The sequence below is a fragment of the Alligator mississippiensis genome, chromosome 4 (genome assembly GCF_030867095.1).
Source record: "Alligator mississippiensis isolate rAllMis1 chromosome 4, rAllMis1, whole genome shotgun sequence".
NCBI classification, from domain to species: domain Eukaryota; kingdom Metazoa; phylum Chordata; order Crocodylia; family Alligatoridae; genus Alligator; species Alligator mississippiensis.
The window spans coordinates 34547430-34619518 of NC_081827.1; the positions used below are offsets into that span (position 1 = coordinate 34547430).

At 41.9% G+C, this 72089-nt stretch overlaps 1 long non-coding RNA gene across 1 annotated transcript; it reads right to left on the minus strand.

Annotated features, from left to right (window-relative positions):
* Positions 1–23003: 23003 nt before the first annotated feature.
* On the minus strand, positions 23004–38736 carry LOC132249810 (uncharacterized). Its single transcript, XR_009461309.1, has 3 exons — positions 38699–38736; positions 24403–24477; positions 23004–23073 (listed from the first exon to the last, which is right to left on the minus strand). It is a non-coding gene; the product is annotated as an uncharacterized LOC132249810 (long non-coding RNA).
* Between the last annotated feature and the right edge of the window lie 33353 nt (positions 38737–72089).

The window sequence follows — 72089 nt, forward strand, 5'->3', positions numbered from 1 at the left end:
AGGCAAAGATTTTTCCCATAAATCAACATACAAATTCCACAAAATATGCTCCAGCCAAACATTTTAAGACTAGTTGTACTGAGCATCATAATGCCTAAGTTGTCATTATGGTGCTTAGTCCTGAAACACCTAACTTTTAAGGTGTTTCCCTGCTGGTTCTGAGCCCTGATGCCTAGGTTTCTTATACAATGCATGAAGAAAATTAAGCCAAAAAAGTCAGGTGCACACACCTGTTTAAGTTAGCCAGTAGGAAATGCCCAGGAAGCAGTGGGTAGGGAAGGGAAGGGGTGTGATACAGCTCTTATGCTTTCCAGGAATTCAGCCTACCTCTGAGCTGCAGGAATTCCAATCCTTTATCAAAAAGATACATGGAGGACAAGGAAGTTAGCCCATTTTGTTCAACAGTTCACTGGTTAGCACAATTATTGAGCACATGTGACACCTAGGCTCAATTTCTTCTCTGCCTGGGAAAACTGGATCTTGCATCTATTACATGCATCATGATGCATGTTCGAAAGACTAAGCTATGAACAAACTTTGGGATAGGCTTGTGTATGTGGCATAAGGATGCATTCTCTCAACCCCTCTTGCAAACCTGTATTACTTTGAATGTTATACTTCTATATTTATTTATCTAGAGTGAGAAAATAAGCATGAGAATACTCTGTATCCTGGTGTTTTGATCATTCATATAGGAAAGGAATGCAGGAAAAAAGGAACTGAATTTAGGTCTCTCACAGTCTGAGTTATTGTTCCGATTACTGGATAAAAATGTTGGGATGTTGGACAATGGACACCACCTCCTCTGGTTCTGTTTTCTGTGGGACATGATCAATAGATATGTTCTGAAGACATCTATCATGCCAAGCCTGGAAAGCCTACTTTGTGGATACCAGCACATCTTATGTGTGAGCTAGGTTCTAAACTGCTCTGGATTTAGGTAATTCTGGGCATGCCTATGAATAAACATTTAGGGAACTTTACTAATAGAAATGTAGAGGCCTAGAACCTTAGGTACCTTGCAGCAACCACAGAACGTAGGTCCTAAGAACTTGAATTTTAGACTTAGGTGCCTACAATGACAATTACACACTTAGGTATCTGTGTGGATCCAGCTTGTACTCTTGTGTAGGAACTTAGGCATTAACACTCAACATTGTCATGCCTAAATTTGAAGTTCTTGGCTCCAGAAGAGGAATTCACAAAATCAAGGCACGTACCCTCATACTACCAAGACAGTCCCTTTACAGTGGGGATGGTTACATGCTGAGGAATGTGATTTACAATAACAAACATCCTGTAGATGGGTAGGCCAAAGCCAGTTAATAAACATCAAAGAACTAAGTGTACCTGAAATACTTTTTCTCTTCGGAACTTAGAAATTTACCTGAAGTTTAAATTAGATGCCTAGATAAGACTTCCTTCACTGAGATGCCTGAATTGTCCCTTTGGATATGAGCAATAGGCTCATACTTTTCTATTAAATGTTAAAAAAATCGGGTGATGGTGGGGCTGCTGCATGACAGCTTACCCTTTAGGATACTCATCCAGGAAGTTGTAGGCCTGGAATCTATGATCTCCTCAACCTGGGGGGAATTCAACACCGCCATCATTCATGCCCAGGAGAGTGCCCCAAGCACCAGTCTAATTTAAGAGTTGGCTGGATCCGCTATTCACCTGTTTAAATTGTACCACTGTTTATTCCAGAATGCAAAATTCAAGTGACCAGAGAGCATGAGCAAACAGAAGAATGACAACAGCTTAGTGGTGAATGTATTAACACAGGGAAGAGAGAGCACTGGCTTCTGATTTCTGTCCCAAATAATCTTATGTCCTTTATCTTTAATGCAAAAAATATACACAGTCCCGATCATGGATCAGGAAGAAGGTGTTTTCCTCACAGTCAAGTGCCTCTATCACTGGACTACAGCCATGCTTATTTTCTATTCATTTCCAGGAATCATGCGTTGCTTTCTGCACATCAGCCTATGATGGTTAGGGCACTCATTTGGGAGACAGGAGATGTTGGTTTGAACTTCATCAGACTGAGGAGGGCATTGAACATAAGTCCTTCACATACTGAGTGTTCCCTTGAACTACCAGGAAAAAAATAGGCCATTTTACCAGGCCATTTTTTCAATGGAAGTGGTCATGTCTTTTGTGCTTTATTCTGTTAGAGTGTATTACTCTTGCTCAGAACATGCCTATCTGTTTATAGGTAGTCCTCAGGGGACTTTGGGTCAGGGATGGCTAGTTTGTGGATCCCAAGTGGATATAAGTAGGAGATAGGTAAACAAGATACACGGTAGCAACATTTTTAGTTTTACTTGATTGGTGAAAACTTAGGCATCTCTGGCCTTTCAACACTTGCTGGAAGTTTTGTAAAACACTGACATGGAATGAAATAGGTGCAACTTAGGAGGAATGTAGGCTGATTATTGTGTTATATGGTCCTTAGCGACTACAGATGAGATTCAGAATTTAACCATATTTACCTGAATCCAAAATTATTTCTAATTTAAGATGAGTTCCCAATAAGTAGGCTCTATGAATGGAAAATGTATAGAATGAAATGCATAGAATGAATGTGCAGAATGAATTTAAGATGACCCTCCAATAATTAGATTCTATACATGGAAAATGATAACATTATAATTTTTTATAATTTTCCATGTATAGAGCCTAATTATTGGAGGGTCATCTTAAACTCATCCATCTACTAGTGCAGTGGGAAAGTCAGTGGTAGGGGGCAAGCAGTGGCAGGTAGGAGCAAGCAAGGGGGTAATAAAGTGACCTGTCCCCCCCAACACTTGCTTCTCCCACTCCATGCCTGTGCCCCTCCACAGTTCCTGCCCCTCTCCACCCCTGTTCCTGCTTCCTGCAATGACTGAGGCCCCTGGTGCCTGCCACCCTCCACCACTTCCACCCCCACCCCGCCTGCTGCTTAACCTCAGTCATGGCTTCAGCTCTGCCTTCAGCCCCACTGTGGCCTGGAACACAGAGCAGCTAAGCAGGGGCCAGAGTTTTAGTATCTCCAGTCCTTGCCCAGCCAGGCAGTGGCGGCGGCGGCAGCAGCAGCAGCAGGAGTGCTGGCCCCAGCCCCAAGCCAGAGCTGGGTCTAGAGCTGCTGCCACTTCCACTGCTGCTGTGTGATCAAGTGGGAGGTCAGGGCCAACATGTACTCTGAGCCCTAGACCATAGCGGGGTCAAAGCCAGGGTTGGTGCCAGAGCCAAAGTCATGACTGAGCATAAATGGTGTCACGAGGAGGGGCAGAGGCTGTGGTTCTGACTCTTATCCATACCTTAATCCCATGTTGGGTCTGAAGCCAAAGCTGCAGCAGCTGTCTGCCCCCTGCTTTATACTCCAATCCAAGATAAGAGGCTTCCCTTCCCTCATGGCTGAAAAAACTCAGATTTTAGTAAGCACAGTAATGGGTGAGAACAAGTAATGGGGGAGGACAAGTCTTATACCTTCAAGCATGTTTCCATCACAAATACTGTTTTGTAATAATGTTAGTAAAATTTAGTACTGACATATATGCATAACATCCCTCTAAAGTTGTACTCATAGAGCTGAAAGCATGCCTGGTTCAATAGCTTTTCCTTGTTTGCTTGGCTTGCATATCATTCAAATTTTTCAGTTTTCCAGTTTTTAGAATATAACGTTAACATAGTTACTTTGTTTTAGATTGAAGGTCACTTATTGATTCTATGTTACATTACAAATCACTTATTTTGTTCACTCATTTTTGGTGGATATATTATTTTCCACATTTTACTTTTAGGATCTTTATTTTATTTTAATTTTGAAGTCAGCAAATCAATACACTTTTATAAATCTTGTAAGCATAAAAAGGAAGACTCTAAAAAGGCTTAAAGGTTCAGCATGGAGAGTACAAAAACTTACATACATGCAATTTTTTGAGAAACACATTTCTAATTCAGTCAAAGAAGATATTCCCCCCTCTTCTCCAGGTTAAATAATCATCCTACTTGTTTGATTGTTACAGACCAGCAAAATGGCTACCTATTTGAATACAACTGAAATCCTTTTCATGGATTTCACAATAGGCCTCTAAGTCCTAGAAAGGTTTTCTTCAGGGCATTCTTTCAAAGAATGTACCCAGAAGTATTCTAAAACAGAAAAAGATGTTCTACAAGAGAAAAATGATTCATGTCTTAAAAAGAAACATTCTTTGATTTAAGGAGTGAGTTAGAACTGCTAGATGCTGTCAAAAACCATCTAAAAGTTTTAAAAGATGGAATACAGTAGTACAAAAAAATCCTTCTGCTTAAGTACCACCCGTGTCTTATAAAGGATTTAGTAACACATTTCACCATGTTTCAGTCTAAACAGAGTCTTGAACAAAACTATAATGGCTCTTTAGCTACGTTTTAGGAGGAACTTAATAAATCATGTTTCCCAGAGTGCACAAAATTGGGCCAGGTCAGGTAAGAGCGTTCGTTACACCTAGCCTGATTCTTTGAGTGAAAGAGTCAGATCCTCCAATACATTGCTTTACTCTCATGACCCAACCACTTATCTTTAATAGGGCTGCTCATATGAATAGGACAAGCTAGATTTGGGACACTTTCTAAAGACATCAAAATACTTTTATTGAGAGTTGGAGCTTTTTCCTTGAATTAAACAGGTTTTCTGGCTCATCAGAAATCCCACATCTTTGGTGAATTAAGTCTTGAGATTTTTCAGAATCATGTGAATTGGATCATGGCTAAGGTGATACAGAATTGTAGTGATTACCAAATTTTTTTTATGGTAAGCAAGCACTTTTAAAAGGGTTTTCAATCCTGAGGGGTTTGGACTATGCTCCTATGGAAGATTTAATTTCACCTGCAGCAGTTATCCTTACAAATGCATTGACAAGCACTTAACTTTATTTCAGGACTTATGAATTATTCCTTATGAATTCCCCAGATAAATAAGCAGTCATGCTGCTTGGCTGTTACCAGCTTGCAAAGGAAAAGTAGTAAAGTTTTTAATGGCACCTACTGCAATGGACCAAAATATAAAACAATCTGATTGCTGCTCCTGTGCTGTGTCAGGCAAAAGCTATTACATTAACTCTATTGCTAGTTCATGACATTCCTGAAGCCCTATTTTCATAGTTTCATAGTTTCATAGTAGCTAGGGTCAGGAGGAACCTGAACAGATCATCTAGCCTGATCCCCTGCCACAGGCAGGAATGAATGCTGGGTTCATTTTCCAAATGTAGAAGATGCATTTATCCTACAGGAGTCACTAAAATGTCCTTGTATCATACAGTGGGAGAACTAGAAGGCAGAATTTGAGATAGGAAATATTGTACATAAATTGTAAGTGAATAATGGGAACCTCCATCTTGAGTTGATGGACAGCTCACCATGCTCAGGGAAGGAAGCTGGAATACTTGTTCAGAACTGGAACTTTGATCTGTGTTTTTTGGCTCTCAGGCCATGTCCTCATGAGTGTTTGCAGCAGCACAAATAGTAGGCACAAAGGTGTGCTGCTAGTTTGTGCCCCAGTGCATGCCCCTGACCCAGCACTTGGCAGTGGCACACATTATCCCACTGCTCCATGTGCTGCAGCAGGGTTAGCTGGGGCACAGGGTACCTCAATAGGTGGACTAGCCAGCAGGCAGCCCCCACACTGAGGCACCCTGTGCCTCATCCAGCAGCCAGGGAGTGGCACATAGAGACAGGGGAGCAGGCAGCCCAGGGCTGCTTGCTCCCCAACTCTGTATGCTGCAGAGCCCCTGTGCTGAAGCATACTTTGCCCCAGTAAGCCACCCCCTGGCTGGCTGGGCTGCAGTGTGCCTTGAGATGGCCCTGGGTTGGCGGCTGCCATCTCCATGTGGCTCAGCATAGGGGCTCCAATGTGGACCCCATACTGAGGCACGCAAAGCCCCTGTGCTGAGGCACCTTGCACCCCAGGGCTCAGTGTGCCTCAAGACAGGGGAGCAGGCAGAGCCTATGTGCTAAGGCACATGGAGACAGGGAAGCTAGCAGCCCTGGGCTGGAGCCCTATTTCCTCAAGGCACACTCCACACTAGTCAAGTGGAGAGCAGCTGGCTGGGTGCAGGGTGCCTCAGCATGGAGACTCCATGCCACACAGAGAAGGGAAGCAGACAACCCTGGGTTACCTGCTCCCCTGTCTCTGTGTTTGTCCCAATGCATGCCGCTTTGGCGTACCTTGCACTGCTTTTTTTCTTTAGGGTTTTTTTCACTACTGGGATTTCCCAGTAGCAAATTTTGTCCTGGTACTAAAAATTAGCAGCACTAGGCATGGATTAATGTGCAAGGGGTGTGGTTTGTGGTGCCACAAAGAGGTTTGTGGCACCACAAACCACATGTACCTGTACATCTGGATCTGACCTCAGAGTTGATTTTCAAAAGCAGGGCAAGTGAAAAGCAGCAGAACACAGATCAAAACTTCCTTTCTCTTTCTTCCTGCTTAGCCATTCCTGCAAATCAGTCCATCATATGGGGAATCCCACTCTCCCTGATCTTATTTACTAGAAGAGCTAATAACCCTGCTTCTCTCCCAAGGGAGAGATGCTTTAGAGGAATAATTTATCTATGATATAGGCTTTCTATTTACGGTGTCTTTGTTTACAAATTACTTGTCTAACTTACTTTTTAGTGGGAAAATTCTTTCTGGCAAGTTTCCTGAATGAGCACTCTTTACTCTGAGGTCCGTTAGGAAGAAAAAGGACTAGAAGAAACTGTATTTCTTCTTCAATAAAAGGGTAGGTATCTGCTAGTTGTTTAACACTTAAAATTTAAGCCCTTCTGAAATGACAATTAAAATTTAAGCCCTTCTGAAATGACAGACTGACTTTTACTATTTAAAAACTTCATAGCTTTTTGGTCAAACAGTCCATGGACCTATGCTCTAGAATTGGATTACTGAAATCCAGTAAACAAAATTTTACCTTTTTCCATTTAATATTTTCTGTTACAAAATGGTAACCAAAATTTGAAGATTTTTGGTACTCTTAAAAATGCCTCTGTTTTAGGTGGCAAAGATATTTTCTGGTATCTTTTATTTGGACCAACTGTATAGTTGAGAGAGATGTTGGACAATTTTCTGAGTATCCAGTACTCTTCTCTCAGACATTTCCTAGACCATCCTGGCTACAACAGCATTCAAACTCTATATTTTAGGTTTCTCATGCCCCCCAAAATAATTGAGAACCCCCTTGTCCAGGTCACTTCAAATTATGTAGAGACCTTGGCTTCCATTCCTGAACAAACCTACCAAATGTTTAGGTTGATATTTTCTTATGAATTTTGGAAGGGAGGCAGTGGTGGGCTTATTAAGAGAATCTAAGTTGCAGCTCTAATGTGGGTTGGCTACTGGCATTCCAAAATGATCTGGCAATTTCTAAGATGTTGGCTAAGTTGTGTAATCATTTGATTTTTGAGTGTTGTTGTATGACTAGTCTTTGGGATAAATGTGATGTGTGCCCATCACATTTGTGCTGTTAGTTATGTGGAGAACTGAGACCTCTTTTAGCATGAATTTTTGCTTTATTTATTATGTTTAAATAATAATAGTACTGAACTGATAAACCTCTATGATTGTATGAACAACTAAAACTCCATTTTGTGCTTGTTCTGTCCTTGACATGAGTAGATGAACTTTGTATGCCCTGTGTACATGAGTGTCTGTGAGAGAGGGTGAATAGTGAAAGAATGGTAACTATTTGCATAAAAACAGAAGATTTAACTGATTGTATAAGCAACAAGGTGTTGATGTACAAGTTACCAGACAGTAAACTAATTAAGCTAATTAATGGATGGCTGAAGAACTCGTCTGCAATCAAGTTCAAAGAAGATAGTGAGAAGAAGGAATTCTGCATATCTTGCCTGCCATTTGAACTACACAAAGCTTCAAGGACATAATGCTTCAAAGCAAAGATACCAACTACACAATGACTGGAATGACCTCATCGAAGATACACTAGAATGACCTAAAGACTGAGCGTGGAAAAACCCCAATGCTGAATAAAGACTTGAAATCCCTATAAAAGTGGGATGCAGACAAGCCAAGATGGGGAATCCACTCTTTGCAACCTCATGGAGCACAGGCATGCGTGCCTGTATACCCCCGCTCATATCCTCCATAAGCCTTAACCCGGACATCCAGTGCTATTATTGAGTAACATCTGCTGGTAACTATAACATCTTACTGGAGTGGTTTTGTCTGTATGTCTGTCTATCTCTGTTTGTATGTATGCTTGTGTATGTTTGTTTGTCTGACTGTCCAAGCTTATGTATCTGCTTCATGTAACCAATAAACATGGCATTTTGTGTTATCCCCCTTTTTAAGGTCTCGCTCTTAATTTGAGCTATTGGCAATTTTAAGTAACACCCTGACCATGTTTATACCTTGACACACATAAAAGACAGATTTTTCTTATACAAAATGATAAATGAGAAAAGAATACACTGAATATGTAGACGCTAGAGAGAAGTTATTTGGGAGAAGGAGTACCCCCTCATGTAATTTCATGATCAGAGTTTAACTTAAAATCTTAAGGTCTTAGATGAAATATTTAGAAAGCTCTATGTTTTAATATCTGTATTTTGAAAGATACATACAAGCATTCTTTGATTCTCCTTTCCTGTGTTTTGCCAATTTTATATATAAGCATTTATATCTCAAAGGAGAGAAAGAAAAAAACTTCCAAAACAACAAGCTAACAGAGGAAAAGATATTCATGAAACATTTTACATAACCAGAAGGGACATAAGCAAGGAAAATTCAGTATTAAGGCTCCTATTCTAGTCTTCATTTATACTGTTGTTCCTCTAATTGCAAAGATCTCCCAATAGTATGTGATATTAGAGCAATGATTTGGGTTAATTGCAGAGTTTAAAAGATGGTAATATGGAAAAATTAACATGTATCACTGTGTAATTCCAGTCATTTTCCATGCCAGTCCTATGTAATCACTGCATTGTTAATGAAAAATAATGTAGGCTTTTTACAGTGGCCATTATGAGTGAGATTTCCAAAAGGTTTTTAGGGAATTAGACACTCGGATCCTATTGCTATTACATGGGAGTTGGACTCCTGATGTACCTGGGCCTCAAGTTATGCACTGTTTGGTTAGATATTAAAATATAAAATTTGCTTGGTTACGGGAATAATAGTGTGGGACTGGAAGCTCAATCTTGGAAGGTACTGAGCAGTGAAATCATAAGTCAAGTACAGACATTACACTTTTAAAGGTATAAGTGTTTGAAAACAAGTGCATACTTATAAACTCATAACAGAACAGAAGTTCATCAAGTACATTGATGGAATCACCCAAGTGTACATGATGTTTAATCTAAGAAACAATGACATTTTCTATCTGGAACATTTGCCTTTTTGCTCACTTACCAAACTTAGTACTTTGGGGAGAAGCTAACTTAATTGTGCTCTGTGCTTGGCCTTGCTTATGGAACCTGACCTTTCAGGCTTAAGCCATTCAGAGTAGGAAACTTACCTTTTTATTTGTGTAACCCTGTTACTAGTGTACTGGTATGCCAACCTCTCTGTGGAGCTTATTTACATACCAATGTACTTGTTATGCAAGATTGGGTTACATGGGCTGTCTCTCTTATCTGCATATCCCCAATTAGTAGGGTGACCACACATCCAAGATTGGCTGGAACAGGCCTGGATTTTGGAGGCTGGTCACAGCTAGCTGATGAAAATTAAAACTAGTGTCCCAGGTACAGGGCACAGAGGCAGAAAATTACCCACTACAAGTAATTGTTACTTCACAAGTGATGATAATACCTGTGAAGTAAAACAAAACAATGTGTCATTAACAGGCCATTGACTCCCTGCAGCTTGCAGCAATGCAGGGGTGGGGCCAATGTCCTAGATTTCACATTGTCCCATATGGTCATCCTACCCATTGTATGCATGGGTGAGGGGATAAAAAAACTTTTGTACTTGTGTTCACTATTATAGGTAATATATTTAAACACTTTTAACATTTTGAATAAGCAGCCAAGGAAGTTAGTTTTAGAAGACAGGGCCAGTTCACCTAAACCTATAACATTTCTAAAGAGGCTGCTATTGTAAAGTTGAGTAATGAAGCTGAGGAGTCAGGCTCACAGTGACTTATATGGGAGTCTAAGGTGAAGGGACATTCAGCTTAGGAATCACTAGGGTGGTGGAAAGACTCCAGGCTGAAGCTTTCCTAGGGGGATGGTGTTGTGTCTTGCTATCCACCTAGAGAGGGTGGCATGCCAGTGATGTATAAATCCCTTTAGTGGGCTCAGTCTGAACCTGTTATCCACTGGGTCTTAAAGGCTGCCTGTAGACATGCTCATTTGCATTCTAATTAGAATGTATTGGAGCAGACTCAATCAAGTCAGTCAACGACCCTTGTTGCTGTCATCTGGGGCGCAGCTAGAAATGATAATTTTCACTTCATCTGGCCACAGAAAGCAATTTAAAGCTGTGACCAAACACAAGCACACAGCTGCAGACAGCTTCAAAAATGGTTGACCAGGTGAAAATCTGAACCCTCATTGCATGATGGGTCAGATGAAGACATTTCAAAGCAAAGCATTTTCTGTAACTCTATCTGTGCTGCCTGCCCAGCCTGTTGCCATTTTCAGAATGGGAGAGGGGAAAGGGATCCGAAGGAGTTTGGCCTGGGGGTTTTCAGCCCCTGCTGGAGAGGGGGGTGGGTGTACTGGAGTCCCTCCCCTGCATTTCTCTTTCCCAAAGAAACCTTTTTCTGTCATTTCTTGTGTCTTTTCTACTGTTCTCTCCTTGAATAGGACCCAGGGCTTGAGGTTGAGACAGAGACAGAGAGAAAGGTTTTGGCAGGTGGCAGAGTATGACTTGCCTCAGGATCATGACTCAGGAACTTGGAAGGGGGGGCGGGGGCTCCAATAAACCCACCCCACTCTCCAGCACTAGCTGGGAAACCCCTAGAATTAGTTTCCTCTGCTCCCATTCCCCCCTCCCATTCTGTATAGGGACAGGCTGGGAGAGAGAAAGGGCTGTTGCTAGGGGAAACCATGTGCAGGCTCCCAGCAAGCAGCTAGATTCCCCTTCCCCCTGGAGCTAACAGTGAACTTCTGTTTTTTCCAAGGAATCTTTGTAACTCAGAATGCTTCCTGCAAAGCGTTCTCAGTTACAGCAGGAAGCTGCACTTCTGTCTGTACCACTTGTGCCTAGTAAAATCTTTACATTTGTACTATTAAACCTTGGCATATTTTATAAATTACAAAAGAAATGAAGTGATAATGCATAGTGTTCTAATCAAACAAATAGATTATTTCTTTATAATAATATCAAGGATGCATATTTACTCATTACACAACCCATATTTTGCCTGAGAAGTTCCCCCTTTACTCCATTTCCTTCACATCTCTCCTCCCCTGAAATCTATAAATTAGAAATTATGCAGCTGGCAAATTTACTTTGTGCTTTGTCTGCTTTCTTTTTAATAATTGAACTTCTGCATTGTCAGAGGCTATCTTATACTATGTTTACATAAAGCTGTTCCTTGTTGTGGCTCCATATACTCTATGTGATATGAAAGAAGTGGCAGATGTGAACACTGATAGAACAAGAAAGTATGAGATGGAGACAATTCCCCAAACTAGTTGCTAAACACTGCATGCATTCAATGATATACATGCAGAAATTATGAGCTTGACATGTTTGGTCAAGGTGAAAACATTTGCAAATTCATCTGAACAGCGAAGGCCAAGGGATACTGTCGTGAGTTTGTATCCTGTTGGGTTGGCTGCAATTGCTAGTGACAATATCAGCCTCCACCTCAGAGGCCCTTGAAGTTATTTAGCAGCAACAGCAAAAAACAAACAAACCAACAAAAAACCAAAAAAACCAAAAAAAACCCCAACCAGCCTGGAGATGACCTGGTAGTAACAATAGAAAATGCCTTGAAATAGAAAAAGGGGGCTATTCCTTTCCTTGTGAGTTCACCCCATTACATGAAAAATGATACAGGGCTTAATGATATGGGTTCAAACAGCTATTTTACAAATATAATTAATCAAAAAATACCCTACTCTGGCAGAGAGTTTTCTGTTAGTGAAAATGCTTATTAGGTATGTATTAAAAGTCTTACTTAATACGATACAGGTGCTAGAATCTGGTCCACAGATTCCAGCATAAGGATGACAATCCTAAAAACAGTTGTTATTCTATATATTTACCTATGTAGTTAAGTCAAGCATACATATACTTTGAATTCTTTCCAAACAAAATGAACCCAAAAAATCGGAGATATGGCACTGGATAGGCACTTGGAAAATCATGTGATAAGCAACAGCCCTGTCCCCCAGGAGGATTCAATAAATACTATAACCTGCTTTTTGTAAATTTCTCCTTGCCTTGCCTTCAACCCCAATACATCCAGCAGACCTATGCCAATTGCTGCCTGCTCAGCATTTACTATGTTGAAATGGGTAAACTCCCCTATCGAGGTATTGCCCTCCTCTCCTTTGCTGGGAAGATCCTTGCTTGAATTCTGCTGAACTGACTTCTCCCTCTTGCTGAGCAAATCCTTCCCAAGTCTCAATGTAGCTTCAGACCATCAAAAAGCACCATGGATATGACTTTTGCAGCCTGGAAAATCCAGGAAAATGCCAAGAACACCACCAGGAACTGTATACGGCCTTTACTGATTTGAACAAAGCCTTTGAATCTGTTAAACATGAGGCTCTGTGGAAAATCTTATCAAAGTTCGGCTGCTTAGGAAAACTTATCACCATCCTAAGACTCTTTCATGATCAGATGACTGCCTCCATTCTACGCAGTTGCTCTGCTATGGAGCCCTTTGCCTTTCAAATTGGCATTAAGCAGGTCCGTGTGATTGCACCAATCCTGTTTTCCATATTTCTTGTGGTCATCAAGATGCTCATCCATAGCTGTCTGTCAGATAGCATTGGTATTGAGTTCAGGATAATGGGAACCTTTTCAATCTTTTCCGCCTCTGTGCCACAACCGAAGTTACAATGGCCTTGATAGAACTTCATTATGCCAATGATTGTGCTGTTTTTGCACATATGCTGGAGGATCTACAAATGGCCCTTAATTGTTTCTCTCAAGCAGACCAGTGCCTGGGAGTGCCCTTAACATCAGAAAAACAAAGCGTGTTTTACCAGCCGGCTCCAGGCCAATTAATTCCCCTGAAAAAGATCCTTAATGATGGGCAGGAGCTGGAGTATGTTGAACACTTTGCATACCTTAGCAACCACTCAAAGAGGGCTAACATTGATGAGAAGATCCAGTACAGGATCTGATGTGCCAGCTCTGCTTTCAGGAGACTGTATCATCATGTGTCCGTGATCATGACATCAGGACTCAAACAGAGCTCCTTTTATATAAGGCTGTAGTAACTTCAACTCTTGTCTATGACTCTGAAACTTGAGTGACCTAAAGGAACCACCTGAAAAGCCTGGAATGCCTTCACTAGCCTTGGCATAAAGTGGGATGATCATCACACAAATGCCAGTGTCCTCACTGATGCAAACACCATCAGCATGGAAACATTAATTATTCAACATCAGCTGTGGTGCACAGCATATTATGTGTTCATGCCTCATGTATGCTTACCAAAACAACTATACTGTCAACTCAGCCAAAGACAAAGGACACACGGGGACCAGAGAAAACACTTCAAGGACAACCTCAAGGCAAATATTAAGTAGTGTGGCAGTGACACCACAAACTGGAAGAAACTAGCCCAGGATAGGGCTACAGGGTGACACTTTGTGAGAGAAGGTACATCTTATTTTGAAGAAAATCATCTTCCTCTGGAGGCAGAAAAATGACAGAAAAAGAGGGAAGGGAAACAAGACCAAGAAATCCATGGTTCAGCCTTTACTTTAACCATCACCTGTGGCATCTGCCAGAGAATCTGGGGCTCTAGGACTGGACTTCTTATACATCACCAGATTAATCTACAATGCTTTACCTGTGGGAGTGATCATCATCAACTGTAAGGGATTGCCAATAACAAAACTTAGTCAACGCACTACTGGGGAAAAATCTGCAACCTATAATCACACAAGTAATCCTCATGTATTTAGCCCCATTTAAGTCAATGGCACTACTTGTATGAGCATAGAATCATAGAAAATGAGGGTTGGAATGGACTTCAGGAAGTGATCTAGTCCAACCCCCTGCTCAAAGCAGTACCATACCCAACTAGATCATCCCAGCCAAGGCTTTGTCTGTCCGGGTCTTAAAAAGCGCCAAGGATAGAGAGTCCACAACCTACCTGGGTAACCTGTTCCAGTGTTTTACTACCCTTCTAATGAGAAAATTATTCCTAATATCTAACCTGAACTTCCATTGCTTCAACTTGAGACCACTGCTCCTTTTTCTGTTATCTGCCACCACTAAGAATAGTTTAGCTCCGTCCTCTTTGGAACCCCTCCTCAGGTAGTTGAAAGTTGCCATTAAATCCTCTTCTCTTCTCATCTCTACTCTGCTCTAAATAAGGGGGCCCAAAACTGAACACAATACTCCACATGTGACCTCACTAGTGTTGAATAGAGGAGAATAATCACATTTCTTGATCTGCTGGCAACATTCCTATCAGTGCAGCCCAGTATGCCATTAGCCTTCTTGGCAACAAGGGCACATTGCTGGCTCATATTCAGCTTATTGTCCACTGTAACCCCAAGGTTCTTTTCTACAGAGCTGCTGCCTAACCAGTCAGCCCCCAGCTGGTAGTGGTGTGTGGGATTGGTCCTTCCTAAGTGCAGGACATTGCACTTGTCCTTATTGAGCCTCATGAAATTTTTTTGGTCCATTCCTCCAATTTGTCTAGGTCTCTGAATTCTAGCCCTACCTTCCAGAGTATCTACTACTCCCCCCAGCATGTGTCATCTACAGAGTTGCTGAGGGTGCACTCTATGCCATCTTCCAGGTTGTTGATGAAAACATTGAAAAAAACCAGCCATGGGACTGACCCATAGGGCACTCCTCTTGATACTGGCTGCCAACTAGACATCAAGCTATTGATTACTACCCTCTGAGCTTGATGCTTCAGGCAGCTTTCTATCCACCTTGTAGTCCATTCATCCAGCCTGAACTTCCTTATCTTTCCTGTGAGAATGTTATGGGAGATGGCATCAAATGCCTTGGTAAAATCAAGGTACACCAAATCCACCAGACTCTCTGCAACCACAGAACCAGTCATTAGGGCTGTGCGAAAGAGCACTATTCCATTTGGAATTCCATTTTGATGTTTTGATGGAACAGTGTTTCATTTCAAGCTTCATTTCATTTTGAAACCATTGTTCCATCTTGTTTCATCAAAACTGTTTTGCTGTTTTGATGCTGTTTTGAAGTATTGCCCATAGGCTATAATGGGGAAGCACAAAACTGCCTATAACTTTGTCATTTCTTTCCTGATTCAAATGTTACTTGCAGAGATGGTAACACCTTCTGAGGCCATGAAGCCTTCCAAGTTTCAAGGAAATAGGATAGGTGTAGTGGTTCCTGGGAAACTGGACCTCAAAGTCTTGAAAGCAAAACTCATGTTCTATGGCCATGTGTGTTAGTTAAGGCATAGTGGGGTGGAAACTGTAGGTAGCCCCTGCTGAGTCCATGAGGCCTGCTAAATTTCCAGGAGATAGGTGCAGGGGTTTCTGGGAAGCTGCACCTCCAGCTGCTGACAAGCAAAACTCATGACAAGCAAAACTCAAGTTAGATGTCCGGCAGGTTGTAGTGTCAGTATTTCACTGTCTATATCGAGTCCATGAGTTTCTGTACCTGCTACCTAGGAGGCTGTTGAAGTGAAGTTAATAGGCCTGGCTATGAAAAGTGGTTTGTAAATTCAAACAAGCACCAAACTTTGCTAACCTAACCTCATCACCAGACAACAGCTTTCTACAGCTCAAACCACAAAACCTGCTATCCCAGGGGCACAGGACCAGGAGAGGGGGAAACCACATTCACAGGCAAATCCCAGTTCAAAATAAAAAGAAAAGAAAACCCTGATGTACCTGTTGCAGGGACTGGGAGGAACAAGGAAACGCGCAGTGGGAAACCACCCCTGCCGTTCATTAGCCACACCTATATCCAGCTGGGACTGGGTGATGTCAGGAGGAGACGCCACCTGGCAGAGATAAAGAGTGGCTCCAAAGGCACTGAGGGGCTGCTGAGGACTGGAGGACCAGCGGGGCACCACCAGGCAGAAGGCGTCCAGCCACTGCAGCTGGCGGTGGCGGCAGCAGCAGTGGCGGCAGAAGCAGTGGAAGCGGCAGAGGATCCCTGAGCCAGGGAAAACCAGTGGGGATCAGAGATGCTGGCAGAGAGGCCAGCCAAGGCAGCAGCAGCAATTGCTGCAGCAGCGGCAGCTGCAGAGGATCGCTGAGCTGCGAACCAGTGGGGATTGAAGACACCGGCAGGAAGGCTGGCAGGGAGGCCGGCTGTGGTAGTCAGTAGAAGCGGCAGAAGCGGAGGGGAACTCCGAGCTGGAGAAGCCCTCTGGGAGTCAAAGGAGATGGCAGAGAGACCCACAGTGACCCCTGAGAGAGCCGGCGTGAGAGCCCTAATCATAGACAAGGAGACTGCAGCTCCCAAGTAGAGGCAGAGCTCAGAGAGAGAGATAGAGAGAGGGACCCCGGCTGGGGTGAAAGCACGGGTTCCAACCCAGAGGGTGCCCTAGCCTAAGGGTGTTGGGGGGGTTAAGGGTGTATGGAGCTCTCACTGTGGGTGCTCCGTTTCCATAAGTGTTCTCCCTCCCTTCTTTCCTTTCTGTCACACCTCACCAGTAGTCACAGTGGTGGCTTTGTTCATTTTGCTACATGCCAGGTGTTTCAGGGAAAAGGGGTTTAGGATCAAGGCATTAGGGCTCATCTATCTTGGTTCCCTTTGTGAGGTTAGATTAGCAGAGTCTTAGCACCAAGCGAGGGTGACTAGAACCCCATGAAAGGGGAGTGAAGGGCCGCGCAAGAGTTCACTGGGAGCTACCGCCAGCAGACACTGAAAGCTAAGGCACCAGAGAGGACAGGCTGGAAAGCTGTGGGTCTCCAGACCCTCCCACCGGAGTTCGACCAGGGCCCAGGGGGTCACCATTGAGAGGCAACACGGGGACCAGGGAAGACACCAGTGGGGGGTAGCCACAAAATAGACTGGAGGCCCGTCTCAAAAGGGTGGCACTTGGCCGGGGTATAGGGGAGGTTGGAGCCCTGTGAATGCCCACTGAGATACATGATGGCCCTGGAGGCATTCTCAAAGGAGACCCCTCCACTGAAGAACCATTCAAAGTCGTGGCACGCGAGTTAGGGGGTCTCCCTGAAGACAGCCGAGGTACCCTCTGGGGGCCGCACGTGGATCCCTGGCAAGCCAGATCAACTGCTCGGGTGAAGGCAGCAAGGGAGCGCATAATAGAGCGGAGGCGGGCACACCTGCCAATAATCTCCAGTACACCCACAAACTGCACACCAGAATCTATCCAAGACAAGAATGCCCAACTACTTGTGGGGGCACATTTCTCACAAAAAACCCCACTCTGTCTCCAGTCTCTCAGGGCTGATCCTAAAAGGGAATTTATAGACCACTTTTTACAGCCAGGTCTATGAACTTCACTTCATCAGCCTCCTAGCTAGCAAGTAGGAAATCATTCAAATCAATGTTAATAGTAGCCTTTGTTGTCTAATGCTCCTAAAATAGCTCAGTAACTGTCAGACCTCAAGACAGAAAGCAGGCCAGTTCAAACAATGCTGCCTTTTATGCTGTTTTTCCATCCCTCCCCCAGAGCACTGGGATTGGAAGGGACCTCAGGGAAGGATCACAGTCACTGGCCAGCTACACAGTCAATATGGGAGCAGACCTTCTCCCCTCTTCCTCCCTCTTTCTCCTTACTTTCTGTTTTCCTGCAGGCAAGCCCAGCTTGAGCTTCAAGACTCAAAACATTTTGAAATGTTTTGACTGCCCTTGTTTCATTTCAGGGCTGTTCCAAAGCCCTCCATTTCATTTCAATGTCAGTGTTTTTTTTTAGCTCAAAATGAGTCGAAACAGTGTCAAAATGAAACAGCTAGAGAAATTTCACACAGCCGTACCAGTCATCTCATCATAGAAGGAAATCAGGTTAGTCAGGCCTTTGGTGAATCCATGCTGAACTGTTCCTAATCACCTTCTTCTCCTCCAAGTGCTTAGAAATGGATTCCTTGAGGATCTGCTCCATGATTTTTCCATGAGACTGAGTTGAAGATGACTGGTCTGTAGCTCCCTAGATCCTCCTTTTTCCCTTTCTTAAATATGAATACTATGTTTGCCCTTTTCCAGTCATCTGGGGCCTCTTCTAAATTCCATGAGTTTTCAAAGATGATGACCAGTGGCTCTGCAATCACATCAGCCAACTACCTCAGCACTCTTGGAAGCATCCCGTCTGGCCCCATGGAGTTCTATATGTCCAGCATGGAGATTGCTGTCATAAATAAGCATCACAGAGTCCATTTTTCTGCTAAAGTTACAAAAAGATGTTCAGGTTTTCCCTTGTCTATAAATACTAGATGGATAGTTATGTATTAGCGGCAGGGCTAAGGGAATCTAAGGGATGGCCTTAGAATCTGCTTCTTTTGTCTGTTAGAATTTTTGGAACATTTGGATGTTTACCCCACTTCATACAATGTTTGCATTTTTAATCCATTTCACATATTCTAATAGTCATGCAAAGATCTTGTGCCCTACTTACTTTCTCTAACCTACCTCACCTTTGCAATTAAAAAAAAATTAGGGTGTGGACTGACTGACTGACTTTATGCACATATAGGGTGATTGGAAATAGTGCCGTAGTTAAATATGGTTTTGGTTTAGTTTTTCAATTAAAAATGCAGAGAGGTAGGTATTTAACTGTTCTGCCAGACACTGGACAGTAATAGTAAGAGCTAAATATTTTAGGGGTTTTAGACAAGTTTTCTACCTTGACTGGAGCCCCTACCCAAACTTCCATGCTCACCAAGAAATAGTAGACAACAATAAGAAATTCTTAACAGTCAGTAGTTCACCTCAAATAATGATTAACAGTTGATCACACAATCAATATGATCTGAGTCCTCTCCAGATTCTATATAGGGTGAACTTTGTAGTTACTGGGAGCCAGGGTATCTGTTGCTGCCAGCCTTTCCTACTGCTTCAACATCACTGTTTCAGTGCTACCATGTGCACTGTTTCAGTGCTACTCTGCCCTGCCTTCAGCCTGAAATTTAAGTGTGGAAAAGGAAGGGAGAGCACGATAGTTGCATCACAGGACAAAATTTTGTCTTTTGTGATGATACAAATGAAGAAAGGCTGCCTTTGTGGCTGAAGCCCCAGGGCCAAATTTGCTGGAAAATCTCCTGGAGCTTGAAGAGTGAGTATATATCCCAGAGTGGTAACTGCATCAACATGCATCTCATTTTGTTCTCTGCAAGCTCTGTTGCTTCAGGCTGCGAAGGAAACAGGGATGCATTACGGCCCTCCCAAATTCACATCCTCTGGCTCCATTTTAAAAGCTACCACCTTCTGCAGAGCTCACAAGACCCTATTTGCCAACAAAATCTTGACTGCTTTTTACAAAATGGTTTAAGATGTGGAAAACACCTTCTGCTTTCTCCCTTTCCTCTTTGTAGAAGTAGCTAGGTAAAACTGGTCCACAATGATTAACTCAGTTTTGGTGAGCATACAGATGGGTCCTTTATTCTGCTATCGGGTAGAAACTCCAGTATAGCACAGAGAGTAGACAGTGTACCTTAATTATTTTTAGAGGGAACATAGGAAAGAATTGCTGAACAGACCAGAAAGCCTTACAGATAACGGGACATAAATAAGGAGAGTGGCTCAAACAGCTATTTTAAAGATATCATCAATCAGAAACTATCCTACTCTGCTTGAGATTGTATTGTTGCCCGAATGTAAGTATTTAAATAAACAGAAGTTTTTGGGTCCTGTCTCCCCCCCTCCAACTCCCCAGCCGCCTTTCTCTAAAGCCTGTAGTGGAATTGTTATAATACTCTCTCATTGTGCATGGTTTGATGGAAAAAAAATATTCCAGGCCCTTAATTTGTACATGTAGAAGTTACAGCGTAGGAATCTTATATTGAAACACCTAATTCTCATAATGATTAACAATGAAATACATTGTTACTTATTTCCACTAAGTTTTTTTTTTTTCTTTCTCCTTTTCCTTTGCTTTGACAGTCACACTAAAACTCAAAGAACGAGATTCAGCGGGTTTGTAAGAAATAGATATTTTCCCCACTCTATGTAACTTTTCAAGATTCATTTCTCCTCTCGCTCCCCCCCCCCCCGTCCTCATAAAAAAGAAACAAAGTCTTTCAAGAGCCAAATAAACAACAGACTTCTGCTGAGAGGACTCGTCTTAGATAAGAGACAGTTTCCCAGTTTAGGGCCTTGCTTTTTCTGCTTCAGATCAGAATACTGAATATTATTCTCCCCCATTTAAAGTGAGGGTTTACCCACAAGGTGACTTGCTAGTTCCAATGTGCTCTGACATCATTCTCTCCTGTTTCAGCTATTCCACTTTGTATAAATAAGTATCCATTGGGCCACAGTAAGAGAGGCTGGCTCTTGCCAAGGATTTAGGAGACCAAATTTCGAGTCTTTAAGAAAGATTTTCATTATTTCAAATTAAACATCTCTGTAGTTTGGTATCTCCTCCACCAAAGATAGTCAGCCACTCTCCATTCCAGTTCCTTAGCATGCAGTCCAGTTTCTTGGTTTACTCTATTCCAGTCCACAGTCCCTCAGCTTTCTTAACACTGCTCTTGCACTTGTTGCTGCCAGTCTTCCCAAGAGCTTCACAGAACAACGTCCTAACTTAGGAGTCAGAGCCAGGCTAGCAACCTTATTTTAGGAAGTGGAGGTGGGTAGAACAAGACTGGGCAGACTTATAGCCTTAATGGACCATCCACCCAATGCTACCCAAACCCTTCGGTAAGGGAAGTACTTAATTACAAGCCTCAAACAAACTGAGGGAACAACATGCTAGAATACCTAATAGCTTAATGGCTTAGAAGTGCAACCAAGATATAGGACACAAAAGTTAAGGTTTGATCTATAAATGAAGCAGAAGCAGGGTTTGAGCCCATGTACTCATCCAGCTCTTGGGAACAATTTTTGCCATAAATTCCATCCTGGAATTCAGAAACCTGTGTTAATAAAAAAAAGTTTATCAACATTCTTATGAAAATTTTTCTTTTTAACCAATTGATATTTGTTATTAAAAAAAAAAAATCCATGGAAACAATCTTAATCACCCCTACTGCCCTGCAGAGTGATAGGAAATGCAGAAGGAATCCTCCTCTCATTTCCAGTTCTGTAAATATGGAGCTACTCTGTGGATATTAAAGTTATTTTACTCATGTAGAATGCATAGAAATAAGTAAAGAATCATGCCTAATGAATCTAACAATGCTATTGTCATTTGTACTACCAACAGTTAGAGAGAGGGACTTTCCTTGCATAAATGTGGCGTATTTTCCTTTCCATCCTAGTGTGAATTGGTTTCTATGTTACACTTTTATCTTTTGCAGATCAGTATGCACATTGCACCCATTTACACTCACTTAAGCTCAGTTAGATTCAAATATGGGGTTGCTATTTAAAGGGATATATACCATGTTGTTGCAAATGGGTGAGAGTCAGAATTGCTGGCAATATACCTAAGGTGGGATTCTCTTTCCCTGTGTGCATTTCTAGCCATGTAAGGGCCAAAATTGACATGTATATTCAAGTAATAATTTTATTTTCTGTGAAGCATGTGCATATATAGAATGATTGGGTGTAGCATGCTCTAGTAGCCATGCATATACATGTCTACATATCTGTGCTCATTTTCAATGTAGGCCTAAGTTTCAAACCAGGGAGCCAGAAACCAATGATTAGTAGCTGGTAGACTAAGCAGACTTGTTTAATTCTATTGCTAAGCAGTCAGACTCAGCACTGAGCAGTCACCCAGGGACATAGATGTCCCTGACTGAAACCAGATCGAATCTGGACCTACAACCCTCAGATTTCTCCACACAGGTTTGCTAATTAGCACGCTACAGGTCAGGCACTATCCAGTCAACTCTCTGAATCTCATTTTGAACCAGCTTCCCGGGAAGCCAAGAGAGAAAGATATGTGAGGCCTGAATAAGCTGAATGAGCTAGAGCAGTGTTTCTCAAACCATGGGCCCTGATCCAAAAGGGGATTGAGAGAATATATAAAAGGGTCACAAACAAACTTTAAAAATGGACCAATGAACTTAAAAAATGGATTCTCCTTTAAAGAAGAAAAATATGGGAAGCCATGGCTCTTCCCTTGCAGGCTTGCAGAGGTCCAGCCTGCGAAGGGCTGCTTGGGGCCGCCCAAGCCCCACACACTGGAGGGCTGGGACCTGGGGGGTGGGGGACAGTGGGTCGATAACCACTGAGATAGGGCATATGTGGTTCTATGGGATGTTTGACAGCATGGAAAGGAGTTGGGCCTAAGTTCCAGTTCAAACCGTTGTTCCCATGATATAGAAAGTTCCCCCTGCATTGCTACTTGCCCGTTTTATCTAATGAAAATTTAAGGGACAGTGGCTTAACTTCAAAAGGAGTTCTGTAGAAATGTCTGGGTAATTGCTAACCTTTTCTGTGGTAATTAGAACACTGTGTTGGGAAGTGAGAAAAATTCTACTTTAAACCCTGGTTGGGAAAGAGAGAACTAAAACCGAGCTCTCTAGTTTGTTGTTTGTAAATGTCTTTAGTCCCTCAGATACTAGAGCTAAAACATGAGATGGCTTTTCTCTGTCACTTTTCCTGGTATTTCCATTCAGGTGTGCATGTACATTACTAACCACCATGTAATCTACTTGCACGGATGTATATATCCAAAGTGTAATATGGGGACCAGAATGCCCAGGTAGATGTCTAGAAAACCACAATTAAAATGTGTAAAATGAAATAGAATTCCAGTCTTTGTGAGTAGAAAGAATGTATAAATTATATGAATTTAAGTGCTCACCACTTTTTTCTTAAACTAGTCCAATTTTAATGGGCTTGATGTAGGGTGCAAATTAAGCCAGAGTCTGCTCCGTAGACTAAAAAAAAAAAAAGAAAAAAGAAAGAAAGAATCCTAATAGGACATAGAAAGGATGAACTTTTAGCATTATTACATACAAATAATATATTAATATCCATTTTATTTAAATAATGCTTTTGCCAACTTAATATTTTAGACATTTATACTAAGCAAAAATAACTATATTTCCCAATGCCTAAACAACTGGCCTTGGTGGAGCGTAAATAGATTTACATTGTTTGACACTGCATTTGTCTGCTTTTGTCACAGGTATATCAAGGATTTCAGAATAATACTCAGAAATATCCACTTCTATGAAAAAAATAAATTTTAAGACTTCCTTTTAAATGTTTACAGTACATCAAGAGAGTTTCTTTTTCTGATAATCTGGAGAAAATTAATTTAGATTTTTATAAAGTGTTTTTGAAATGTTAATAAACTATAATAAGATGGATATATGCTAACAATTAATGCTTTCTTAAGATGAATCATTACTAAACACTTTAAGTTACCAATTTATACATCCAAGATAAACTTATTTTTATTCATACTCATGAGAAATCTCATGGACTGAGGCAATAATTATAGACTATGCTCTGGTAATTGTAAATCTGATTATTCATTCAAGTCTGAATTCACTTTCTTAAGTACATATGAAAGGGAAAAAAAATCAAGGTAACACAAATCAACAGAAAATCAACTAAAAAAATTTCTTAAATGTATCCAAAAGCAGAGCAACAAGGCAGAGGTTTAAGGCAGTTTTCAAAATAGTGCTGAAGTCTTACAGCATATTTCACTTTAACTTGCAGGCAAAGTTGCAATATTTCATTTCTATTCCCTAAGTATAGAATGGAATAATTTGTTAATTGTGAGCCTTGCTTATAGGTTTGCTTGCATTGTTTATAATTCTTCATAGCCTAGAACTATAGATAATTCTAGTAGAACTGTGTCCTGGATAAAATTAAGTGTATTAGAAACACTTGGATAGCTTCATGGATTTTCCTTTGATGACCTGCTTAACAACCTCACCAGTAGTAATTGAAATATAATATTCTCCAAAAATCTACCGGAAACATCTCTAATTTTCTTTAATTTAATTGGCGAATAGGCGAACCTCTTCTTATACTGTTGTGCATTACAGAGGCATTCTATTTATATCTTCTTGATCACAGACTGAATCTACTGAAATGATCAATGTTTCTTCTGATCTCTCTATGAGAGTGATTTGTATTCCCTTTGAAATAAGAGCTAAAGGAAAGACAAGAAAAACTACCACTTCACAGTCTTTATTGCCCTCCCTGCCCCAACACACATATCAAAGAAGATATTTCACCACAGGATCACATACTTGTCATAGGTGCGACTGGTAAAAAGCCACAAGGGCTCTGTCAGGAATCTTTGCAAGCTGGAAGGACTTTAATGCCTAGAGACAGGAAAGAATTAAAATGAAAGAGATAAAATAGCATGGGACTACTATGTATAATGTGTAGTACATATACTGAGGATCAATGTGAAGTGGATTACTCTTAGAGACAAACCCTAGGAGGACTTCAGATACCTCCCATCTTGGGCATATTATATTCCAGGTGAAAGCACAGTGAAGTATAACAGCACATGTAGAAAGCATATTGATACAATAACAACAATTTATGATGTCAAATTGACCATCACAGATTGGGAAAAATCTAGCCTGGGACAGGGCTACATGTGACGCTTTGTGAGAGAATGTACAACTTACTTTGAAGAAAACTGTCTCCCCTGGAGGCACAAAAATAACAGAAGTGGAAGGAAAGGAAACAAGACCAAGAAATCCATAGTTCGACCCCACCCCGCTTTTAACCACCACCTGTGGTAACCTCCAGAGAGTTTGAGGCTCTAGGATTGACCTTCATAGCCATCAACAAACTCATCAATAACCCTTTACTTGATCTGTGGGAGTGATCATCCTTGATCACGAGGGATCACCACTGATGATAACGAAAAGAACAGCATCAGTAGTAAAGAAAGGCAGAGGATTTAGCCAGGTATTTTTTTTTCTCTAACATTAATGGAAGAAATGTAAGTAATCCACTTTGTGTTTTAAAAAAATATAAATACTATCAAACAAACATGCATTTGGCCAGTACAATTTGACAACATTTAAATAGTTAATATATAGCCCAAATGACTACCTGAGATATTGGATGTGTTCCTTATTCCAAGCATGGAGAAAAAAACTAAATATCGGATAATACTTGTTGGACACTCAAGTGAAACTTCCTAAAGCAGGCTCCTGACACTGATAGTAAGCTGTTTTATGACAGCTGCCTAAGCTAGACCTTGAAAACATCAGTGATAGTAGTAGACTACCAGATCTTTTCCAGAGGACACCCTCCAGCAGATAGGGGTTAAAAAACCTTACAATTTAAATATAAAAGAACAGACAACAGGCTAGAGAAAGATATATAGAAGAGTACAAAGAAAAAGTGAGAAAATATTTGTCAGCATGATAAGCAATGGTTCCAGTTGAAGTTATCACCTTTTCTGTAAGTGTCACAAAAAAGGTTTAAGAAGAGGTGAATAAGCATAATGAGATAGTTTTACAAATATTTATAGTGTTCTTCCCAAGCATGAGGACAGTATTAGATGCTTGTTGGAAAATGTAACAAGTAGATGATGGATACTGGCATGCTGAGCTGATCCAAGGTGTGAGTTGTCATTTTGGAAGTGAAGTAGAAGTTGCAGAGTGAAAGTGAACTAGCTTGTTTGATATAATAAGAAACTAGAAGCAAATAGTATTTTGCAAAGAGATGGAAGGTGTGTTTAAAGCAATAGGCTAAGGGAGTGATTTTTCAGTAGCATTGTAAGTAGATATAACTGGGGAAAGATCAGTGTTTGTCAAAAGCACAGAAAGGGATGTTGCAGTAACAGAACTAACTACAAGATGATGAAAGCTTCAATTGTGCAGATGGATATGAAAGCCCATGTCCTAGCAACATCATTCAGAAAGAATCAGCATTATCTAAATTTATGTTGGAGGTGAGAAGTACGAATGAGCAAATTGGGGAATAATTCATTCACTGGAAAATGTGGTTTCAAATGACCCAAACTGTTTAAAAAAAATAGAGGTTATATTCAATACAGTTTTTGTCAAATAAAGTTAGAAATTAGAGGAATATTGAACTAAAGTATTTCAATTTCTCAAACTATATATACATGAAACTTTGGCACTAGTCACAACAATAGATGTATAGTAGTGATGATATCTCTAGAATCCAGTGGTGACATAACTCACCTGAAGCATGTTTCATCCATGTTCAAAGCAGGGACTTGAGATGTGGTCCCATTAATATTAATTAGGACAGGGAGAAGGTATGTAACTTTGTCATTACTAGGCCTGTGTGAATAGGGAAGTATTCAATTCGGATTTGGATTCAGCAGGTTCAGAAGACAGTGATTTGATCCAGAGATTCAGATCACTGTCCCAAATCGAATCAGCCAAATCGGCTTCAGGAGATTCAGGGCTGATTCAGAGAAATTCGGCCATAGACTATAATGGGAATTGCTAAAATACATATAAATTTGTCATTTTTTGGCAGATTTGGATGAAAACAGCAGGAATGGTAGCCCCTTCTGAGGGCATGAAACCTGCCAAGTTTCAACGAGATAAATACATACGTTTCTGGGAAACTGCCCTTCAAACTATTGAAAGCAAAACTCATGTTGTGTGTGTGTTAAGGCAGATTTAGATGAAAACAGCAAGGATGGTAGCCCCTTCTGAGGGCACGAGGCCTGCCAAGCATCAAGGAGATAGGTGCAAGGGTTTCTGGGAAACTGCACCTCAGGCTGCTGACAAGCAAAACTCATGATGTGTGACTTTGTGAGTGTGTTAAGACACAGTGGGATGAAACCTGCAGGGATGGTAGCCCATGTTCTCATGCTCACAACTTCACTGCAATCAGTAATTCTCAGGCCTCTTAAAGATCTTACAGGTCTGGGCTTTCCCCAGCTGGGACTGTACAGTGGCTGGAGGTTATCAGGTGCCTCCTGCTCCTACCTGTCTTTTACCAGGGAGGTTTGTGGTCCTGGCATTTCCTGGGGCTGCTGTACCACTGCCAGTCCCACCTAGGCCTTCCTACCCTGTCAGGGTGCAGGATGATATGGGGCCTCTTCCTTCCCATATAGCCCCAGCCCTTATACCTGCAAGTTCTTCCTGGCACAGGAGCTCAGCAGGAAGATTTTCTTCCCCTGCTGGGTGGTGAGAAACTAAACTGCCACCTCCAGCTCTGAGAGTGGGGCATTAAATCTCCACCCTGTCCTGCCACATGCATTGCCCCTTGTGAAGGCATGATGGAGGCCTGCCAGGTTTCAGGCAGAGTGGTGTAGGGGATTCTGTGAAACTGCACCTCAAACTGCTGAAAACAAAACTCATGTCACTTGTGTGTGTTAAGCAGTGTGGGTTGTAGCCATGTTGGTCCACGGACATAGCCCAGACAAGGTTCTTAGGGTCAATCTGACATCTTTTATTAGACCAACGGAATAGTTGGAGAATTTTTTGTTTGCAAGTTTTTGGGTTTAAAACCCTTCATCAGGCTGAGGAAGCATCTAGTTGGTGTGTGTGTGCTCTTCCTGGATGGAAAGAATAGTAAAGAAACCAGAGGCTGGCTTGCAATGCAGGCAAGAAAGCCAGTCAGTGAAAATGGAAATGGAGGAGTCAGGGGGTGAGAGAGACAGGTTGGGGTAGTGGGGAAGGGGGATATAGTAGGTAGAAGTAGAGTGGTACCTACTGCTACTGGGGGAGTCAGATGTTAAGCCGTTTGTAGTGTGTCATAAATCCAATGTCTATATTCAGTCCATGAGTTTCTGTATCTAGGAGGTTGATGAAGTGAAGTTCATAGGCCTGTTTGTGAAAAGTGGTTTGTAATAGAAAGCCACCCATGAGGTGGCCTTGGTGTTGCTCCACCAGCCTTTCCAGCATCAGGTATGTGGAATTTCATTGAGTCTCCATATCCTGCATGATTTTGTGCTGCGAGAAGTTCAGCTCTACCTGTTTTTCCCACAGCACCTTTCCCTGCTTGATGCTGGAGTGGAAGTAGTTCACCACCTTCAAGCATTTTGAAGTCAGCTGGGTCATAGTGATGGTGCCATCACTCGTGTGGTTTGAACATTGAGGGTAGGCTGGGCGACAGCGGCCATGAGTCCATCAGGTTTTAATGCTACTTTTTTTAATGAAACATCATTGGTACTCACTTCTATTTAAAATGTCCCAACTTTCAAGAAAGAGATAGTGTTGGAACAAATGTCAGTCAGTGTGGGATAGTGTTGGAACAAATAACATTCTTAGTCAGAATGCCACACTGTCGTCATGCTTTCTTTAACACAAATTGAATTGCTGGCTACAAATGACCAACTCCCAGGATCCTTAAAATTCTTGTTTATTTGATGGAATGTGAAAAATTAATTAAGTAAAAAACCATAAATGCAAACCTTCAAATAATGAGGAGTACTGTCTCTTAAATACCCCCCTGCCTGCCCCTTTCCCCACACGTAGCAGCTGTAAGAGAGCACCAATGTCAGGTATACATATCCTATGCATTGGAGTTTGCCGTTGATGGCCAGTCAAGGTTTCCTAAAAGAGGTGCTGTTTCCAGAAGGGGGCCGCCAGCTAGTCCTTCTGGCTGGACAGGTAGAGTGCTGGTCAGGTCAAGAGGGTGCCACCAAGGGTCACTCTATACTGCTTCTTATCTTCTTCTGGCAGACTTCTGTGCTCCCCCCAGTTTTCCCCAATCCAGGGGTCTCTTACCCTTGTGGGACATCCCCTGGGCAGCCGCCAGGGGACAGCTGTCAGCCTCTAGGCTCACATCCTTTGGTACATGTAGTTTCGAGTGTCCATTGGTGATTTTGATTAATTTAGTTTTTGGCATTGCCTGAGCTCTAAAAATGGCTGATCGGAAGGTATTCAGTCCCAATAGCCGGTTTCCAGAGTTGATTAACTCAAACCGGGCCTTCTGTTCCTTTAAGAACGAAGTTTTAGGGAGTTCCCGGCTCTGTATTGATCCTTTCCTCTTGTTAGTCTGTGGTTTCCTAGGTGTGAATCCTTGCTGTTAACTTGTTATTGTAGCTGTACTGTCCTTACACAATCACTCACTCACTCCCATTCATACAGAGATCAGCCTGATATAGAGAGACAGTAGTTCAATTTCCACCCTTTCTACTATTGTTACAGGGTACAACTTACTTCTAAGTAAATATATTTGTTACAAGGTTGAAAGCATAAAATATAAAAGGTGAAATGCCATGGCACATACAATAGATAGAATACCAAATACAATGAGGGGAAAAATAAAAATTCAAAATACCACACTATATATAAGACCTTATCAAATGTGATTTCATAAAGCATCAATTTTACAAAATATCTAAATAATTCCATATCCTTATTCTTATAGTGAAAAGAAAGAAAAGAAGGCAGGAAGGAAGAAAAGGAGAAGAAAGAGAAATACCCCAAGAATGGCCTGGCAGTGCAGGCAAGAAGCCTTTGCTAAGGGGGTGGGGCGGGAGGCTTTATTGTATTGGGGCAGGCAAAAAGGGGGCTTCTTGTTACAGAATAAGCTTTCCAACTCGTATGATTTGAAATGTCTTCAGTTCTACAAAGGATGACCAAGATTAAAATTAAAAAAAAAAAGTCTTTGTTTAAACCTATGGCTAAAATCATTCTAAGAAATATATATTTTAATGGGCACTGCAATAACTACTGAACATTAAGTAATGCAACCCAATTTACCTAAGCTAATTAGAGTATGGTATTGCTCTCTGCTGCTGAAATAATAGGAGTCAATTGATATAATACTATATTTTAATTAAGTTGAGGTTAAAAGCTCTGGAAGCTATCTTTGAGTAACTGACAATATTACAGACCTCAGAGGCCACAGCGAACTCCCTACATGTATCCAGGCTGCAAATTCCACTATCATTTGGGATAATAACTTAATAAGGCTAAAGGCCATTGTCTACTTTCTACTCTGCCTCCTATTTATCACATTAAATGTCATTAGGTTTATCAACAATATTTAAAAGCACTAACAACATTTATTCAGCGAAAAGGATTTTACGATTCAGTATAGGAAATGCAGAAGTTTAAATAATAAACATGTTTTTAAAAACTGTTTGTCTCTAATATTTAAAGCCTATGAGGAAGTTTAGAAACAATAAGCTATCCAAAACTCAACTCCAAACCTCAATGTAAACATGTATGAGACATGTAGTGTACTGAAAAGGGTTTATACAATTATCTCTTTCCTATGAATTCCAGCCATCCAGTAGATTTCCATCCATACTGTAGTCTAAGAAAGTCTGGACATTTTAGCAGCACTGGATGAAATCTTGTTTTAGTTCTTCTCTTGGACTAGGAATATCTCATTTAGCACTTTTTAGGGAATGATTCAAAAGGGGAGTAAGTCACTTACAGGTGCCACTATAGGGTACTCACCTCTACAGGCCTACTAGCTCCTATACTCTCTAATCTCTCACCTATTCAGTAGTTTTTCCTGCCACATCTTTGATGTTAATATTAGTAGTGAAGGATGCACAGAGGGCAAGACATGCTTTTGAAGAAGTGGGCCCTATTTCATTCAAGGCTCCCCCTTGGCCTTATCTTAAATTTTACTCTGATTGAACCCTCTAGTTTGGGGCTCACTTTTCAGGGCTGCAAGCTCCTGGCTCAGCTCCAGTCATTCTCCATGACCTCAGGTTCCAGCACCTGCAATCTGCTACATAGGCAGCTAGGGGTCTGGAGGTCTATTCTTCTCCTGCCATCTCCTGTCTTATAGTCAAGGCAAGCTTGGCCTCCTGTGACCACCAAACATATTTCACCCATCTGGCTTTACAGTCCAGGCAAGCTCAGCCTCATCTGGTCACAGAACAGAGTCTTATACTTATCCTTTGTTCACCCAGTGAAATTTCAAGTTTGGGGTGTCCCCCAGTCACTCCCTACAACCCAACCTTCTGGGGGGGTTGGGGAATGAAAACCACAACATTCAAGCACTAGTCCAAGTTCAAAAGAATATCCTACATGGGATTTGCCATACCCCTTGGTGGTGGGCTCCAAGTAGAAAAGAAAGCAAAACAGAAAGTGCTTTTTTAGCTTGCTTCCTATACAGGCTCCTCTTCACTTGGGGCTGCCTCTTGAGTCCTGTCTCCGAAGTGTGGACTCCAGTCTTCACACTTCCCAGAGAAGGTTCCATTGACAATGGCTGGCTTCCAAAGTCAAACTGACTGCCCTGGCCTGAGACTTGGGCTTATACAGGGCTCCCTGGGTCATGTGACCCCTCTACTTCCCCCCTGGATCATCAGGCTCTGCCTGTACCTGGACCCGACTGCCAGTTTGTTTCAGGTTCCTCTGCCTGTGAGTTTGCTTTTGAGGCACCACTGGGGCACAAGAAGAAAAGACATGGAGATGAGGTTGAAGGAAGTAAGAGGGAAAGAGGGAAGCAGAACCTCGTAACCAGGAAACTAGGGGAAAATTATCTCTACCAGGGAAAGGATACACTGACAAACACAAAAATGGTAACAGAGGAAAAGGTGAAGGGGATGAGAGTGAAGGAGAGGAAAAGGGCCAAGTACCCTTGGATACCCTTTCCACTCTAGTAATGGGGTAGGGACCCCATTACAAGAAGACTGAGTTTGAGAGATGAATAACGTCAGTTACATATACATTTCAAGAGGGCAAAGATACTCAGGTTACAGTAAGATGGTCCTACATGAACTTATTAGAGCTCCACATTTAAAAAAAAAAAAAATCTAGAATACAATCTGAATATATAAAGACACCAAGCACTTTTAGAGAACCCCACATGATCTCTCACCTTTTTATATTGACAACCATTGGGCCTAATCAGACACCCACTGAATTCAATGAATACATTTCTATCAAACCTAGTATTAGTAGAAAAGTCATTAAATTAAATACGTAGGTTATACTTTTAGAACAATTGAAATATTTGTTCACACACCAACAACCGGCATAAATTCATTGTGGGAGGCAGGACTAGATCATATTAGTATGAAAATTCTTTGACAGTAAGCAAATTCCCTGATATACATCTTGCTTAAATGTCAGTTCATATCAATGGATATGCATCTGCTATTGCAAGCATTGGCATTTTCTTTGCAGAAAATTAGGGGTAAATGTAACATTGATGGTGCCCTCTACACGTCCATTAATGCACTGTAATTACGACACATTAAGTTTAGTATCTGTAATGACAGGTATTAACTTGATGCGCCGTAATCAACGCTGCTGCGCATTAGCACAGATTAACACTTTTTTAGTGACGTTAAATGTGCATTTGAGTAAATCTACTGCTTATTAGCACAGGCTTTGCCTGCCGCGCTAATGTGCAAATTTAATCTAATATGCTTGAAGTGCCTTGTGCAGACATGCCCAGAGAGACTTTCACATGTATCTCTTAAAATGTTAGACTATGAAATTCTGTCCTACTTGTGACCATTAGTAAGATGTATTAGGATATAATATTCCAGATGTGATCCAATATTACACTCTGCCATCTACCTTACACTATAGAATTATTTTAAATATAAAAATAATTCAGGAAGGGGGGGAAATAATCAGACAAACAAGTCTCTTGAGTCTTGTAAAATTATGGCTCTTGCAAGCCAGGTGAGCTTTAAGTATTTTACTCTCTAATGCAGACAAGTCAAGTAGCAGCATCCTGGGGCTTGCTCCTTTAGCAATTGTGTATTTCATAGGGTTGGGGGAGAGGGAAGAGGTTAGGTAATGATTTAAACATTCACTTTTTGATTTGTCTGTCATCTATAAACAGAGTTAACCAAAAAGGTAACAAACAGTTACTGTCAGATGTCACTTGTGTGAAGCAATTCAGCCAAAGCAAGAGAAAGTTCTGTGGAGAACTTCTGACAAGTTACATACATTCTTCAAAGACTTCTGGTGAAATTAATGACCTTCAAGTAATTCAACACAATTGGAAGCCCATTGTAGTGGAACACCTGAATTCTCTTTAAGCAATTTAGCAGATAATATTTTTATATGCTGCAATCATTTTTAAAGCTTTTCAGCATTTTCACTAAGAAGGACTATTAATTGTATGTTGTTGTCAGCAGAAAATGTTATTTGAATATAAAGAATACATTTTATTTTCTGCTTGCTAAGAAAAAAAAAGATTGCTTAGGTGGATGGCCCAACAATTAATTCAAATACATTTAGGGTAAACTGAACAAACAGTATTGATGCTCTTCCATTTACTTTATTCCTTTATCCAAATGCAGCATAAGAATCCTAAATTGCTGTCAGAGGAATTTAAGTTTTAGTTCCTTGCATATTATCAGTAACTCCATCTATGTGCTAGTTTCAACCTGGACATTAGTAAAACTGACAAAAAAGTCAGACTGAAAAGAAATTGGAGGGGGGGAGGGCGGGGCGGGGCATAAAAATATATGCCAAAACTAACAAATTTACCTTAATATTCACCCCTGTAGAAAACCTTTACAACTTTCAGAGAACTCATTAAAGTTATTTGAGGAAATCTAAGGTATTTGCAGGCTATAAATAAACATTATTGTTCTGTGAAGATTCCTATATGTCCAAATATGATAACTCAGCAATGAATTTAAACTTATTTAGCTATTAGACTACTCTCAAATTACTAATGGTCCTTTCCAAAAACCTGAACAGCTCTCATAGCTTAGTCACCAAGCTCTTAAACCATGTGGTTGGGGTGAGCCCACAAGTGGGTCTAGAAGTTAGCAAAGAGAATTATCTATCCATAACAGAGTTAGTTTCTCTTCCCTGTTTCAGAGCAAAGCATGTATAATCACCATGTATGCTCCCAAGTCTGGGGCATGGTCATGCAAAAAGAGTACCTACAATTGAAGATGCAGAAGATGAAAAAAGATAAAGAAAAGTAAACTGTACAAGAAGCATGAACAACTTGGAGTGTACAGACAATGGAGCCTACCTAGGTCCTGTATCAACTGGTTTAGCAGCTCTGTGGAACAGAGGGTCACTGAAAGCACAGACTTATTCTACTGTGCATTAGTGTGTCACGGTGAATGCTAATGTGTAAATGTGCAGTAGAATTAGTCTACTGCACATTAGCATCACGTAAAAGACATGCACTGGTGCTACTGTGAAGTAGCGCTGATTACAGCACTTTAAGGTTAGTACAGGTTATTATAGGCACTAACCTTAATGAGCCATAATTATAGCACATTAATGTACATGTAGACATCCACAAAGAGTAGAGATTCAACTCTCAAGAGACTGTAGTGTTGGCACTTAAGGCACTTATACACATGCTTCAGGTTGGACACTTTAATTAGAGCAGCTCTGAGAGCCACTCTAAAGCGTCCAAAGCGTCTTCTGTATCAGCATTTCTGCAGTTCAAAATTGTGGCGGGGGAGCATTATTTAAATCTCATTAAATGAGCTTTAAAGTGTCCCAGCTGCCATTCTGAAGTGCAGGGATGCTGATATACAATATGCAGGAGGCGGCTGGATTTAGTAATTGCCATGTTCCAGCAGACTAAATTAACTGAGTTTGCTCTGAAGTGCTGGAATTTCAGCACAACAGAGAAGCCTCTCTGATCATGTATAGGCACCCTTAGTTATTTAGGTGTATTGCCTGTGAAACTGATTTTTTTATGTTGCCAAAGGCGTGTGATATTAGACAAAGACTGAGGAAATTTGACTGGTGACCCAACCAAAACTAGAGAGGTTTTTGAGATCTTGAATGAAACTTATTTTTAAAAAGCAATTTTCTAAAGGCCTCTTTATATTTGTTGAGCAATAAAGTCAGCAATGATATATATTGTAAAACTTTTTTGCAGTTAATGGGGCCATTTATAGTAAACAATCTGACATTAGCTTTGATCTCTTTAATAACTTGTGTCCTACGTGTGCTTGTTAGAGTTATTTCTATAGGGAGGCAAGAATGTCTTAAACCCCTGTTGTTAAATGTGGACATATGGTCAAAATAAGACTCTTACAGAAACATAATATCAGGCCTCCAAAGGGTTACACTTTAAAAAAAGAAATCCCAAGTATGTAAAACAAAATAAATGAGAAAAACATTAAAACTTACACTACAATGAGCTAGAACAAGTCATTGCCCAAGGCAATTGAAAGCTGATTGGTGATGTCATGATGACAAATGAATGCTCATTTTGAATTCTGTCTGCTAAGTAATTAGCAATGTCATCAATATCATTACTAGCTCTTCACTCAACTTCATTCGCAAGCTGTGCTCATTCCTCATCTTTCAACTTTTCCCTTTTGCTACTCAGCCAAAGATTCTGGACCTAAGATGGGCCCTTTCTCTAGTAGCTACCCAAGGGAACAACACGAAGTGGTTGCTAGGCAAAAGTGATCTTTAGCTAAATGTCGAGTAACATTTCATTGGTAGCTTCATATTTTGAACAGCTGTAGTTACTGCCTGCATTTCTAAAGGATAATCCGAGTATACACCAAATGACAACAGGACAGGAGAGCAACGTGCTTACAATATTCTCATGCTGAACTCTCATTTTCACTACTACAGATCTTTAGTTATATAACAACAATGAATATCAAACCAGTTTTATGTCAGTAGGATGTTCCAGAATTGACACAGTTCCACAAAAGGACCCAAGTACCTAACAGCAATTTTAGATGCCTAAAATGTATATTTGTATAATTCTGGAAATGTCTAAAGTCCAAAGATACCTAAATTTCTGCCATTAAAAGTACCAAGATGCCTAAATGACTGCCTCTGGGCATTCCCTAAAGTGTCTTAAATTCTGAACTATACAGCATTGTGAAGATTAACTCTAGCCTAAGCAGCATGAGGATTCACAAGCTAGATATTCTTCTGCCTTTCTATCCCAATTCCTCCTCTTGAAGTTCTTTGACCTTTACGAGAGAGTCTGTAGCATGAGTGTAACTTCTTTACTTTGTGGCTAGGACACCCTTTAATCCAGGGGTGAGCAACATATGGCCCGTGGGCCAGATCTGGCCCACCAGGCCATTCTATCCAGCCCACAGGACCCCTAAAAAAATAATATTTATCTGCCCCTGGCTGCCTGTCAAAGATGACAGGAGCCAGCAGCAGTAGGTCACAGGGGGACCTGGTGGCAGGACCCAGCAGCCTCAGCAGAAAGGCCAGCCTAGCCCAGCCCAGCCCCACCCCCAACCCCCTCCCTGGCCTGGGACCCTGGAGCTATTCCCCACTTCCCTATACCAGAGAGGGAAATTCAGATAAGAATGTGGAGAGAGACAGGGAGGGAGGCAGGGGAGGACTGTGGGCAATCACCCCAGTCCTTGAAGCCAGGCCTGGCAAGCTCCTGCTGAGTCCTGTGGTCCTGGCCATGCAGCTGGAAACCATGTGATGTTGGAGCATGGTGGCAGCAGGAAGGAAAGCAGGGACATGACAACACAGGCTGGCTACAAGTGGCAGCAGGTGGGCAGGTGCACAGGGTTCAGTGACAAATGTGCAAGATCATGGAGCCCACACCGGTGCCCTGGGGCCAGACTGGAGTGGCAGGAGCATGGGGTCCAGGCTGGCAGGGGCTGGCAGGGGCTCCATGGAGCCAGGCCAGTTCCCTGCTCTCCCTGCTGGTGCAGCCCAGCCTAGCTCCATAGAGCCCCTGCCAGCATGGGCCCCATGCTCCTGATGCCATGCCCTGGGCCCCCGCTGGCACTGGCCGTGGCCCCAGCACACCAGTGTGGGCCCTGCATTCCTACCCAGATGTTGTTGCACTCCTGGTTGCTCACTTGCTGCCACTCACCCTCCCCCACCCCCACCCGCCATCTGCTGCTGTTATTTCCCTTCTTTCCTTCTTGCCACCACATGCCCACCAGCCACTCTGGCACCACATGGTTCCCAACTGCATCACCAGATTGCAGGGCTCAGCAGGAGTCCCCATGATTTTCAGCTGGCTTTGTGCAGTGCCAGCCAGGCCAGGTCAGCTCCTGCTGTGTCCTAAGGTCTTGGCCATGCAGCTGTGATGTGCTGCTGGAGCGGCAAATGGAAGGGGGAGATGTGGAAGTGGCAGCAGTGGCAGATGGGAGGGGGAAGTGGTGGTGAGCAGGAGCACGGGGCCCACACCAGTGCCCTGGGTCTAAGAGCAGCAGGAGAGAGAGAGAGAGAGAGAGTCTACCATGCACACAAACACCCCACACCCCCTCACACCCCAGCCACCCTCTCCTTCTAAACATCACAACCTTCCCCAGCCACCCTTCTCCTACGCAATGACTTCCCCCCACAACCCCCATATCCACCAACACCCCACATATCCACACACATACCCACATGCTCCCCCACCCTGTTGGCTTAGAAATGGTATTTAAAAGTTTGCTTTTTGGGAATTGTCTAGATATAGATATATGCATTAGAATGGTTCAGGATGGGCAGCAGGGGTTAACTGATTTCTAAGAAGCCTGGGTCTTACATGCACATAATTTCTCATAGCCTGAGAATTGAGGGGGCATATACCATACTATTCCATAACACAGTCTGTCTGCCTTGAAGGCTGTGATCTTATCTAATACAACAAGGACACATAGTTTGGGAACAGAGGAAATATGTACCATACTGCCCATAACACAAGATAAAAGTGGCACCAGCTAAAAAGACCCTAGAGTAGGGGGGGCTGAGTCCCAGCTTTGGGGGAATAGACCAAATCAGGAGAAGGCCTGGAAGGCTACATGGATGTGTGACCACAGAGAGACAACCAACCAGTGATAGCCACAGATGAAGAGTCATCAGGAGGGAAAGAGAATACAAAAGCAGAGACTTGAGAGTAACAAAGGGTCCCTCCCTCCTCCTCCTCCCTGAGAGGGGTCCTGATCCCTGTCCCCTGGGAAGGGTCCCTGTAACAGGGGAGCTTCCTTGGGGCCGGTCTACCAATGGTCTGCCCACCTGTTCCTGGGCCAACCGCCCATCTCCTCTCCTGCCATGCCTTGAAGATATATAATTATGATCTTAATTAGGTGGGAGGCTGCCCATTTCTTGCCCTGCTGCCAGGGAGCACTATCTGCAGCTCCATTCCTCCCCTACAATGCAGCCCAAGTCTCACAGATGGCATCCATAGTTCTTAACATCACCAGCCCCACACTGGGCCCCACAATCCTTCAATCTAGACCCCAACCAGATCCCTCCAATCAGGCTGCCTACTCCACCTTCATTCAGGGCTGCCTACCTCCCTGAACTCTTCTCCCTCTTGGGTGTGGTCCCCCCAGGACCTTTGGCCACACAGGCCCTGGTCTCACCTCCAAGGACAGTCAGAAACCCCAGGCCCTCAGCTCTGGGCATCCCTTGCAGTGGGCCCCTGGCCCTTTTGACTGTTCTGGTTCTGGCCCCAGAACTTACCAGTCAAGGGTATTCTAAGTTAGGCTTCTGAGTCTATAGCCCACTCTCTAACCTGGGGCCACCTTCTTGGCACTTCTATGGGGTAACCCACCCAGTTGTGGGAGCTGGGGTCATTAAGGTACCTTGACACATCTTTCGCCAGGGTAGTAACTGGCCTGGAATTTCCTGCGGTCTCCCGCACCACTGAGAACCCCACCAGACCACCCACTCCCAGCAGGGTGCAGTTTTAGGTCATGCCAGGACCAGAAGCCTCCAAACCATCCCCTCAAGCTCCTGCCCTTACCTCCAGGATGTTGCATACAGCCTTGCAGCCAGGCAATGTTTCTGCCTGGCATGCCAGCAGCAAAATGCTCTGTTTATATAGGTGGCCAGAGATCTAAAATGGCCACTGCAATCAAGCACCTGCTACCTGCTTGGCTCAGCCCTTAAAGTGACAGGTACCAACAGTGCCCTGCTACAATCCCCCATGGACAGAGGGCACACCACCAACCTGTCTCATCCACCGCACTTGAGGGATGGTGGGGGCCTCAGTATACCACTTCCAGGCTGCTGACATGCTGACATCTGACACCTAAGAGAGAGCCTCAGAGTGAAGACTGCACCCTGGCTTGATGTACTTTGACTCTGATGACAACCCTAGGATTTGATAGCTATAGAATTGCTTGAATTGTTTGTATTGTTTCTTTTCTCTTATCACTGTGTATCAATACATTTGTCTGTTATCAAATGGAAAGGTCAGGGTTGGTCTGAGGGTGGGTCCCCCTTCTGAGGGTGAGCCCCACCCAAAAAAACAAGGTATCTGGGTCCAAAATCCAGCGCCAACACACCCTACATACGCATCCTCATACCCCCCAACCCCATACACAACTACACCCCCACACCTATCCACCCCCCCAAATTCCCCCTACAGACCAACACCCTCCCCAACACCCCACATACCCACATACCCACAGCCCCCCACAAATCCATACCCACCCACCCATACCCCAAACCCCCACAATATAAAAGAGAAAAGTTCATTTTAAGCTATTACATAATCATCTCTATGTACATTATGCAGACACAAGTAAATCAGAACAATTTTTTTTAAATCAAATTAATGAATGTTGTAATTTGGTTATTATTATGGCATTTTTCTGGTTATGACATGGCAAATCCCCTTTATTGAAAGGAGTACTTCCAGGGACGGGGGAGGGACTTCTGGTGGCAAAGGTCAGTGTGTGTGTTAAGCTACGCCTGCAAAAATAAATCACAATCTCTTGTTTTAATATGAACTGGTTAATTTCCTTTATTTCTTGCCCACCATGACTTTGATGGAATAAGGTAAGGCAATAAACACAGTCCTGAGAGATGAAGATTTCATGTCTGCAGTTCAGCAAAAATAACACTTCTGCACAGTTATTATGTCTCTCTTAGATAACTAACATTTTAGATATACTTAGTTCCCTCTCTTTTTGGGAGCTCTCAATTTTTTTGTTGCTTGCCCTGTTCTCCTTACAAGTTCCAAGCAAATGGCAATTCTATGCCTTCTTGTATTTTCTACTGATATCAAAATGTGGGGTTCTCTTCTCTTTGTTAATCTTTATACACTCTCATTCCTTTCTCTTTGTGAGGTCTCTGGGATGTTACCCAACATCCTCAGGAATCAGACTCACCAACTCAAAGGTCTCCCTCATTACCTCACTTCAGCTTCCCAGGTAAGTCTCTGTCTAGGACCCTTCTTCCATTCCCTTCTTTCTGTTGTCTATCTGTTGTAGTCTCTCCCTATTTCTTCTTGGTTTCTTTCTTCTCTCTTCAAAAGCTAATTCTGGGTCCCGTTCCCCTTTAAATCCTTTTGGCTATCTCCTGCCACTCTTGCAGCTAGCACACCCCTCCCTCCCTCTGCACATGCTGCCTTTGTTTATGTTTTCATTCAGGTCCCTCTCTCCTCCATCTGGGTATCCCTGCCCCTCTCTTTCCTCAGACTCATTGCTAAGGTAGATTTTCTGTTTCCCTTCACTCCCCCAGACTTCTGTGAGGGGGCAGACTTGGTGCCCTGTCACAGTCCAGCATTAGAGGGCAGGACTTCTGGTTCCAAGATGGTGACCAGGGGTGTGGGGCACCTATCAAGGGGCAGGGCTAATCTTGCAGCCCTCAACAGCTTGCCAAAACTCAGTATGTGGCCCTTCAGCTGAAATAATTGCCCGCCCCTGCTCTAATCCCTGAGGAAGGGGAGACTTATGTTTCATTACTTTTCCCAATAAATGCTTAAGCATTTTGTTATCAAGTGAACTGATACTGGAACAGATACTGAATGTAGAGAAGAGGAGAATAATAGGGTGATACTTACCGAGTGTCAGCAGGAACTGGCAAAGGAACAGAAAGCTCCCTGGGAGCTGCAGTTCTGGAGCAGCTGCTCCATAAACTAGAGCAGCCCCAGGAGGAAACGCAGAAAGAAACAGACCCAGAGAAAAGGGAGAAGGAAGCCATGCATTTCGGAAACCAGGAAGAGGGGCGGGATGGACACAGTGGCAGTGAACCAGCAGTCAGCTGGCTAAGGAGTTGTGAGGAGCTACACTAAGCCAGAAGCAACTGGCTGAAGAACCACTGCCATGAGAGCAGTGATAACAATGAAACAAAATGCTGGCAAAAAAGGGCTAGCTGGAAGAAGGTGGCTTAGCCCCTACAGATACAAGTAAAATGTTTCTTTTTACTTTCTGTTGTTTTGTGATACACTGAGCCTGCATCTATGTAGAGAGGCAGTTGTAGGGAGGCAGTTAGACAGGCCAAAGCTACCATGGAGCTGAGGATGGCATCCCAAGTAAAGGATAACAAAAATTTGTATTTTAGATATATAGGGAGTAAAAGAAAGGCCCGTGGGTGGAATAGGACCCCTACTAAATGGGCAAAAGCAATTGGTGACGGACAGGGGGGACAAGGCTGAACTCCTCAACAAGTTCTTTGCCTCAGTGTTCCTAAGTGAGGGGCAGGACAAGGCTCTCATTGGGATTGTAGAGAGGCAAGACACCAGACTGCCATGAGTAGACCCTGAGATGGTGCAGAGTCACTTGGAGGAACTGGATACCTTTAAGTCGGCAGGCCTGGATGAACTCCATCCGAGGGTGCTGAAGGCACTGGCTAACGTCATTGCACAGCCACTGGTGGGAATATTTGAACACTCATGGTGCACAGGCCAGGTCCCGGAGGACTGGAAAAGGGCCAATGTGTTCCCCATTTTCAAGAAGGGGAGGAAGGAGGACCCAGGCAACTATAGGCCAGTCAGTCTCACCTCCATCTTTGGCAAAGTCTTTGAAAAAATTATCAAGGCTCACATTTGCGAGAGCCCGGCAGGAAAAATTATGCTGAGGGGAAACCAGAATAGGTTCGTAGTAGGTAGATCATGCCTGACTAATCTAGTCTCTTTTTATGACCAGATTACAAAATGCCTGGACGCAGGAGTAGGAGTTGAAGTCGTATACTTAGACTTCAGGAAGGCCTTCGATACGGTATTCCACCCCATACTGGTGAACAAGTTAAGAGGCTGTGACTTGGATGACTACACAGTCTGGTGGGTAGCGAATTGGCTAGAGGGTCGCACCCAGAGAATCGTAGTGGATGGGTTGGTATCAACCTGGAAGGGTGTGGTCAGTGGGGTCCCGCAAGGCTTGGTCCTTGGACTGATATTCTTCAATGTCTTCATCAGCGACTTGGATGAGGGAGTGAAGTGTACTCTGTCCAAGTTTGCGGATGACAAAAAACTGTGGGGAGAAGTGGAGACACCGGAGGACAGGGAACAACTACAAGCAGACCTGGACAGGTTGGACATATGGACGGAAAACAACAGAATGCAATTCAACAAGGAGAAATGCAAAGTGTTGCACCTAGGGAGGAAAAATGTCCAGCATGCCTACTGCCTAGGAAATTACCTGCTTGGTGGAACAGAAGCAGAAAGGGATCTTGGAGTCCTAGTGGATTCCAAGATGAACATGAGTTGTCAGTGTGACGAAGCCATCAGAAAAGCTAATGGCACTTTATCGTGCATCAGCAGATGCATGACGAACAGGTCCAAGGAGGTGATACTTCCCCTCTATCAGGCGCTGGTCAGACCGCAGTTGGAATACTGCGTGCAATTCTGGGCACCGCACTTCAAGAGAGATGTAGATAACCTGGAGAGAGTCTAGAGAGGGGCCACTCATATGGTTAAGGGCTTGCAGGCCAAGCCTTATGAGGAGAGACTAGAGAACCTGGACCTCTTCAGTCTCCGCAAGAGAAGGTTGAGAGGCGACCTTGTGGCTGCCTATAAGTTCATCACTGGGGCACAGAAGGGAATTGGTGAGGTTTTATTCACCAAGGCGCCCCCGGGGGTTACAAGAAGTAATGGCCACAAGCTAGCAGAGAGCAGATTTAGACTACACTTTAGGAAGAACTTCTTCACAGTTCGAGTGGCCAAGGTCTGGAATGGGCTCCCAAGGGAGGTGGTGCTCTCCCCTACCCTGGGGGTCTTCAAGAGGAGGTTAGATAAGCATCTAGCTGGGGTCATCTGAACCCAGCACTCTTTCCTGCCTATGCAGGGGGTCGGATTCGATGATCTATTGAGGTCCCTTCCGACCCTAGCATCTATGAATCTATGAATCTATGTGGTTCAATAACATAGTAGAATACTCAACACAGATTGCTAGCTTGAAGAGACAGGATACCCTTATTAGACATATGTTTCCTGACCACACAGCCCAGAAGTTCTCTATTTCATTTGTTTGAAGTAAATTTGTTTACTTTTTAATTTCAAGAAAAAAAGGGTTTAACCCTAGCAAGACTGGAATGTTGATTTACCTGAGCCAGACGAATCAGTCTGGCAGTCTGGGGTATTGAAGTCCATCGTTGCATTGAGGATACATGGGAGAACCTAAAAACAGAGAAAAGAAAGTTAATAAATAAAAGAAAATTACTGAAAAGAAAGATTTCATAAAGTTCATAGACATTAGGGCTGGAAGGGACCTCAGAAGATCATCGAGTCCAGCCCCTTGCCCCAGAGGCAGGAAGTCAGCAGGGGTCATAGGATCCCAGCAAGATAAACATCCAAATGTCTCTTGAAGGCATTCAAAGTAGGTGCTTGAACCACCTCTTGCGGCAGTCTATTCAAAACCTTGCGGGCTCGGACAGTGAAGAAGTTATTTTTTATGTCCAGCCTGAAACGGTCCTGGAGGAGTTTGTGACTGTTCAATCTTGTCATCCCTTGGGGCGCTCTGGTGACCATTGTGAGTTTCTGTTAATGAAAGCCAGCTGAATTTTTGCAATGCAATACACTGGGTTTTATGGGAGGTTGGAGCCTCATTAGAAACCAGCCCTAGCTCTTGGTGTCTAGTGGTGTTTAGAAAAAGCCCTTCCTGATATAGATCTTCTTCTAATATCAAGACATGGCAGGTGGCAGTTGATGTCACCACTTAGACATCCCCACAATATATACATGATCTAAGTCAGGAAGGCTTCTGTTAACCCCGCCTTTCATTACATTAATAACAACCCCACACTGAAGTAAAGAGCTCTAGGTAGAAATAGAAACAGCCTGGGAAGTTTTATCTCACAGATTCTATGACACCTGTAGGATGTTCTTCCTTATTTTAAAGTTTAGAGCCTTTTGTCCATCCTTTTTGATTACTAAATTCTCTATTTCTAAAGTTTACTTTTATTCATTGGCTTTTTAGTCCTCTATCTACCTGCAATCTAGTGTACATCTGGGATTTAGTGGCAAATTATTTAAGGGATCTTGTTACAGCTGTAAAGATTTTTAGTTCACATTCTACTCTGGGCTTGTGTTAAAGACTATCTCTAGTCAGCCCAGCTGCAAAACTTATGTGGTCATTTATCATGGCTTACCAAAAGTACCTGGATGTGATTCAAACACATGCTTCACTACTCAGTTGCAGCTAGAACAACCAGAATGCCTTAATCATGCCAGACTATCAGGCTCAAGTTGACTTTTGGCTTTGCTCTACCCCTATATTCATTTAGATTCAGTACATACTTTAAAATAAATAGCTGAGTTTGTACCCCAATAAGTGAAAACTGAAGATAATTAATTATTCTTAAAATGAATAGGTGGATGCTGTCTAATTATCCAAGATAGTCTACACATCCTACTGTTATTAAATAGATGTGTATATTAAATATAAATTGTGTTTGGTTTACCCTAAATACAATCATGGAAAATAAGGTTTGGAAGTAACCTTAAGAGGTCATCTAGCCCAACCCCATGCTCAAAACAGGACTAGCACCAACTATACCATCCCAGCCAAGGCTTTGTTTAGCTGGGTCTTAAAAACTTCCATGAATGAAGATTCTACAACCTCTCTGGGTAACCTTTCCTCATATTTTACTGTCCTCCTCATGAGAGAGTTTTTCCTAGTATCTACCCTAAACTTTCCTTTGTGGAACTTGAGACCATTGATCCTTGTTCTGTTATCTGTCACCACTAAGAACAGTCTAGCTCCATCCTCTAAAAAAACTGAAAACATTTTAAAACAAAAGGCAAGTTCAGTACCTGAAGACTTTTAGTACAGCTACATAAAAGCCACATAAGTTATTTTTCTCTTGAAATCTCTTTATGTTTCCTAACTCATCAGTTTGTTTAAAAAGTACTTTGAAACAGGGAGTATTAATGAAAACTGAATTTTAAATTCAAATTAAATTTCACAGTCTGTTTTACCATAGACAATGTGTAACAGGAGAAGCTGATAATGGAAAGCTGCAATAACATTTCAATATTAATTGAAAATCAGCTTCAATAATATTATCCTAAATATAAGCAGTGTTTATGCAAAATTTTATCTCAACAACTTAAGTTTATGGATCAGTGACAATATCTCTTTGTACAACCATGATGATTTATATGGATTGTTTCTGGCTATTGGCTTCATCTTCAGTCCTTGGTTTAAACTGAAGCTTCTTCTGTTTCTTTGAGTTTCTCTATTCATCATGCATTTGGGATTTTGTTTCTGTTTTTCCTTCCTCTTTATTCCTGAGCTGCACCACTTTCAAGGAGCTTTTTATTGATTTTCTTTCTCATAGAGTTCATGGAGGAAACACCTAATAAGGAATGATTACACCTGGCTATTGATGCTTGTCATTTCTCAATTGGTTTATTTCCTTAGGGACTGGCTTCAGTTGCTTCTTCAGTTCATGCATGCATAGATATATAAGCAGAAGTTGTGAACACTTGTCAAAGGTTCTCAGATTCACTAAACTTTTTTTTACTTTAAAACTTTTTTCTTTTATTCAGTCCATTTTCCAAGATGCTCTTTCAATTCTAGAAATATTTAAGAGTACTGGAAAAACTTGCTCAGATGAATATAAATCCTTATCAGTGTGTCTCTCAATGATTCTGAGATACAATGCCTTTAAAGTTGATGGGCCAGAACTTGGCTTCCAGCTCATTTTCTTTTGTGCTACCTTAGTCTGAACAAGAATTTTTATATCAAATTGTATCCGTTACCTGGAATGAAATCTCAATCTATATGAAAGATTAATGGACTATAGAGTTAATATCAGGAGCACCAAAAAGCAAGAACTAATTGTATGTATTAATTGTAAACTTACCAGGGGGGACCAGTGGGGAATGGGAGAGTCCCTGTTCCCCTGAGCACTACCAGGAGTATTGAGAGTAGGTTCAGGCTAGACATCAGAAGGCACTACTTCACAGTCAGGGTGGCTAGGATCTGGAACCAACTTCCAAGAGACATGGTGCTCGCTCCTACCCTGGGGGGTCTTCAAAAAGAGGTGAGATAATCACCTAGTTGGGGTCACTGGACCCCAGCATTCTTTCCTGCCCATGGCAGGGGGTCGGACTTGATGACTTGTTCAGATACATCCTGATCCTACCAACTATGAAACTATTATCTTTAATCAAAGGAAAATACCAAACAAGTGATGAGTACATTGATGCAAAGTTAGCTGACAAATAATTATTTTTCTTTTCTATTTCATCTATGTGTGTTGTTCCAAACACTTCTTCAAATGCCTTTCTTTAACAATTGTGATTATTATTTCAGGTTTCAGCCAAGAAAAGTAAGAAAAGGAAAGGAAAGAGAGGGGAAAATGATTTTTAGGTCATGGACAATATAAGGGTGTTACAGGTTACACTTAGATCATACTAAATCTGTGGAATGTTAAGCAGTGTTTAAGTCACTCATGCTTTGAGCAGTTGAATCTTAATGGTTAATGCTGTTTCTTGAGTGCGTAGCTCTGATTTGCTACTACAGGGTTGGTGAGCAGGGAGATGACTAGGAGCTAGAACACCTGGGCTCTATCTCTACTCTATGTGGGTAGGTAGAAGCAGAGGTCTTGTACTGGTGTATCCTGGGATACTGAAGGGCTACAAATTACTTGTTATATCTCTTTAGTGCAGACTGGAGTTATCCTAACATGAGCTAGCCAGCATGGCCCAGAGTTAAACCTTGCCTGAAGTGGCATAACTTTGATACGCTCTAAGGGCATTTAACACAAATTAATGAGCTTTAATGTGTGGATGTTCATGTTTAAAGTATGGTCTAAGTATAACATGTAACTTCACCCTAAGAAATGAAATCTGGATCCCACAATGAAGGACTGTCCCTTTAACATTGCTAGATAAGCCACTGCATGGGCAATGATGCCCCATAAGAATTTCTCAATCAAGGCTATGTCAACTGAGGCTGTTATCTCACCTTATCAATTATAAGGTAAATTATACAGTATTTAAATTATCTTATGCAAATAAAGAAACAGTAACAAATACAGGTAAATATTAAGGTCTATTTGAGAAAAAAATCAATAGATCTATAGAACAATATATGATGGGCAGTTTACTTAAAAAAAGAGTAAGAGTAATAGTAATTGTAGAGTTTTTAGGGTTGGGACTATGCCTGTATATGAGACCTACAATAATACCCCTGATCTTTTTAGTGGCCACTTTGTATTCTACAGCTAAATGTTTGCAATAATAAAGAAAACCAATATTTTTTTTAACAATATAATCACTGGAATCATGGTACTAACATTTCTCCCTCCTTTCCCCAAATTCTTTTCTTTGGCAGCAATGGTTTACAGCAACCTCAATGCACAAGATTTCTGAAGAGGAGTTAAATTATTATTTTTGGTTGTTTACCAGTGAAACTTTGTAACAGAGAATATCACTTTTATCATGGAAATAAAGTTTGGATGTGCATGGAAAAACTAATGGGCAAAAACAATCTGTGTTCAGCCATTTTTAAACTTTCTTGTTATACACGTAAGAGAATAAAGAAGATTGACATTACAGGCCCCATGGCTTTTCCCAGTCCCAGTGCAAATCACTAGCTGACAAACTCAATGGTTTGGAACCTGGAAGAGACAGACAGTCCAATAAAGACTAAGCCAAGTCACACATTTTCGTTTAGACTGTTTGACAAGCAACAAAGCGAATTTTAAGGCAAATAGGCCTAAGTCAGAAACAATCTTCTCCTTGTTTTCAGTAAAATTGGTATCTACTAATTTCAGTCTTGTTTAAAAGTGTCTGCTTAAGCTGAGGTTAACCATGACTGGAAAGGTCAAGAGAAAGAGCTTTACTGTGTTTTTTTCCACTTGACATGAGTGTTAATGCTAGCTTAATTAAAATCCACCAGCATAGCTTGAAAGGGATTAATTTTAAACACCTCCACAGGGAAATTATATCTTCCTCAAAATGTCCAGTCTGCATTGGTCTCAGGTAGCCACGTGGGCTTTTTTCCCCTGCTGTCTTGAAAAATGAAGTACTTTTTAAAGTGTAAGGAAATGTATAAAACTATGTATCGTAGAACAAAGACGCTCAAAAAATGACAAATTTTGCTTGTAAAAGGTAAGTCTTAACTTTCAACATACATAACCTATAAACAGTGTGGGAAACCAATTATATAAATGTTGATATTAAAGACAGGAGTAGTTGCATTATTAATGGTTATCTTAGCATTTTAAAGAGGCAGAATATTTAAAGAATGGGAAAACTTCATTTCAATACAAATTACATTCATTGTATGCAATCTGAATACTTAAAAATAAATAAAAGTAATTCAAAAGAAAAGGATTTTTCTGGGTGATATCCTGATGAAGAACTATTTTGAAGAATAACATGATAGAAATAAGATTCTTCCTGATGGAGAATACTTTCATTCCAAAATTTATCTATGTCTATCCCAAACATTCAATAAAAAAATAACCCACAAAAATGCTTAGAACTCATAATTTCTGGACCATCACAGCCACAGCATACCTCCACCACTGCCTAAAATAATTCAAGTATTCAGGAACTTTCTTTCATTTCTAAAGTAAAGTAACAGTACAAAAGTGTATTGGCCTGAACCATCTTGAAACTTCAGTTGATTTGACAGGGATTAGGCACTCTACACCAATACTAGATGGTGGATCAGCAGCATGAGTAGTGAGCAGTGAAGTCTGCATAAGGAGCATAGACCATTGAGGTAAAGAAAGATCAGTATTTTCTAGAGCTTCATGACATCACCCAATAAACAGAACACAAGAAGGAAAGGAGTGGGGATAGATATCTAAGGAAGGATAGGTGGAGAGCCAGTCTGGAGATCCTGAGAATTCTGTGCTGTAGGAATAAATAGGATTTTTTGTTTGCTTGTTTTTGCTGGGGTGTTGCATGCTAGATATGTAGGAAAACCAGCTCATCAGACCATTGCCTGCTACACCTGCTGAGCTAGTTGCTCACTTCTTATATCAGTTCTATTTCCAGAAACTCTTTGATTTCCCAGCCACAAATGCCCATCCCTTAGAAGGGGAAAGAAGGAAAAGACCCCAGAGAAGAGCTGCAGATTTTCCAATTGCCATGTTAATATTTAAAGTTCATTTGAACTGCTCACATGATATCAGGGAGAACTGTGGATTCTATCATGATTTTTACTTCTTTTCAATTTTTTCTCATCCAAAGTGGGACTAATAATACATTGTCATCAGGCAAAGGAGTCTCTGTCTCCACTGAAGGTTGCAAAGAAACATGGGGAAGTAGAAGGAACACTGAAGGAAGAAAAGAGAATACGGAGACACAGAGAAGTCACATTTGCAGGATACCACAAGGAGAAAGGGATGGAAATTATAGAGATAGGAAATCAATGGCTGTGAGGCAGTCAATTCTGGGCAACAGAAATTGAGACTGACAGAATGTGGCAAGAGAAATGGGGATGTAACGTGGAGTGGGAAAGTGACAGGGATGAATGTGGGGGAAAGGATGAAACTCCTGCATGTTCATGTTCATTTTGAGGTTGAATTTGAACAAGAAATGATTGAATGCACAATCTGAGGGGTTATTTGTTGAGAATTAGGATCTTAGGCCAGACTTCCCTTCTCCTCATGAAGTCTGGTGGGTATCTACATGGCTAATTAACTCAGAGCATCCCATTCTTAGGGCATGCCTACACATGCATTTAGGCATGACTAAATTTACTGTGCTTTAAGGTAATGTGCAATAAGCGATTTTTTACAGGTTTCTACACATGCAGAGACCTTGCACTAGATCTAGTGCCAAGTCCCTTCACCCCTGACATGTGCCCTTGTGACCAATGGGGGGAACTCTAGCCTCCAGCCACATGGCTGCCAGCACTTGGCAGTCATGTTGCAGCCAGAACCAGCTGCCAGCACTTGGCAGCCATCTTGGAAACACAGTCCCGCCCTCTGACCCCTGGCCAACCCCCTCCCTTCCCAGAAGCAGCATGCCCAGCACAGGGGCAGCACGAAGCAACTCCCTCCTTACCCACCCTACCTCCCTGAGCCATGGCTGCTCCAGCCCCAACCTCTGCCAGTTTATATGCATGAATATATATATTACTTTAATCAGTCAGGAGTTTAGGAGCACATCAAGCTTTTTAATGAAAATGTTAGAACAAGTGAAACATCTCTCTTCCCATAGCTAGATGACATAGTTATTTCTTTATACAGTGAAGGAGTATGGGGTTTAAGTAGGTGATCTCCAGTCAGTGTACTAATGGGGTACAACCACTGTGGCATCAAAACAATAACAGAGTCAACTTTCATTTAGTTCCCTGTGTGTGACCCTACATCACCAGCTGGTTTAATAGCTTTGGGTCCAGTGTAATAATCTGCATATGTATTACCATTACAATTATTCATAACCAACCAGAAACTTTGTCTAGATAACCCTCCTCCTTTGATACACCATAATTAGTAAATAAAGTAGAACTAAAACCACATACAGATATTCCGTTTATCTTGGAAGAATTGCTGCTCTCCCAACAGAAACCACAAGTGTAGAAATGTTCACTATTTTTCTCCCAGAGGAAAAATGGCCACTCCAGGAGAAAAATAACCTGTAAATAACCAGGATTAAATCACTCTTAGGACAGCTTCTCCCATGAAAGCAAATGTCTGTATATATTCTCTTCTGAGAGATCCAAAGCACAGTCCTCCAGCATTCTAGGGTGCTTTGCTTCTACCTCTACCTCCTGCTCAGGGAGACAATATGTCACTCATTGAATTTTACTACTCCATCTGAGCTCAGAGCAGAACATACATCCTTCACAATCCCCACATTGTGCTATGGGGAGATGTAAGCTGACTCCAATCTGGTCAGCCAATCAGGGCTGCTCTTTGTATTGCTGTCAGTCTGTCTCCAGACTGACTAAAGGAATCTGTAGAGAGCATGCTGAGATGTATGTACAGGCCCTCCCCAGCTGTGCAGTATCAGCACTGCAACCTCCCTGCTTTTCAGGGGATCAGCATTTCAATGCCTGTTTGGATTTCTCTGCATAAGGTTTTCTACCAGGAAAAAAACCCTGGGAGAATTTTCCCAGATCATTTGAATATGTGTATGCCGCCTAAGATGAGGCAATGAAAACACCCATTATCATAAAAATGGCAGGTGTATTTCCTCAATTGTTAAGACTACCTGAATTTTAAATGACAAGAACTTATAACACCAAAAAAACTATCTAAAGCCCCATACCATGTAGAGAATGGCTTCTAAGTTGGAACAGAAGGTGTTGATTCATTTTTTACTTGTGTTAACCTAGCTTCCCCTTGAAAAAGAAGTTTGATTTCAGTCCAAATATTGAAATCATTCTAATGTTTGTTTTCCTTTAAAAAACAGCAGACACTTCTGGGTTTTTTCCTGAAATTTATTTAGAAAGAATATTCCTTTCTTGGCTACAACTTCATATTTAGACTTTAAAGACTGTTTTAAGATAAAGTTACAAATACCTACAAGTAAGGATGTATAATGAAAATGCTGACATACTGTTTTCTTTTTCTAGTATTTCTATTTGCTCTTATTTTATAAGCATAGGCTCCTTTCCTTCCTTCTTTTTATATTTCCTCTTCTCTTTCCTGTCTTGTTTGTTTCAAGCTGATTCTAGCCAATCCATCTGCACTCATATTAAAGCTATTTCTTAGGCAAAAAACCCCCCCAACAACAACAACAAAACTAATTTTCCACATTCCCTTTAAAAAGAAACCATTAAGTTTTCTTGTGTTTTTAAATGAGTCAATTGAGAATAGCAGCAAAAAGGACTGACAAGTATGCTGAAATCCCTTAAGATCACCCAGGAAGAACTTTTACATTAATTCCAAGATGACTGATGATGTATTGAAATAATTCCCTTGTTAGACAGGAGGAAAAATTGTGACAGAAAAGGATGTTATATACTTCTTTATGTTGCTATGGATGTCTTCCTACAATCCAGATCATGGAAAGAATTTAAAAAAGCTGAGACTTGTATGCCATGATTATTGATAAATTTAACAGTTATAACTACTGTAAATCCAATAAATCTCTAGTTATAAATTATATTTAGATGCCATTATGCTCTTTAACTATTATAGTTGCGGAACTAATCCTTTAAAATGAATGTCAGAAGAAGTTCAGGATTGGGAAGTTATGCCCTTTCTGCTAGCCTCTGTGCTGGGGTAACTGAGAAGCCACCAGACCCAGAAGGGACTGTTGACCACAGTTTAGAAGAGCATAAAAAAGAACTTCCTTGCAAGTTTTATTTTAGTTTTTCTTTGCCTCTTACCCTAACTTTAAGGGTAGCTCTAGCTATGAGAGGACATTAGGTGAAATATGATTAAACACAATTCATATCTTAAATTTTGAAATAAATGAGACATATACTCCTATCTTGCTTAAACCTTGTGAAAATTCCACCTTTAAGTTTCTAATAATGGATTTAGAAGCCTACAATTAGGTTCTTATTTTGGAAAAATTTAGGTCAAAACTCTCTCTTCAATAAGTGATTCTGTAAGTGGAAAGGAAGCAAAGCAGACTGGGACTTGAGCCCAGGGAGAAATTATGAACAAATAAGGGCATGAATTTACAACTTCTTAGCTACTTTGCAGCAATTGCCCATGTGCACAATCTTACCCCATAAGAAAAGGAAACCAATTTATGGACGTTTGCTCCCTTTTCATTGTGGAGTTAGCAATTTGTTGGCTTGCATTTATCATGGGGTAAGAACATGAACAAGTCAACTACAGCAGAGAAGCATATGACCTCTTACTACCCTGCTTTCCCTTGTATTAACTTATTCAGTTGCTTATATCCTTACACTGAGTTTGTCATACTATAGCTTATAAAGGAAGTTGTTACAGTGAACTATTTATTATTTTTATAACCAGAAACACCTATTTATTGTTTTCATAACTAGAGACACCACAGCAAACAGCACCAGTTCATAACCCATATAACATGGTTAAGGGAAGCAAAAAGCAAAGCAGCAAAGCCAAACCTCCTCCCCCAAAGAAAACAAAAAACAAAAGCCAAACCAAGCCAAACCACAAATCCTCACACAAGTGTTATGCCATCAACAACAGCTAGAAGGAACATACACTTTTAAGGCAGGTGAAGGAAGATCTTTAATTATTTTGTGTTGCTAGGGTTTATTCTATGTGAGAAAAATACCTTAAGTCATTTGTACATGCCACCAAATTGGCCATTAAAGTGCCTTAATGACCTTTTGCACCACTTCAATGGTGCAGCGGTTTACACGTCAGTGGCATGATACACTTTAATGTCGGGATGTTTGCACATGTCGGTGGCATAATGCACATTAAATGACTTTGGGATGCAGCAAAATAAAACATCTCCGAGGTGGTTTAGTTTGCCATGCAGGGAAGCACTGGGCCCTATGCATCTCAGGGGCTGTGCAAGCAGCCCGTGCAGGCAGTCTGGCAGCAGTCTGTGCAGGCACGCTCCACTGAAGGGGGAAAAAAAAAGTGGTGAGCCTGATCTTTTTTTTTTTCTGTTTTCTCTCTGGAGCCTGTCTACCTGCCTGAGCTGTGTGGTGGCCTGGTGATTCCATCTGCAGCTGCAGTGCCCTCTGCAACTGCTCAGGCCAGGTGCTTTCAGGCAGGTGCTGCCTGTGGGAGTACCACCGCTGCCACAGAGGGAAGCACCAGCCCATCCCCACCCCCCGCAGCTCAGGGACTGCTTGGCAGCTCACCCTCCCCTCCCCACCACCAGACAGGCAGGTAAGGGTCAGACCCGACCCTTGTGTACATGTCACAGGGGTTTACTTTGCCCTAAATTGAAGCGGTGTTTTTAAAGACTCGCCACTTCAATATAGGGAGAATTAAATTGAAGTAAACCCCATGGCACACCCTTAGACAGGTAAGACAGGTTTACTGTCTAAATCTCTGATTACAGAAACAGTTTCTACTGGGTATGTCTACATGAGATCTGTTAGTGTGCATTAGCATAGTTTACTGCACAGTGAGAACATGCATCTACATGTGCACATACTAGCTGCACAGTAAAAATGCTTAATCACACTTAAATTTGCTACCTGCAAATGCAAGTGGCAAATTTAAGTGGAATTAGTTAATGTGCAGTAACACATATGTAGACACAATAAGAGAGGAACTTTGCTCCCAGGTTTGCCCTGTCACTAGGGGCCTGGCCTCAGGCCAGTCCCAGGGCTCCAGGCTAGGAGCATCTCCTGCTCCAGGGTTGGGCTGCCTCTCTGGCAGCTCCTGCCTGCAGGCTTTAAAAGTTTTGAGCCCTGGGACACACTCAACAGAAAGCCTGAGGGTACTCTAGGCCCTATGTGTTCCCTTGGGTAGGCCACAGGCTACTTGTGCTTGCCTAACTGTACCCCAGCACTGCTGCTTGGCAGTGCACTACTGTGCAGCTGTCAAGACAGCACCATCAAGGCCAGAAGGGTGTTGCAGGCCAAGCCTGTCAGGCCCCAGGTCCAGCTGCAGACAGCTTGTGGACAGCAGACCCAGTGCCACCTGCTTGCATAACACCCCCAGCAGCCTGCCCTGCAGCTGAAGGTGCTGCAGGGCATTGCCTCTGCCATGCGGCTGACTATCTCATGCTATGGTCCTGCACCGGGCACTGCTGGAAGCTGTCCAGGCCCCTCAGCTCAGGAACAGCTGCATAGGGGCCCAGAGAGGTGACACAGGGCCCACAATGCTCTCCTCCCTGTCTGCAGATGTGCCCATGCCTGTGCCCTTCACCTGGAGCCCCAACTGGACCAAAAAGAAGACTGCCAACCTTGTGAAACTGTGTTGTGAGGCAGAGGTGCAGCATCAGTTTAAGCAGGGTTGGCACTCCAGTGTACATATTTATGAGGGACTGTCAGGCCAGATGAAGGAGTGTCCTCTGAGTGCTCCTCCAAGACTGCCACCAGGCAGTGGTTAAAGCGGGCCTGATGGGGGGCCAGCTGGCTGGTGCAGGGTTGCATCAGCCAGGACAGAATCAGGTAGGCAAAGTCCCTGATGAGCAGGGGTGGGATCACGATGGCACCCAGCTGCAGGTCCAGCACCCCCAGCATGAAGCATCCTCTCTCCATGAGTCCTGCCAGGCTGAAGTTGCAAAACAGGAGGGTATTGTGAGCACTGCCCACCCAGCTTGTGCTGATGTGGGTGAATGTGCTGTGATGGTCCGACACCCTGCAGAACCATGCAGTGAAATCCCTTGTGGCTGTAATAGGTTTGGTCTCCATGGGTCAGACAGGTGATAGGGATGTTGGTCCTGTCCAGGACCCCGATACACTGGGGGAATCCCAGTGCATGGAACCCTGCCAACACTGCCAGGGACTCATGAACATGGAGCATGGTGTGGCCCAGCACATCTTGGAGGGCAGTACACCTCCAGGATGGCTTTCCCAACTGTGGCCTTGCCCATGCCAAACAGATGGCCAATGTACCAGAGACTGGCAGGTGTGGCTAGCTTGAGCAGGGTGAGGGCCAGCTGGATGTTCATGGGGAGGGCTGCATGCATTCTGGTGCCCTGCCACTCCAGGTGGGTCTGGATGTGCTGGAAGAAGTCCCAGAAAGTGGCCTGGGTCATAGATTTCCTAGATATTAGGGGCCGCATGAGATTACTGAGTCCAGCCCTCCCTACCATAGGCAGGAAGTCAGCTGGGATCAAGTGATCCCAGCAAGAAATACATCCACATATTTTTTGAAAGAGTCCAGTGTAGGTGCTTGCACCACCTCTGGGGGGAGTTTGTTCCAGACCCTGGACACTCACACTGTGAAGAACTTTTTTTCTTATGTCTAGTTTAAATCGACCTTGGAGTTTATGGCTGTTAGACCTTGTTACCCTTGGGGAGCTCTGGTGAACAGCTGTTCTCCCAGGTCCTGATGTACCCCACTTATGTAATTATAGGCTGCCACCAATCCCCCCTGAGCCTTCTGTTTTCCAGACTGAAGGGTCCCAAGTCCCCCAGCCTCTCCTTGTATAGCCTGCCCTCCAGGCCTTGGATCATACAAGTGGCTCTCCTCTCTCAAACTTTTCTCCTCTGGGTCATGCAGAAGCCATCCAGTCACTCATCTCAGGTGTGCTGGATGATATGCAGCCACCAGTCCGTGCTGGCACAGAGGGCCCAGATGTGGTGGGGCTGGAGGCTAAGGACAGTGATGGCTAACCCAGCTGTGGGGTCCAGAAGACCCTTGTCAGCATCCCTGCTGGCAGCAGATACATGGCCATTGGTAACATGTAGGTGATGCATGTGGGTGCACATGCACCCCCAGAGCATGGTGGTACACCCCCTGAGAAAAGGCACAGCCAATACTGTCTGCAGGCAGTCACGATTCGCCACCATCTCCTCCCCGACTTCCAACATCACTGGCGGTGTCTGCAGGCAGTCAGTGATTGCTGCTGACAGCCACCAATGCTGCCAGCGGTGTCTGCGTGTGGTTTCTGACCCCTGGTCGGTGCTTGCCACCCCCACCCCCCACCCCACCCCACCGCCGACAGCATCTGTGGGAGCTTACTGCTAGCTGCTACCACACTCCTGCCACTGCTGCCATGCTCCCACCACCACCAGCACCACTGTGCATGCCCCCCCCACCCAGCTGCTGAGGGCAAACATCCTTCATGTTCATGGCAGTGGCCCTGGGACAGTGCACTATGGCTAGATAGGCAGCTGCTGGTTGTGGGGGAGCTGGGTGGGGTGAGATAGCTGTGGGCCAAACAACAGTTGGTGTGGTGGGCCATAAGGGCCAGCACCATGGCCAGCAGGAACCCAGGGCACTAGTCATAGCTGCCAGGGGCAGAGGCTGGAGTAGCCATAGTGCGGGGAGTCAGAGTGGCCAAGGAGAGAGCTGCCTTATGCTGTCCCTGAGCTTGGCATTCTGCTCCTGGGTAAGGAAGAGGCTGCCAGAAAGCAGCATGTGGGGCTGGCTTTTAAAGAGGGCTTCCAGGTGCTGGCAGTTGCAGCTGAAGCCTGGAGCTCCACCCAGTGGTGGCAGGGGCCCACTGCAGGGCTGCAGGAAACTTGATGCAAAGAGCAGCTAATCTGCTCCCTAATGCCGGCATGTGTGCCTGCCCAAAAGTGCTTACTCCAGAGTAGTTTACACCAGAGTAAACTTAGGCCAGATCAAATGCATGTGTAGATGCATCCACTGATAATAAAGTATTTATTACAGTGTAGTTCATAGTAGTTCTCCAAACAAACAAACAAAAAATATCAGCCAGAATGCAATTGTGTGGCTGCAGCTGCAGCCTTTTTATTTAATTCCCTCCCACCCAAAATGGCATCCCCATCTTCCTTTCCTAGTTACAACACTGATGCCAGCCCTGTCCCCTACAGTAATTCTGTTTACACTAGTGGCTAAAGCCTATTCACTTTATCTGCCTGAACACTCCATATGTAACATAACTGCAGTTTGGGGCATTTACACATAGTTTGTGATTCATCATTGCCCATGCTAAGTTACTGAGCATACTTAGTAGGTCTGCATTCCAGCTAGATAGCTGCAGAGGGAAACAGAATTATCAAGGTATGCCCATAAGTCCCAAAAATTCAGTTTCACAATACCATGACTAGTCTGATCTTTTAGCTCAATAGGTAATGATAAAGGAGCAGAAAACCCATGTTCTAACAGTCTCCTCCCCTGCCCCAACCCCCCAAAGGGATTTGAACTTGTATTTGCTCTTCCCAGAAAAGACCTGTAACAGCCAGGCCATGGGACAGATGTTTTATTAGAACTACTTACACTATTATAAATATGTACCTGCACAACATATTATATTCTATTTGACAGCTGATCTAGCAAATGATAGGATAGAAGATAGAACCATCCAATTCAGTGTTATTAGAAGAGAAAGTTCAAGCCTTGAATGCAAAGGCAGCTTACCCTATTAACATATATAATTTTTTTCCAATAGAAACCCCCCCCCCCCCAAAAAAAAACAAACAAAAAACTAGGAAGTAATGTCTCAGGTGTCCTAAGAACTTAAGAGTCCAACATGGATGAAAGGACAAAAAGATCACATGTTCCCTTTCGGACATATGCCAGCCAGCAATCTTTAATACACTGCATTCTGCATTATAAAACCACTGGTAAATAGAATCAGCTGCTTATTTGAATCAATATGGGAAAACCAAAACCATTTGCATATTATTACATGTAAAAATCTCTCATATTTGAATCACTATTCTCATTTTTTGGAATCATTTTACCAGAGAAGTCTGGGAATTTTGCAGTTTTGTGAGGAGTGCTCTGCAGTTTGCCAGAGTTCCAGCCTGCAGGGTTCTGGGAGGGAGAGGGAGGAGGGTGGTCAGGCAGCGTGCACCATGTTTATGTACAGTACATGACATGGCCCCAGGAAGCTGGGAGAGTAGCTCCTGCTGGTAGGGGGGGGGGGGGGGAAGAAATTGAGCCCCTGTAGGGAGGGAGGGAGGGAGTTGGGCAGAGTTGAGGCCCAAGAGGGGAGTAGGATGGTGCTGCAGGTGGCTAGTTTGGGGGTGGGGGTCAGGCTTCCTGGTGATGCACCCCCAGCTTTGAGAGATGCAACCCCATGCCGCTGCCCTTACTGCCTGCCACACCCCCACCCCACACACAGATCTGGGGGGTGTGGGTCTCCCCCTTCCCCTTCCAGAAGTGCAGACAGCAAAAGGGAGCTGGCCTCACTCCCCATGCTCGAGCCCCCAGAGGGCAGCAGCAGGTGGGGAGCTGGTCTCCTCTCCACTGCAACAGCCGTTGCTTCCTGCTGGGGGAAGGGCGCTGTAGATACAGATCCCTGGCCCCATAGCCCTGGCAGCTGGGGGCCCCCTCCGGCAAGGCTGGGGGGCCAGAGGGCTGGGGGGGGGGGACAAGGGCACCAGCAGGGCTGTGAGGGCTGGGGGGGGGAGGAGTGAGTATCTGTGTTCTTAAAAGAATGGGTCTCCTTTTAATGGAATCAGCCAGTTAATAGAATCAAATCACCATTTCCCAAAGTGACTCCAATAGGAGGAATCCACTGTACCACCATTCTATCAATAAGTGAAACTTGATTTGAGATCAATGGAGTTACTTCACAGAAACCCAGTTAAAGACACTGGACAATTCAGTGCATTCCTTTACTTAAAAATTATACAATCAGCTTAGTGTGTTTTGGTCATTTCCACATATTTCAATACAGTTAATTTTCATTACCAATTATATTATTTTAACAGTTGAACAATCTGAAACAATTACATGTATATGGATTTATATATTAGAACAATCCTGAATTTTCTCTGTTAAAGTATACTTTTCACAAGATATCATAAACCAAAAAAAAAAAAAAAGAAAATTCTTTCGCTTCTATTTAACTGAAGATGATACACGTTTTTGTTTTGTCCCAAAGTCTGTAAAATATAAGTCCAACACAGATATTTTCTTATTGATCAAATACCCTATTTATAGCACTTGGCTGTAATTATATATAGTTGGTTTTATTGCCATCTACATAGAAATTATCTACACAGCTTTTGATAGCTTTAGTTGCCCACTGTAAGTGTTATCCCAATATGATAAAAAAAAGTTAAATATTAAAATATAGAGGTTCCGAATAAACAAAGCCTAAATTAGAGCAAGAAAACAAATTCGTAATGATGCAGATTGACATGTATTTGACAAATAAGATTGAAACCAATTCAAAGCAATGCCAACTTAGTCTACATAATTTTGTAAATGATCAAGCAGAATGTTATAATCAACAGTGTAAAAAGCAGCATTTAGATCAAGCAAAATTAAAATGCTTCAGCAACCCAAGTCAGACTGCATTAATAAATCATTATAAACTGTAGCTATAGCAATATTTGTGCTGTAATATGATACAAAAATATATTGTTATTTCTCAAAGAGGTTGTTTCCTGCTAAATGGTGATATAATTCAGAAGCATTGACTTACTCCAGTGTCTTGTCCGAAAAATGGCAAATTTTACACAGGTCAATTACTACACATACCATCTTGAATCTAGATTATCATATACACCATTCTTTCATAATGGATTTAATCCATGCAGTTTTTAAATAAGGAGGAATGACACTAGACCAAATGAAGTGTTAAGAATTTGAGAAATTGAAGAAATATGAGAGTGATTCTAGCTCATTTTTCAAAAAAAATAGTAGAGTACAAAAGGCAAATGGACAATATTGACATCATCTTGGTTATATTGCATGAAAGGACCTCTCCAGTATAAAAATGAAATGCACTCTGAGCAATAACATCTAGCACTTAGTGATAAACATTTCCTGTGAGGCTTAGGACACTAATAAATTGGCTTGCTACTTTTGAAATATTTTAAGAATTCATCATATTCCTCAATGCAGTGTATCAAAGTTTCATCCCACGCCAGACAATGCACCTGTAATTTAAAATCCCACAAGACTTCTACAATGTCTTTTGACTTCTTCAGAGCATATTAATACCAAAGAACTCTGTACTTAGAATAAATTGTACAACTGCTGATACAGTATCCGTGCTGGACAAAATTTCCCTATGTGGAAGAATTCCCACCAGATACCTTGGTTTCATTAGGTACTTTTAATACTGGCAGTTCTTTTGATTTCATTTAAAATATTCCTCTTCTGTCCCTTGAATATGCATATTGTGGATCTAAACATGAACAAACCTTGATAATTTGTATTATCCCCATGTGTGGTTGGCATGCAGTCAATAGTTTAGGGACCTTTGGTATACTACTAGAATGAACATATGTTCTGAGGTATCTTATTCTAGTTTCCACTTACAGACTGCATCAGTAAGTAACCTGCAGCCTTTGTGGACTCATAAAACTATATTCTAACTACAACCAATGATATTTAGAATTCTGTAACCTCCTCTTACCTGGCATCCACCCACTCAACAAACTCTCTGACTTCATGAAAACAGAGTACAATGACTCTGATTTCCAATGTACCTTCAAAACAGTGCTTTCCCACATCATGCATAAAACGTCACACACAGGAAGAATTCAGTAGACCAAAGTTAAGGGATGAAAAATATTAACAGTAATATAATAAAAAGTTTTACATGTAAAAGCAATAAATTGCATGCATAAATCATATGTCAACAAATAATATTAAAACAAGGTACAGTGAAGCAATCTTTATGGAGGGTATTGAATAGAAGACAATATGTACCTTGATATCATAAATAATATCTTGTCTCCCAGTTATATTTTGTTTCTTCTGAGTATTGGGTTAGGTGATGTGTTCATAATAGGAATTACACACAACCTAAAAACTAAGGAGTTACTACAGGAACAAAGCAGAGATATCTGTTAATACTATGGTATTGGTATATGTAGCAAATAGGAAAGTTAAATCAGTTTCAAACATATGTAACACAGTAATGCTGGTGTTGCTATTTCAAAGTTCAGACCATTTTACTAACAGGGATCCCCTGGTAATGACAGAGGCATAAGCCAAATCCTTTGAATACCTTGTTTTCATTTCCCTGGCATAAAACTGGAGTTAATGGCAATTATGATTGGTAAAATCCTAATATATGAAATATAAATTTTAAATGTTTATCCATAGTTAATATTTAAAAAAGTATGTAAAATTTTAGGTGTTCAAGGTCATGAGTAGCATGGTCATTCCATCAGACGGTAAGGTCTCTTTTGTATTCTGGTAGATTATATGTTGTCCTCCTACCCATAGCTGCAAAGCATGTTTGCAAATGCTGAAAAATGAATTCTTTGTTAATAATGCCTTCATTAAAGGCTTTCCATCTCTAAATTAAATTAATGCATGCACTGATAAAGCTGAGCATGTATTTGAGAATGGAGGTGTCTTTTCTAACTAAAATGAACTTTTAAGTTTCCCAGTGCTTCAGTATGACTAATTCTCATTATGAAATGTTCATATGAATTTTTTTCAGCAAAACCAGAACCCCCCCCCCCCCCAAAACTGGAAAATAATGTGTCCAGTCCACAGTTACCAAATATTAAATGTATCTACTCCAAACTCTTAACCTTTCATAGGTCTCAAATGGTCTTCTGATAGGATCCAGCCAATAATAAATAAGTGCAAAAATGTTTGTGGAACATTAACCAAATGTATCATTCTAAAAATAAAAATATAAAAAATAACCCCTTCAGAATGTCCATGTACCATTATAGATAAAGTTAACTAGTAGGTATCCTTATATATAGGACTAGCCAATTGCCCACAATGACTGACAGAGCATTTCAGGAAGAGCTTCCCCCCCACACACATACACACCCTTTGGGGCCAGCCATGTAAACCGGGGTGGGTAATTCTTTTGGGTGGAGGGCCACTTACCGAGTTTTGGCAAGCTGTCAAGGGCCACATGGATAGCTCTGCCCCTTGGCACGTGCCCCACCCCCTCGTCACAATCTTGACCCTGGCTGCACGACCACAGCAACCTATCCACTCTGCCCCTGGCTGCACACATCACACACACACACATCCACTCTGCCCCTGGCTCCACAACCACACACACCCACCCACCCATCCACTCTGCCCCTGGCAGCACACCCACATCCACTCACCCACTCTGCCCCTGGCTGCACAACCTCACACACACACACCCACCCACCCACCCTGCCCCAGCTCTACAACCATACCCATATACCTACTCTGCCCCTGGCTACACACACACACACCCTCTCCCTCCCTCTCTCTCTCTCTCTCTCTCTCTGCCCTGAGGCTGCACACAACCCCACCACACACCACACCCACAACTACACATACACCCACCCTACTGGGCAGCCCTGTGCTCTCTGTTCTGGCAATGGACCCAGGCCCCGTAGTGCCGACAGTGCTGACAGGCAGGGAGTCTAATGTCTAGAGGTGGGCTGGGCTGGGCTGCTCAATCCTGTTGAGACTCCCACTGGGTCCTAATGCTGCTGCCTCCTGTCAGCTTTGACAGGAACCAGAGGCAAGTCAATACAGTATTAAAGCCTAAGGGTTCCCTCCACCTCCAGCTCTGTCTGAGGGGGCAGAGCCCATGCAGCCAATTGCTGTGTGCCCTCTCAGGGACGGGCACATGCACAGTTGCCCCCCCCAGCATTACAGACAGACAGATAGACAGACAGAAGTAGTAAGCCTTTTATCATATTAGAATAATAAAGTAGCACAGATAGTCAAGGGTCTTTGCACACTGAAATTGGCTTAACCCATTAAGCTATTTAATGTTTTTCCTTTTTATATGGGTATGGCACTCCATCATCTATTGCTGGAAAACATAATATATTTATCAAAGGAAAAATAAAATAAATCAAATCAAAATCAAAACAAAAAGCTTGCAAAAAGAAAGCCCTTTGTAGAAATACCAAGCCTACAATTTTGTAGGATGTTACTGAATCTGCAGCAAGCTGGGTTTAAAAAGGAATCCAAAGCAACATTTATGATAAATAAAAAGTAACAAGAGAAAAAGGAAAGCTTGTATAACTCATAGTAGGTCTCCTAAAATCCTTACCAATAGAGGTGAAGAGATAGTTGAATTACAAAATATGCATATAAGAGTACACAATAGTTAAATTTTATGCACAAAAAGTGATATTCTAGTGAAATCTAAGAAATAATAAAATAATAATAAATATAAAATAGAAGTTACAAAGTTAGTGAAACATTGACCAGTTTTGAAATCTAATGGACTTACATGAAGTAAACTTAGCATTTGTACCAATGGGGATTCATTTAAGAATGGAATGTGACATTTCAATCAGTACTTAAATGCATATTGTTAATAAGTCACATTTTCTGCATAGTGAAATATTAGATACACTCTACTGCAATGTCCTCTTTATGAGTTGCATGTGGTATTTGTATTTTGAATACTTACTAATTATCTGTTTCTCTTTAAAAAATGAAAGAAGAAAACTTCATTGTTCTCAACTGCAGTTTTTTGTCAGTGATTTTTAAAATATTTTTTTTTCAAAATCTGTTCAGTCAACTCACAACAGCAGCATTTGAGAAATGAAGTGTTTTTGATATTGGTCTGCAAAGTGGCTTTCAAGGTCATGCAAAGTGTAAATTCAGCCCAGTTGCCACATGATTACACCAGTGAGACAATATCCAGTCTTTCATATCCCCAAATTGTAAGCTTCTCAAGCATGAACTATCATATTATTGTCAATTCAAGTCCATTTAATAAACATTCATGACTCTAAAGTAAATAGTAGACTTAAGCACTCCCAACTTATTTTATGGGAGACTTTTTAACGATTTAAAATAGGTTTTTCAAGAATAATGATGAAAGGTCACAGCCCATAATATCCGATTAGATTGTTGTTGTTTATTGAGATTTTATGCATGGTTTAAAATTGAATTATTTTAGTATATAACAAAAATATAGTTGTGCCCTTCAGGAAATATCCTATATAAAAATAAAGTATATTATGAAAAGCACAGATGGTATTGTTGATGCTCAAAAATATATTGTGAGATCTAATTGTACAGCTCTGTGAATTTGAATTATTCAACCTTGTAAAAAAGGGTGTTTTTTTCCTGTCCCTCATAGAATGATCACTGTAATAGTGATATATATATATTTCTTTTTTATAAGCTTTCAGGATCTATTGTCCAATTAACTAGTGTGCATAATGCCCCTTAAAGTTTGACCATACACATTACTGAAAGAATAAATCCCCTAATTAGCTAACTAAGTCTCAGATGAGAATATGAGAATCAGGAATTTTAGCGAATGTTAATCAGTGTGCAAGCTATTATAAAAAGTTTATTTTTTTTAAACTTTGTTACTTCAGTACTTTTTTGCCCTTTCTCACTATGCTTTCTCCATAAATGCCGTGCTCAAGAAAGAGGCCCAGTTTGCCAGCTTGGGAAACAATTTCTCTTGTTTATCAACACAAACTTTACAGTAAGGATATCAGGTTGGCCATCTCTGTTTATCTCTCACCCCTTATCTAAACTGAATGTGAATATAGTCCAGTGTCCATGACATGTTCAGTCATTGGCACGTATGCCAACTATTCTTCCATTGTCTTTAAGTGCCAAAAAGAGTGTCAATTATGACAGGAAATGGAAAGTATTTTGTAAAGCAAATATGCCATTCTGTAACTGGAATGAGACAAACATGTAATTTCACATGCCTTCAGTATCATTAGACTAGCTAAATAAAAAGCGTTACTGCTTTCCAACCTTTACTGATCTTGGGCCATCCTGGAGCATATTTTATCCTGGAAAACTCTCACTGTATTTAATACAAGCTTGAATGAGGAAAGACTGAGTTAGGATGGAGGGAAGACTTCAGAATTTAGCTCATTGTATATTGTAACTTTCTGTTGGATTGATATGAACTTTGTTTTTCTCATACTCATATTTCTCATATTTTAACATACAAAATATTCCAAGTCTTCCTATATGGCTTAAAATAGGCCCAGTTTCTATTTGGGATTATGTAAGCATATTTTCATATCTCCTTGGGAGCAAAGTTCAGGTTTTAGAGACTGTTTCAAATTCATGTAAAGAATATTCTAAGGGTAATGACTCTGGATTGCATCCTATCAACAAAACAAACTTTATAAATGTTCATTTGGGACACCAAAGGCCTCGTTCTTTGAATTTACAAATTACTATCAACTGCAGTATTCAGAATAAAAGTATTTTTATAGTTTTTTTCCCTTGCTTTATGGCTGAGGGTTGTTTCTGTGTATAGTCTTTCCAAACAGCTAAACTTTAAAATATGAGTTACTAGAGAGAACACTGATTATTTCACAGAGGTCATTATAAATGCTGACATTTGTAAATATCAAGATGGTCTATATTTATTTTATGTTATAATGGCAAAAAAGCTTAATTTATACTTTGCTTTCACTTCCAGGGACCTTCACATTTCTTCCACTCCCTATTTACCCAGTTATTTCCCCTCCTTCTGCCCTCTCTATAATGCCACAGGTTTTAACATTAAGCCATAACATTGTTTACTTCAATCACAACTCTAAGCTTCCTAGTATGAGTCTTCTGAAAGATAAAATGCCTTTCCTGAACTACTCCATGAAACTACTACCATTGCTTCCTTCTAACCTCTCCTCAAGACTCACTTGACGTGAAATTACTTTTTAAAGGAATTATTGTCATATGACATTTAATTTTTTTATCATGAAAAACACATTAGCAGATAGTCTTTCAGTGCTTAACAAATAAATAATAAATAGAATTAATTGGCATCCTTAATAATACAGTGGATTAATCAGATGGGTAAGACTGGGGATAGCTAGACACTTCCAAAGGGCAATTTAAAAAGTTATGATGATGACTGGGGAACCACAGTGAGGTACCCAATAGGAAATGTAGGTATTGGAATCAGTCTGAATACTTGCTTTTCTAGAGTCCTGAACCAGGACTACATAATAGGGATATATATTTTTTTCTTTTCAGGATGACTAGGTATTCAGACTTGGTCACCGACATTTCTTATCATTTACCTGTGACATTTTTTTTTCCTGGCCATCTATAGTGCATTTTTGTCACTTGTGCACCTCAGGGAATTCTACCCCCGATTTGTAGTAGTGGGTGCATGGAAAACAGTACATTACTATGGAATCTCACATACTGAGCCTACACAGTAGCAGCCAGGGCCCATATATATGCCCCCTGTTATGTGTCTTCCTTTTGCCCCCTTACATCAGTGATAAAGGCACTTACTTGGGAAACTAGAGGCCCTGAGTTCTAGACTCACCCCCTAAACCAAAAAGGGATTTCAAATAGGCCTTTCTCACTACTCAGCCCAATACTTCAGCTATCAGATCACAAGCCAGCCATTAACCAGCCCTTATGTCACTCCATTGGAAACTGAGCTACTAACATAGTCATATTAGGGGGGAAAAAAGGATGGAGGGTACTAGGGAGACGGGGACCCTTCTTTCCAGACTACCAGCCACTGCACAGAGTGACACACTCTTCCTCCTAGCCCCAAATATCTTTCATATACCTCCCTTCTCATGGCTGCTCAAGAGGTCAACTTCATAAGCAGTATCAGAAGAGGCACTGGATAATGGCTAACCTATGGTGTGGTAGTTAAAGCACTATCTGGAAAGTCAGAAACTAGTGGCTGTGGACCTCCCTGGTGAGTGACCTAGTCACTCAAGAAAAGATGGGGGGTAACTCACTCATGTTGTTGTTACCAGTCTACATGACTGTATAGTTGTCCATATTTTTCAAGGAAAAGACTTCCCCTGGATGCATAAATACCCCATAGGCACCACAAATGGCCACTTAGGTGACCAAAAAACTAAAAAAGAATGGCACCTCCATACACTTAGGGTCCAAAACTGAGGAGCTCTGTACACCAAGAAACCAGAACCTATTACTCTCCACTCCCAGGGAAAAGACTGTAGTGTGAGTACCCAGTAGGGATTACCAGGAGTAGGACTTTGCTTTTCTCTGAGTCCTGAACCAGGGGCTACACATTCGTTGTGGCATTCAATTCTTTTCTGGAGTCATGCTCCCTTTTGGTTACCCTTCTTCTCTCTCACCCTATATAAACTTCTGTTCCTTACTGCATAGTGGCCCAGCTTCAGCAACAGTTGTAGAGGTGCCTCTTTCCTACTCTCTAATGGTTGGTTAAGACACTCTCCTGTGATGTGGGAGATAGCAAGTTTGAAACACTGGAAGGTTAAAACTTAGGTTTCTCACTTTGTTAGTGAATGCTCTAACTTCAGGTTGTTATGTAAAAGTAGCGTAGTGGTATCACTACTTGCCCTGGCTTTCAGAAATAGTAGGAGCATTTTCTACAGAAAGTGGCCTCTGAGCACAAATAAAGAATCAATCTGCTTCAGAGACATACCTTCAGTTTAGGTACCTCCCCAATTCCATTTTCAGTCACAATAGGACTTAAATGGGAGTTAGGCATGAAATATTCAGACTAAGGTATTTGTGAGCATTCCTGAACACTCACTAACTTTAGGCACTAAGGATCACTGATGTCCAAATGAATGATACTGAATGAATTTAAGCATGAATTTCTTTTTAATACTTGATTGGCTTTTATCAGTTGCACCTGAGTCCCACCATTGTCCCTAGTTTACCAATCCCATTCTAGTCCTTAGCTTCATTACCCTAATAACAGTATCTCAGAATACTGATACAAGGAAATCTTCATTGTGGCATACTTTTCTCTGCTTTTACTCCAGTGTTTTTTTTATGGTGTTTTTATCATTAATGTGTTTTTTTTTTCCATGAAATAAATCTATACAAATTGTTCTCATTCAGTTCCACTTCAGGAAAGACAAACAAAAATGAAAAACTGGTTGGTATTTCAGGTATTTTGATGTTCCAGACATAAAGCTTTTTAAATTATTCTTACTTTGCATTGCTTCATTTTCAGAAACAACTTTGGATCATAGAATCATAAAAGGGAGGGTTCTGGAAGGGATATCTGAAGATTATCTAGTTCAACCCCCTGCTCAATGCAGGAACATCCTGTCTAAATTATCCAAGTGCTTAAAAGCTTCCACTGATGGAGAGTCCATGGCCAGTCTAGGTAATCTGTTCCAGCACATAATTTACCTCATAGTGGAAAAATTATTCCTTATATCCAACCTAGATTTCCCCTGTTTCAAATTCATGTCCCTCTATATCCTGTCCTTTGTGAACAAAGAGAATGTCACTGTCACCCTCTTCTTTATATCAAACTGTTTGTATTTGAGGGCTCTTATCAAATGCCTTTTAAATCCTCTCTTCTCCAGACTAAATAATCACAGTTCTTCCAACCTTTTCTTGTATGCCATGTTTTATAGGCCTCTTGAAGTGTCTCTCTTGAAGCGTTGTGCCCAAAACCAAAAAAATTAATCCAAGTGAGACCTCATGAGTGAAAGGATCACTTCTCAATACTTTACTGAACAAATCTCAATGACATAGTGACATATATCATATAATGTCTGTCTACTCTGCTTCTCAATAACATATAGAGTAATGGAAACTGAACTGTTGAGAAAGGGAACTGAGTTATACTGATACCTACTGTTATGTGCTTTTGATTTATTTCCTGTTTTGGTTCCTTGGGACTGCTGTGGCAAAAAAGCATGTCTTTCAGCTTGATTTTTTAAAGATGCAATGGCTTTCCTACTATAATTCTGGAAGGTGTTCTTATTTAGATCTGTTATTGAATAGGCTTTCCCTCTGGCATCTTGGAGCTAAAACAGGTGTCTGTTCATTGCAATACGGTATTTGAACATAGCTAACTGCTATGTAAGTCCTCGAAGGAGAGGAGACTCTCAAGACAGCTCAGATTTATCCCATTAAGGACTTTGTAGATCAATACCAGACACTTAAAATGGATTAGGAAGGAAATAAGCACCTAGCACAAAATGTGAAGTCCTGTTATAATAGGCTTCACTTGGAATTGCATTATGCACCAGACATCACTTTCTTGTGTACTTCTTATCTGAATCAAAGCAAAGTGAATTACAATAGTTGCAGCTGGAGATGGATGGAGTTCTGGTAACTGGAGACAGAATTAGGCACTTGAGAGGAGTTTCAGTAGCTGAATAAAAGGTACAAGTAGTTTGTAACTACTCAAAGATGTGTTCTCCATCCACCTTCCTTTATGTACTATCCACATCAAATAAAGTCCAAGCTAATTATGTGTTATCAGAATAATGTTGTCCTTAAAACCAGTGTCACACTTTAATTCCCTAATCTGTTAAGTAAATTAAACAAATTAATCCCTGTGGGATGAGACATACAAGAGCTTTTAGGAAAGAAGAGTAAGAGCTAGCATGACTGTTGAAAGGAAGAAAATAACTTAGAGCAGTTCCTGGAGGAACACAAGGTAATTATTAGACTTTGACTTTATGCAATGCCCAATGACTAGGGAGACAATGAATCAATGCCATCATGCATCACCTTCACATGTTGCTCATCAACAGCTTTATTTAAAATGGACACAGCTTCGGGCCAGCTCCAACAAACTGGGGAGCTGCCACAAACATTAGTTTTTTTCATATTTATACACTTTGGTTTATGCTCATCAACATTTACCCCACCTTTGTTCCACCCTTACTCCTTCCCATTTTAAGCTCTGCCTCTGTTTACTTTTGTTTCATTAGCATGGAATTGCCTATGTATTTCACTTATTTACATGTTTTTTTGCTATGAGCGCATGCCTAAGACCCTGACCCCATTTCTTCGGCCATTTGGGCAGATTTTGACTAAAGTTTGGAAGCTTTTGGAGGCGTCTTTACCAATCACCATTCACCTTTTCACATATGTTTATCTCAGATTCTGTTACCAGTTACGTGTTGTCTTTTACATTCCAGTCTGTTTTTCAGTCCCAAGTTTTACCATCTCCACATTCCTAAGACTTCACCTCATTCACAGCACACATTCTTACATAAAATCACTTGAAAATGGTTGACACAGTTAAGATGATTACTTAGCATAAGAGAATGGCTGGCTTAGCATAAACATTCATAAGCAAAATCTGCTTTAACTTGTAACAAAAGCTGGTGGTTTGCATCCTGTTTCTTTTACATAAGGAGGTATATATCTTACAACACTACTATATTGTTAAGGAAATGCTTGTCTAAGCATCTTGCAATGTTACTTTTAACATACCATTCTGCCTTGTAGTTAGCAGCTTTGCTAGGCCACAGGCCATAGACTTTCATTCAGCTGGAAATCCAATGCTTTCTAAGATCCAAATACTTTTACTCTAGGAGCAATTATTTCACATGACATATTAGTATCTGTAATGGGGTTCCTACCCCATCACTGAAGGAGAGAGGGAACCAGGGAGCAGTTGGCTGCCTCCAGCCCCCTGGAAGAACTGATAATGGTAGAGGACCCTTTAGTAAAATGGCTGCCTGCTCCAGGAGTAGCCAGTGATTGACAGGCTGGGGGCAGAAGTAGTGGTTCAGCTGACCCAGAGAAGAGGTTAGAGGCCTTATAAAACCAGAACCATGGCTGAGGCCTTGGGAGAGAGGGACCTGGTTGACCAAGAAAGAAGGTGTCCAGATGTTGGGGAGCTGCAAGGAAGCCCTTGCACCACTCGGTAGCAGAGCTAAATATTCTGGCTTATAGCTCATTTCCACAGTGTAACATTGAGCTAGGATTGGTGAGAGGACTTTTTGTTTGTGAGCGGATGCTTGTATTTTTTTGTTGTGTTGAAGCTGAATCAGAGAACCAGATTGTGGCTTTATAGGGGGATGAGGAAGCTACCAAGAAGAGTGCCAGGGATACCCCAGGTCCTAAAACCTTCAAGGGGGGAGGCAGGCAGCATAAGGGGCCAAGACCTTGTTGTGAACCCCAAAAAGCTTGGAGGCTGCATGCAGCACCTGGGTAGAGTGCTGATATTAGATGAAGTACTGTACAGTGTGGCAGAAAATACTGAGGGCACAAACCCAAAGCCTGTGAAGGATGAGAGAGAGGCTGAGGAGCCCAGAATCTGTGAAAGACAAGGCTGGAGTCAGAGCCCAGGAGCCTAAGGTCCCTAAGCCTAAGGACACTGGACCTTGGGTGGAGGTGCCTAACCTGATGCAAGGAGGCCTCAGCCTAGATCAGGACTTAAGACTTGAAGAGAACCCCTCCCCGCTCCTGACCCCTAGGGGCAGCCTCTCAGTCCAATTATAATACTAAGACATGGAAGATAAGATAATAGCATGAGATCCTGAAAGGCTAGAGGGGTGAGTAAGGCAGGATCCAAGTGACCACTAGGGGTGACTTGGCCATTCCAAGGCCTGAACTGCTACAGTGTCAAAGTATTTTTTTCAACTTGATAAAGCCATCTATAGGCACATATAGGCATATTCTCTGATATATCCTTTTAATGCTAGGGAATTATTTTTGATAGTCAGAAGGCAGGAAAAAACTATACATAGGAAGAAGTCATGGCTACATAACTCTAACAGATGCATCTTGTCAAGGAAGAGGGTGAGGAAGTATGGAGGCACATGGAAGTATGTAAAATGGATGGCACTGGCACCTTCCAGGGGTCCTTCAGATCTGTGATGTTTGTAATTAAAACTGATTTCTAGCTCATGGGGAAT